The 70550-nt window shown below is 47.7% G+C and overlaps 2 protein-coding genes and 2 pseudogenes across 2 annotated transcripts; all 4 read left to right on the top strand.

Annotated features, from left to right (window-relative positions):
* The first annotated feature begins 11748 nt into the window (after nt 1-11748).
* On the top strand, nt 11749-47992 carry LOC139575431 (b(0,+)-type amino acid transporter 1-like). The gene is made up of 11 exons (XM_071400383.1): nt 11749-11929; nt 19882-20124; nt 32177-32302; nt 32883-32982; nt 35825-35869; nt 43728-43851; nt 44017-44120; nt 44283-44379; nt 46499-46648; nt 46960-47134; nt 47613-47992. The coding sequence occupies exons 1-11, from the start codon at nt 11821-11823 to the stop codon at nt 47672-47674; spliced, it is 1335 nt and encodes a 444-aa protein (XP_071256484.1). The 5' UTR covers nt 11749-11820; the 3' UTR covers nt 47675-47992.
* LOC139575432 (coagulation factor V-like) lies at nt 20715-21224 on the top strand (annotated as a pseudogene).
* On the top strand, nt 27762-28394 carry LOC139577371 (coagulation factor V-like; annotated as a pseudogene).
* A 4651-nt stretch (nt 47993-52643) lies between the features above and the next one.
* Nucleotides 52644-56821, top strand: LOC139575430 (acyl-coenzyme A diphosphatase NUDT19-like). Its single transcript, XM_071400382.1, has 3 exons — nt 52644-53562; nt 53951-54158; nt 55859-56821. Exons 1-3 carry the CDS (start codon nt 52771-52773, stop codon nt 56077-56079), a joined length of 1221 nt encoding a protein of 406 aa, XP_071256483.1. The 5' UTR covers nt 52644-52770; the 3' UTR covers nt 56080-56821.
* Nucleotides 56822-70550: the final 13729 nt, after the last annotated feature.

Genomic DNA, 70550 nt, shown 5'->3' with positions numbered 1-70550 from the left:
GAGATCCGTGCGTCATGAAATTAACAGGACAGGAAAATGGTCCAATTCACACACTTATCAAGAGAACATCCCTGGTCATCCCTACTGCCTCTGATCTGGAGGACTCACTAAACAGAGAACATCCCTGGTCATCCCTACTGCCTCTGATCTGGAGGACTCACTAAACAGAGAACATCCCTGGTCATCCCTACTGTCTCTGATCTGGAGGACTCACTAAACAGAGAACATCCCTGGTCATCTACTGCCTCTGATCTGGAGGACTCACTAAACAGAGAACATCCCTGGTCATCCCTACTGCCTCTGATCTGGAGGACTCACTAAACAGAGAACATCCCTGGTCATCCCTACTGCCTCTGATCTGGAGGACTCACTAAACATAGAACATCCCTGGTCATCCCTACTGCCTCTGATCTGGAGGACTCACTAAACAGAGAACATCCCTGGTCATCCCTACTGCCTCTGATCTGGAGGTCTCACTAAACAGAGAACATCCCTGGTCATCCCTACTGCCTCTGATCTGGAGGACTCACTAAACAGAGAACATCCCTGGTCATCCCTACTGCCTCTGATCTGGAGGACTCACTAAACAACGAACATCCCTGGTCATCCCTACTGCCTCTGATCTGGAGGACTCACTAAACAGAGAACATCCCTGGTCATCCCTACTGCCTCTGATTTGGAGGACTCACTAAACAGAGAACATCCCTGGTCATCCCTATACTCTCTGATCTGGAGGACTCACTAAACAGAGAACATCCCTGGTCATCCCTACTGCCTCTGATCTGGAGGACTCACTAAACAGAGAACATCCCTGGTCATCCCTACTGCCTCTGATCTGGAGGACTCACTAAACAGAGAACATCCCTGGTCATCCCTACTGCCTCTGATCTGGAGGACTCACTAAACAGAGAACATCCCTGGTCATCCCTACTGCCTCTGATCTGGAGGACTCACTAAACAGAGAACATCCCTGGTCATCCCTACTGCCTCTGATCTGGAGGACTCACTAAACAGAGAACATCCCTGGTCATCCCTACTGCCTCTGATCTGGAGGTCTCACTAAACAGAGAACATCCCTGGTCATCCCTACTGCCTCTGATCTGGAGGACTCACTAAACAGAGAACATCCCTGGTCATCCCTACTGCCTCTGATCTGGAGGACTCACTAAACAACGAACATCCCTGGTCATCCCTACTGCCTCTGATCTGGAGGACTCACTAAACAACGAACATCCCTGGTCATCCCTACTGCCTCTGATCTGGAGGACTCACTAAACAGAGAACATCCCTGGTCATCCCTACTGCCTCTGATCTGGAGGACTCACTAAACAGAGAACATCCCTGGTCATCCCTACTGCCTCTGATCTGGAGGACTCACTAAACAGAGAACATCCCTGGTCATCCCTACTGCCTCTGATCTGGAGGACTCACTAAACAGAGAACATCCCTGGTCATCCCTACTGCCTCTGATCTGGAGGTCTCACTAAACAGAGAACATCCCTGGTCATCCCTACTGCCTCTGATCTGGAGGACTCACTAAACAGAGAACATCCCTGGTCATCCCTACTGCCTCTGATCTGGAGGACTCACTAAACAACGAACATCCCTGGTCATCCCTACTGCCTCTGATCTGGAGGACTCACTAAACAACGAACATCCCTGGTCATCCCTACTGCCTCTGATCTGGAGGACTCACTAAACAGAGAACATCCCTGGTCATCCCTACTGCCTCTGATCAGGAGGACTCACTAAACAGAGAACATCCCTGGTCATCCCTACTGCCTCTGATCTGGAGGACTCACTAAACAGAGAACATCCCTGGTCATCCCTACTGCCTCTGATCTGGAGGACTCACTAAACAGAGAACATCCCTGGTCATCCCTACTGCCTCTGATCTGGAGGACTCACTAAACAGAGAACATCCCTGGTCATCCCTACTGCCTCTGATCTGGAGGTCTCACTAAACAGAGAACATCCCTGGTCATCCCTACTGCCTCTGATCTGGAGGACTCACTAAACAGAGAACATCCCTGGTCATCCCTACTGCCTCTGATCTGGAGGACTCACTAAACAACGAACATCCCTGGTCATCCCTACTGCCTCTGATCTGGAGGACTCACTAAACAGAGAACATCCCTGGTCATCCCTACTGCCTCTGATTTGGAGGACTCACTAAACAGAGAACATCCCTGGTCATCCCTATACTCTCTGATCTGGAGGACTCACTAAACAGAGAACATCCCTGGTCATCCCTACTGCCTCTGATCTGGAGGACTCACTAAACAGAGAACATCCCTGGTCATCCCTACTGCCTCTGATCTGGAGGACTCACTAAACAGAGAACATCCCTGGTCATCCCTACTGCCTCTGATCTGGAGGACTCACTAAACAGAGAACATCCCTGGTCATCCCTACTGCCTCTGATCTGGAGGACTCACTAAACAGAGAACATCCCTGGTCATCCCTACTGCCTCTGATCTGGAGGACTCACTAAACAGAGAACATCCCTGGTCATCCCTACTGCCTCTGATCTGGAGGTCTCACTAAACAGAGAACATCCCTGGTCATCCCTACTGCCTCTGATCTGGAGGACTCACTAAACAGAGAACATCCCTGGTCATCCCTACTGCCTCTGATCTGGAGGACTCACTAAACAACGAACATCCCTGGTCATCCCTACTGCCTCTGATCTGGAGGACTCACTAAACAACGAACATCCCTGGTCATCCCTACTGCCTCTGATCTGGAGGACTCACTAAACAGAGAACATCCCTGGTCATCCCTACTGCCTCTGATCTGGAGGACTCACTAAACAGAGAACATCCCTGGTCATCCCTACTGCCTCTGATCTGGAGGACTCACTAAACAGAGAACATCCCTGGTCATCCCTACTGCCTCTGATCTGGAGGACTCACTAAACAGAGAACATCCCTGGTCATCCCTACTGCCTCTGATCTGGAGGTCTCACTAAACAGAGAACATCCCTGGTCATCCCTACTGCCTCTGATCTGGAGGCCTCACTAAACAGAGAACATCCATGGTCATCCCTACTGCCTCTGATCTGGAGGACTCACTAAACAACGAACATCCCTGGTCATCCCTACTGCCTCTGATCTGGAGGACTCACTAAACAACGAACATCCCTGGTCATCCCTACTGCCTCTGATCTGGAGGACTCACTAAACAGAGAACATCCCTGGTCATCCCTACTGCCTCTGATCAGGAGGACTCACTAAACAGAGAACATCCCTGGTCATCCCTACTGCCTCTGATCTGGAGGACTCACTAAACAGAGAACATCCCTGGTCATCCCTACTGCCTCTGATCTGGAGGACTCACTAAACAGAGAACATCCCTGGTCATCCCTACTGCCTCTGATCTGGAGGACTCACTAAACAGAGAACATCCCTGGTCATCCCTACGGTCTCTGATCTGGGGGACTCACTAAACAGAGAACATCCCTGGTCATCCCTACTGCCTCTGATCTGGAGGACTCACTAAACAGAGAACATCCCTGGTCATCCCTACTGCCTCTGATCTGGAGGACTCACTAAACAGAGAACATCCCTGGTCATCCCTACTGCCTCTGATCTGGAGGACTCACTAAACAGAGAACATCCCTGGTCATCCCTACTGCCTCTGATCTGGAGGACTCACTAAACAGAGAACATCCCTGGTCATCCCTACTGCCTCTGATCTGGAGGACTCACTAAACAGAGAACATCCCTGGTCATCCCTACTGCCTCTGATCTGGAGGACTCACTAAACAGAGAACATCCCTGGTCATCCCTACTGCCTCCGATCTGGAGGACTCACTAAACACAAATGATTTGTTTTTAAATGATGTCTGAGTGTTGGAGTTTGGACTTCCTGTAAATAAATAAAACAAGTCAATGGTGGCGTCTGGATTAATAAATTACATTTTAAATTATTCATACTTTTACTTTTGATACTTCACCAAAACCAAAGACGTTTAGACCTTTACTCAAGTAGTATTTTACTGGGTATCTTTACTTTTACTCAAGTATGACAATTGAGTACTTTTTCCCCACCACTGTGTGTGTGTGTGTGTGTGTGTGTGTGTGTGTGTGTGTGTGTGTGTGTGTGTGTGTGTGTGTGTGTGTGTGTGTGTGTGTGTGTGTGTGTGTGTGTGTGTGTGTGTGTGTGTGTGTGTGTGTGTGTGTGTGTGTGTGTGTGTGTGTGTGTGTGTGTGTGTGTGTGTAACCATTTCCAATGTGTGCATCTTTGTTTCATCTTCCAGAGAGTTATCTGAAGACATTCCTGGGTTCCTGCATCAAACACAACTACAAACATTTCTACACAGGAGGCAGATATCATTACTACACAGGAGGTGGGTATCATTCCTACACAGGAGGTGGGTATCATTTCTACACAGGAGGTGGGTATCATTCCTACACAGGAGGTGGGTATCATTCCTACACAGGAGGTGGGTATCATTCCTACACAGGAGGTGGGTATCATTCCTACACAGGAGGTGGGAATCATTTCTACACAGGAGGTGGGTATCATTTCTACACAGGAGGTGGGAATCATTTCTACACAGGAGGTGGGTATCATTCCTACAAAGGAGGTGGGTATCATTCCTACACAGGAGGTGGGTATCATTCCTACACAGGAGGTGGGTATCATTCCTACACAGGAGGTGGGTATCATTTCTACACAGGAGGTGGGAATCATTTCTACACAGGAGGTGGGTATCATTCCTACAAAGGAGGTGGGTATCATTCCTACACAGGAGGTGGGTATCATTCCTACACAGGAGGTGGGTATCATTTCTACACAGGAGGTGGGAATCATTTCTACACAGGAGGTGGGTATCATTCATACACAGGAGGTGGGTATCATTTCTACACAGGAGGTGGGTATCATTCCTACACAGGAGGTGGGTATCATTCCTACACAGGAGGTGGGTATCATTTCTACACATGAGGTGGGTATCATTCCTACACAGGAGGTGGGTATCATTCCTACACAGGAGGTGGGTATCATTCCTACACAGGAGGTGGGTATCATTTCTACACAGGAGGTGGGTATCATTTCTACACAGGAGGTGGGTATCATTCCTACACAGGAGGTGGGTATCATTTCTACACAGGAGGTGGGTATCATTCCTACACAGGAGGTGGGTATCATTCCTACACAGGAGGTGGGTATCATTCCTACACAGGAGGTGGGAATCATTCCTACACAGGAGGTGGGTATCATTCCTACACAGGAGGTGGGAATCATTTCTACACAGGAGGTGGGTATCATTCCTACACAGGAGGTGGGTATCATTCCTACACAGGAGGTGGGTATCATTTCTACACAGGAGGTGGGTATCATTTCTACACAGGAGGTGGGTATCATTACTACACAGGAGGTGGAATCATTTCTACACAGGAGGTGGGTATCATTTCTACACAGGAGGTGGGTATCATTCCTACACAGGAAGTGGGTATCATTTCTACACAGGAGGTGGGTATCATTTCTACACAGGAGGTGGGTATCATTCCTACACAGGAGGTGGGTATCATTCCTACACAGGAGGTGGGAATCATTCCTACACAGGAGGTGGGTATCATTTCTACACAGGAGGTGGGTATCATTCCTACACAGGAGGTGGGAATCATTCCCACACAGGAGGTGGGTATCATTTCTACACAGGAGGTGGGAATCATTCCCACACAGGAGGTGGGTATCATTCCTTCACAGGAAGTGGGTATCATTTCTACACAGGAGGTGGGTATCATTTCTACACAGGAGGTGGGTATCATTTCTACACAGGAGGTGGGTATCATTTCTACACAGGAGGTGGGTATCATTTCTACACAGGAGGTGGGTATCATTTCTACACAGGGGGTGGGTATCATTTCTACACAGGAAGTGGGTATCATTTCTACACAGGAGGTGGGTATCATTCCTACACAGGAGGTGGGTATCATTCCTACACAGGAGGTGGGAATCATTTCTACACAGGAGGTGGGTATCATTTCTACACAGGAGGTGGGAATCATTTCTACACAGGAGGTGGGTATCATTCCTACAAAGGAGGTGGGTATCATTCCTACACAGGAGGTGGGTATCATTCCTACACAGGAGGTGGGTATCATTCCTACACAGGAGGTGGGTATCATTTCTACACAGGAAGTGGGTATCATTTCTACACAGGAGGTGGGTATCATTTCTACACAGGAGGTGGGTATCATTTCTACACAGGAGGTGGGTATCATTCCTACAAAGGAGGTGGGTATCATTCCTACACAGGAGGTGGGTATCATTCCTACACAGGAGGTGGGTATCATTCCTACACAGGAGGTGGGTATCATTTCTACACAGGAGGTGGGTATCATTTCTACACAGGAGGTGGGAATCATTTCTACACAGGAGGTGGGTATCATTTCTACACAGGAGGTGGGTATCATTTCTACACAGGAGGTGGGTATCATTCCTACACAGGAGGTGGGTATCATTCCTACACAGGAGGTGGGTATCATTTCTACACAGGAGGTGGGAATCATTTCTACACAGGAGGTGGGTATCATTCCTACAAAGGAGGTGGGTATCATTCCTACACAGGAGGTGGGTATCATTCCTACACAGGAGGTGGGTATCATTCCTACACAGGAGGTGGGTATCATTCCTACACAGGAGGTGGGTATCATTTCTACACAGGAGGTGGGTATCATTTCTACACAGGAGGTGGGTATATAAGATTTTAGAGAGCATCCAATATTATCCTGGTCCAATATTATCCTGGTCGCAGATCTGTTATTTAAAGAGATCACCCAATATTAGCCTGGTCACAGATCTGTTATATAAAGAGATCACCCAATATTAGCCTGGTCGCAGATCTGTTTGTGCTGTCAAGTCAACTGACTCTTTAGCGAACCCGAGGACAGGGTAAGACTGTTCCCGCATTGGGAAGAGAGCAGCGTGGGGCCGTGAGGAAATAATCAGACTGGGGGTGAGACACTCTGGAAGAAACCTGGGCCGAGGTTTGAGGCCCCCCCCCCGGAATTTATTTCCTTCTTAATGCGTTTGAGCCAATCAGTTGTGTTGTGACAAGGTAGGGGTGGTATACAGAAGATAGCCCTATTTGATTAAAGACCAAGTCCATATTATGGCAAGAACAGCTCAAATAAGCAGAGAAACAACAGTCCATGAAGGTCAATCATTTCAAGAACTGTTTATGTTTCTTCAAGTGCAGTTGCAAAAACCATCAAGCGCGAAAATGAAACTGTCTCTCATGAGGACCACCACAGGAAAGGAAGACCCAGAGTTACCTCTGCTGCAGAGGATAAGTTCATTAGAGTGAACGGCACCTCAGATTGCAGCACAAATAAATGCTTCACAGAGTTCAAGTAACAGACACATCTTAACATCAACCGTTCAGAGACTGGGTGAATCAGGCCTTCATGGTTGAATTGCTGCGAAGAAACCACTATTAAAGGATACCAGTAAAGAGAAGAGACTTGCTTGGACCAAGAAACATGAGCAATGAACATTAGACCGGTGGAAATCTGTACTTTGGTCTAATGAGTCAAAATTTGAAATTTTTGGTTCCAACTGCCGTGTCTTTGTGAGATGTAGAGTAAGTGAACGGATGATCTCCACATGTGTGGTTCCCACCGTGAAGCATGGAGGAGGAGGTGTGATGGTGTGGGGGTGCTTTGCTGGTGACACTGTCAGTGATTTACTTATAATTCAAGGCACACTTAACCAGCATGGCTACCACAGCATTCTGCAGCGATACGCCATCCCATCTGGTTTGCGCTTAGTGGTGTTTTTCAACAGGACAATGACCCAACACACCTCCAGGCTGTGTAAGGGCTATTTGACCAAGAAGAAGAGTGATGGAGTGCTGCATCAGATGACCTGGCCTCCACAATCACCCGACCTCAACCCTATTGAGATGGTTTGGGATGAGTTGGACCGCAGAGTGAAGGAAAAGCAGCCAACAAGTGCTCAGCATATGTGGGATCTCCTTCAAGACTGTTGGAAAAACATTCCAGGTGAAGCTGGTTGAGAGAATGCCAAGAGTGTGCAAAGCTGTCATCAAGTCAAAGGGTGGCTATTTGAAGTATCTCAAATATAAAATATACTTTGATTTGTTTATCACTTTCTTGGTTACTACATCATTCCATGTGTTATTTCATAGTTTTGATGTTATCACTATCATTCTACATCGTAGAAAATAGTAAAAAATAAAGAAAAACCCTTGAATGAGTTTGTGTGTCTAAACGTTTGACTGGTACTGTACATCACACCACATAAAGAGAGACCTAAGACAGCAACACAGTATGGTAGCAACACATGAAAACACAACATGGCAGCAGCACACCATGGTAACTGCACAACATGGTAACTGCACAAAACATGGTACAAACATTATTGGGCACAGACAACAGCACAAAGGGCAAGAAGGAAGAGACAACAATACATCACGCGAAGCAGCCACAACTGTCAGTAAGAGTGTCCATGATTGAGTCTTTGAATGAAGGTGAATTGATGAGACCAGGTAGAGAACTGACTCTTTACATCGTCCTCTTACGCGTTTGTGTGTGCGTGTTTGTGTGCATCTTTGTGTGTGTGTGAGCAGGGTGACATGGACGAGGACAGTATGAGGAAGAGAAAGGACATGTTTAATGGAGGCCCCGACCCAACCTCCAATGTGAAGGCTACCGTGCTACAGAAGGAGGTGAGTAATGTAGAGGACAGTATGTGTGTTAGTCTGTCTCTCTCTCTCTGTGTGTTCTGTGTGTGTGTGTGTGTGTGTGTGTGTGTGTGTGTGTGTGTGTGAGTGAGTGAGTGAGTGAGTGAGTGAGTGAGTGAGTGAGTGAGTGAGTGAGTGAGTGAGTGAGTGAGTGAGTGAGTGAGTGAGTGAGTGAGTGAGTGAGTGAGTGAGTGAGTGAGTGAGTGTGAGAGAGAGATGCCGGACAAAAGTCCATTTTAAAACCGTCCCACTGCTCCTGTCGTGTCTACAGACATCCCCAAACAAACACAAAGCGACTCTCGGAGGATGCTGCACAACTGGTAACTCCTTCAGATCAGTCAGTCAGTCAGTCAGGTGGCTGCCGACAGAGACTTCAGGTCTCCTTCAGATCAGTCAGTCAGTCAGTCAGTCAGGTGGCTGCCGACAGAGTCTTCAGGTCTCCTTCAGATCAGTCAGTCAGTCAGGTGGCTGCCGGCAGAGACTTCAGGTCTCCTTCAGATCAGTCAGTCAGTCAGTCAGTCAGGTGGCTGCCGACAGAGACTTCAGGTCTCCTTCAGATCAGTCAGTCAGTCAGTCAGTCAGGTGGCTGCCGACAGAGACTTCAGGTCTCCTTCAGATCAGTCAGTCAGTCAGGTGGCTGCCGGCAGAGACTTCAGGTCTCCTTCAGATCAGTCAGTCAGTCAGTCAGTCAGGTGGCTGCTGACAGAGACTTCAGGTCTCCTTCAGATCAGTCAGTCAGGTGGCTGCTGACAGAGACTTCAGGTCTCCTTCAGTCAGTCAGTCAGGTGGCTGCTGACAGAGTCTTCAGGTCTCCTTCAGATCAGTCAGTCAGGTGGCTGCTGACAGAGTCTTCAGGTCTCCTTCAGATCAGTCAGTCAGGTGGCTGCTGACAGAGTCTTCAGGTCTCCTTCAGATCAGTCAGTCAGGTGGCTGACGGGCAGAGTCTTCAGGTCTCCTTCAGATCAGTCAGTCAGTCAGTCAGTCAGTCAGGTGGCTGCTGACAGAGTCTTCAGGTCTCCTTCAGATCAGTCAGTCAGGTGGCTGCCGACAGAGTCTTCAGGTCTACTTCAGATCAGTCAGTCAGTCAGGTGGCTGCCGGCAGAGACTTCAGGTCTCCTTCAGATCAGTCAGTCAGTCAGGTGGCTGCTGACAGAGAATAATGAGGCTCTCAGGAACCCCGGGTCGGTACCTCTCAATAGAACTACTGTTTCATTCTGTAGTTTACACCGTGAGGCTCTCAGGAAACCCGGGTCGATACCTCTCAATAGAACTTCCTCTTCATTCTGTAGTTTACACCGTGAGGCTCTCAGGAAACCAGGGTCGGTACCTCTCATTAGAACTACTGCTTCATTCTGTAGTTTACACCGTGAGGCTCTCAGGAAACCCGGGTCGGTACCTCTCAATAGAACTACTGCTTCATTCTGTAGTTTACACCGTGAGGCTCTCAGACCGTGAGGCTCTCGGGAAACCCGGGTCGGTACCTCTCAATAGAACTACTGCTTCATTCTGTAGTTTACACCGTGAGGCTCTCAGGAACCCCGGGTTGGTACCTCTCATTAGAACTTCTGCTTCACTCTGTAGTTTACACCGTGAGGCTCTCAGGAACCCCGGGTTGGTACCTCTCATTAGAACTTCTGCTTCACTCTGTAGTTCATAGAGGAATGTTGCAGTGATATGTAGATTCATTGTCACATTTCCCCCTTTTTTCCCCCCCAGAAATTAGACCTTTAACCCTGAATTAACCCTGTCAGTCCTGAGACCCGCAAAAATCGGCTTTTCATTTCTCTGACTTTCTTTTATCTGCATGTTCAGCCGTATTATTTAACAATGAAGTGTTCTACCGTTTTCTGTGGGGACACAGGACGTTTTTTATTCCATAAAATTAATATATATTGTGAAAGGCCGTATACTATTCACTAACAAGATCCTAAGCGGGACTCAGAGATGTGACTTCATCAACAACAACAACAGGAAACTGTAATGGGTGTTTCAACTCTCCCCCGGGGCAGTACAAACAAAGGTCAGGGTAATGGCTATCCAAACCAACTAGCAGTTAGTACCAAACACAAAACACAACAACTTGAGACGAATCTTTAACAGGGAATCATGGTGCTGTGGAATTCTCCTCAGGCTTGTAATCACTCTGCCCCCTCAGTCGGGTCCTTAAGAGACGTGGTTGAGTGGTAAAACACTACACTGTGTTTATAAACACTGATCACTCTGCCCCCTCAGTCGGGTCCTTAAGAGACATGGTTGAGTGGTAAAACACTACACTGTGTTTATAAACACTGATCACTCTGCCCCCTCAGTCGGGTCCTTAAGAGACGTGGTTGAGTGGTAAAACACTACACTGTGTTTATAAACACTGATCACTCTGCCCCCTCAGTCGGGTCCTTAAGAGATGTGGTTGAGTGGTAAAACACTACACTGTGTTTATAAACACTGATCACTCTGCCCCCTCAGTCGGGTCCTTAAGAGACATGGTTGAGTGGTAAAACACTACACTGTGTTTATAAACACTGATCACTCTGCCCCCTCAGTCGGGTCCTTAAGAGACGTGGTTGAGTGGTAAAACACTACACTGTGTTTATAAACACTGATCACTCTGCCCCCTCAGTCGGGTCCTTAAGAGACATGGTTGAGTGGTAAAACACTACACTGTGTTTATAAACACTGATCACTCTGCCCCCTCAGTCGGGTCCTTAAGAGACATGGTTGAGTGGTAAAACACTACACTGTGTTTATAAACACTGTCATGGGCCAGTCAGCCATTGATTGAGTGGTGACCCAGGACATATTTTATTCCATAAAAATAATATATATATATCTATCAATCAATAACACAAAATGCAATAATGGAAATAAACAGACGACTACATAAACGTAATGTAGACAAGGGAATTACATGTCAAAACAAAGTGTACACATTAAGAGACGTGGTTGAGTGGTAAAACATTCACATATACAAAGCTCCCCAACAGGAGACGGGGGTTTATTCGCTGGTTCTACCGCCTGTATCACCCTCTCAGGAAGTTGTCATAACCACTTCCTGTCTCTCTCTGCAGGTGGGCCTTTTGAGTGGGATCTGTCTGATCGTAGGAACCATGATCGGCTCTGGCATCTTCATCTCCCCCAAGGCAGTGCTGCTGGAAACGGGAGCCGTAGGACCGTGTCTGTGTGTCTGGGCCGCCTGCGGGGTGCTGGCTACACTGGGTGAGGACACACACACACACACACACACACACACACACACACACACACACACACACACACACACACACACACACACACACACACACACACACACACACACACACACACACACACACACACACACACACACACACACACACACACACACACACACACACACACACACACACACACACACACACACACACACACACACACACACACACACACACACACACACACACACACACACACACACACACACACACACACACACACACACACACACACACACACACACACACACACACACACACACACACACACACACACACACACACACACACACACACACACACACACACACACACACACACACACACACACACACACACACACACACACACACACACACACACACACACACACACACACACACACACACACACACACACACACACACACACACACACACACACACACACACACACACACACACACACACACACACACACACACACACACACACACACACACACACACACACACACACACACACACACACACACACACACACACACACACACACACACACACACACACACACACACACACACACACACACACACACACACACACACACACACACACACACACACACACACACACACACACACACACACACACACACACACACACACACACACACACACACACACACACACACACACACACACACACACACACACACACACACACACACACACACACACACACACACACACACACACACACACACACACACACACACACACACACACACACACACACACACACACACACACACACACACACACACACACACACACACACACACACACACACACACACACACACACACACACACACACACACACACACACACACACACACACACACACACACACACACACACACACACACACACACACACACACACACACACACACACACACACACACACACACACACACACACACACACACACACACACACACACACACACACACACACACACACACACACACACACACACACACACACACACACACACACCTGTCCTGTCCTGTCCTGTCCTGTCCTGTCCTGTCCTGGGTAATCTCTAACCAGACACTAAATGACACCATAAACTGAGATAGATTACCTGACTAACCCTGTCCTGGGTAATCTCTAACCAGTCACTAGTGGTGGGAAAGAATGATAGGAATCTCTTAAATCAGGAATGATCAAAGTGAGAAGGGCTCCGTGTGAGAAGGGCTCGGTGTGAGAAGGGCTCGGTGTGAGAAGGGCTCCGTGTGAGAAGGGCCCCGTGTGAGAAGGGCTCGGTGTGAGAAGGACTCTGTGTGAGAAGGGCCCCGTGTGAGAAGGGCTCCGTGTGAGAAGGGCCCTGTGTGAGAAGGACTCTGTGTGAGAAGGGCTCTGTGTGAGAAGGGCTCCGTGTGAGAAGGGCTCTGTGTGAGAAGGGCCCCGTGTGAGAAGGGCTCCGTGTGAGAAGGGCTCCGTGTGAGAAGGGCTCGGTGTGAGAAGGACTCGGTGTGAGAAGGGCTCCGTGTGAGAAGGGCTCCGTGTGAGAAGGGCTCCGTGTGAGAAGGGCTCCGTGTGAGAAGGGCTCGGTGTGAGAAGGACTCGGTGTGAGAAGGGCTCCGTGTGAGAAGGGCTCTCCGTGTGAGAAGGACTCCGTGTGAGAAGGGCTCCGTGTGAGAAGGGCTCCGTGTGAGAAGGGCTCCGTGTGAGAAGGGCTCCGTGTGAGAAGGGCTCCGTGTGAGAAGGGCTCCGTGTGAGAAGGGCTCGGTGTGAGAAGGGCTCGGTGTGAGAAGGGCTCTGTGTGAGAAGGGCTCGGTGTGAGAAGGGCTCTGTGTGAGAAGGGCTCCGTGTGAGAAGGGCTCCGTGTGAGAAAGGCTCCGTGTGAGAAGGGCTCCGTGTGAGAAGGGCTCCGTGTGAGAAGGGCTCGGTGTGAGAAGGGCCCGGTGTGAGAAGGGCTCCGTGTGAGAAGGGCTCGGTGTGAGAAGGACTCGGTGTGAGAAGGGCTCCGTGTGAGAAGGGCTCTCCGTGTGAGAAGGACTCCGTGTGAGAAGGGCTCCGTGTGAGAAGGGCTCCGTGTGAGAAGGGCTCCGTGTGAGAAGGGCTCCGTGTGAGAAGGGCTCCGTGTGAGAAGGGCTCCGTGTGAGAAGGGCTCGGTGTGAGAAGGGCTCGGTGTGAGAAGGGCTCTGTGTGAGAAGGGCTCGGTGTGAGAAGGGCTCTGTGTGAGAAGGGCTCTGTGTGAGAAGGGCTCCGTGTGAGAAAGGCTCCGTGTGAGAAGGGCTCCGTGTGAGAAGGGCTCCGTGTGAGAAGGGCTCGGTGTGAGAAGGGCCCGGTGTGAGAAGGGCTCTGTGTGAGAAGGGCTCTGTGTGAGAAGGGCTCTGTGTGAGAAGGGCTCGGTGTGAGAAGGGCTCGGTGTGAGAAGGGCTCGGTGTGAGAAGGGCTCCGTGTGAGAAGGGCTCCGTGTGAGAAGGGCTCCGTGTGAGAAGGGCTCCGTGTGAGAAGGGCTCCGTGTGAGAAGGGCTCGGTGTGAGAAGGGCTCCGTGTGAGAAGGGCTCGGTGTGAGAAGGGCCCGGTGTGAGAAGGGCTCTGTGTGAGAAGGGCTCTGTGTGAGAAGGGCTCTGTGTGAGAAGGGCTCTGTGTGAGAAGGGCTCTGTGTGAGAAGGGCTCTGTGTGAGAAGGACTCTGTGTGAGAAGGGCTCTGTGTGAGAAGGGCTCTGTGTGAGAAGGGCTCTGTGTGAGAAGGACTCGGTGTGAGAAGGGCTCAGTGTGAGAAGGGCTCAGTGTGAGAAGGGCTCCGTGTGAGAAGGGCCCCGTGTGAGAAGGGCTCCGTGTGAGAAGGGCTCCGTGTGAGAAGGGCTCCGTGTGAGAAGGGCTCCGTGTGAGAAGGGCTCGGTGTGAGAAGGGCCCGGTGTGAGAAGGGCTCTGTGTGAGAAGGGCTCTGTGTGAGAAGGGCTCTGTGTGAGAAGGGCTCTGTGTGAGAAGGGCTCTGTGTGAGAAGGGCTCTGTGTGAGAAGGGCCCCGTGTGAGAAGGGCTCGGTGTGAGAAGGGCTCGGTGTGAGAAGGGCTCGGTGTGAGAAGGGCTCTGTGTGAGAAGGGCTCTATGTGAGAAGGGCTCTGTGTGAGATGGGCTCTGTGTGAGATGGGCTCTGTGTGAGAAGGGCTCGGTGTGAGAAGGGCCCCGTGTGAGAAGGGCTCGGTGTGAGAAGGGCTCTTTGTGAGAAGGGCTCTTTGTGAGAAGGACTCTGTGTGAGAAGGACTGGAGCTTCATCCCAGATGGCATCCTAATCCTATGGGCCTGGTCCTACTACCCCATAGGGCTCTGGTCTAAAGTAGTGCACTATATAGGGAATAGGGTTCCATAGGGCTCTGGTCTAAAGTAGTGCACTATAAAGGGAATAGGGTTCCATAGGGCTCTGGTCTAAAGTAGTGCACTATATAGGGAATAGGGTGTCATAGGGCTCTGGTCTAAAGTAGTGCACTATAAAGGGAATAGGGTGTCATAGGGCTCTGGTCTAAAGTAGTGCACTATATAGGGAATAGGGTGCCATAGGGCTCTGGTCTAAAGTAGTGCACTATATAGGGAATAGGGTGTCATAGGGCTCTGGTCTAAAGTAGTGCACTATATAGGGAATAGGGTGCCATAGGGCTCTGGTCTAAAGTAGTACACTATATAGGGAATAGGGTTCCATTTGGGAGGCATGCTGACTGTGAGAAGGATTGTGTCGGTGTGTTCAATCCCCCCACACCAGTAAACAGGGACATGGACATAGTGCACCTAACATGAACCCCGCTGATGTATTAAGAGTCTAGGAGGGAATTGCTCTCCCAACATGAACCCTGCTGAGTTATTAAGAGTCTAGGAGGGAATTGCTCTCCCAACATGAACCCTGCTGAGTTAAGAGTCTAGGAGGGAATTCCTCTCTCGACATGAACCCTGCTCATTTATTAAGAGTCTAGGAGGGAATTCCTCTCCTAACATGAACCCTCCTGATTTATTAAGAGTCTAGGAGGGAATTCCTCTCCCAACATGAATCCTGCTGATTTATTAAGAGTCTAGGAGGGAATTCCTCTCCCAACATGAACCCTGCTGATTTATTAAGAGTCTAGGAGGGAATTCCTCTCCCAACATGAACCCTGCTCATTTATTAAGAGTCTAGGAGGGAATTCCTCTCCTAACATGAACCCTGCTGATTTATTAAGTCTTGGAGGGAATTCCTCTCCCAACATGAACCCTGCTTATTTATTAAGAGTCTAGGAGGGAATTCCTCTCCTAACATGAACCCTCCTGATTTATTAAGAGTCTAGGAGGGAATTCCTCTCCCAACATGAATCCTGCTGATTTATTAAGAGTCTATGAGGGAATTCCTCTCCCAACATGAACCCTGCTGATTTATTAAGAGTCTAGGAGGGAATTCTTCTCCCAACATGAACCCTGCTCATTTATTAAGAGTCTAGGAGGGAATTCCTCTCCCAACATGAACCCTGCTCATTTATTAAGAGTCTAGGAGGGAATTCCTCTCCTAACATGAACCCTGCTGATTTATTAAGTCTTGGAGGGAATTCCTCTCCCAACATGAACCCTGCTTATTTATTAAGAGTCTAGGAGGGAATTCCTCTCCTAACATGAACCCTCCTGATTTATTAAGAGTCTAGGAGGGAATTCCTCTCCCAACATGAATCCTGCTGATTTATTAAGAGTCTAGGAGGGAATTCCTCTCCCAACATGAACCCTGCTGATTTATTAAGAGTCTAGGAGGGAATTCTTCTCCCAACATGAACCCTGCTCATTTATTAAGAGTCTAGGAGGGAATTCCTCTCCTAACATGAACCCTGCTGATTTATTAAGTCTTGGAGGGAATTCCTCTCCCAACATGAACCCTGCTTATTTATTAAGAGTCTAGGAGGGAATTCCTCTCCTAACATGAACCCTCCTGATTTATTACGAGTCTAGGAGGGAATGCCTCTCCCAACATGAACCCTGCTGAGTTATTAAGATACTAGGAGGGAATTCCTCTCCCAACATGAACCCTGCTGATTTATTACGTGTCTAGTAGGGAATCCCTCTCCCAACATGAATCCCTCTGATTTATTAAGAGTCTAGGAGGGAATTCCTCTCCTAACATGAACCCTGCTGATTTATTAAGAGTCTAGGAGGGAATTCCTCTCCCAACATGAACCCTGCTGATTTATTAAGAGTCTAGGAGGGAATTCCTCTCCCAGTCTGGGTCAGCTAATCTCAGCAGCCAGAAACAAATTTCTGACCAGCTACTGGTTAACGTCTGTCACTAGTGCAGGGCTGTTATACTCAAATCCCAGAGCACAGTGTCTACAGGTTTTCACTCTTTAGATGCACTTGATTGATCAATTAAGGTCATCAACTACTTAGGAACTTCCTCACCTGGTTGTCGAGGTCTTATTTGATTAGTTAGGAACTCCCCTCACCTGGTTGTCTAGGTCTTAATTGATTAGTTAGGAACTCACCTGGTTGTCTAGGTCTTATTTGATTAGTTAGGAACGCCCCTCACCTGGTTTTCGAGGTCTTAATTGATTAGTTAGGAACTCCCCTCACCTGATTGTCTAGGTCTTATTTGATTAGTTAGGAACTCACCTGGTTGTCTAGGTCTTAATTGATTAGTTAGGAACTCCCCTCACCTGGTTGTCGAGGTCTTAATTGATTAATTAGGAACTCCACTCACCTGGTTGACTCTTTCTTAATTGATTAGTTACGAACTCCCCTCACCTGGTTGTCGAGATCTTAATTGATTAGTTAGGAACTCCCCTCACCTGGTTGTCGAGGTCTTAATTGATTAGTTAGGAACTCCCCTCACCTTGTTGTCTAGGTCTTAATTGATTAGTTAGGAACTCCCTTAGTTGTCTAGGTCTTAATTGATTAGTTAGGAACTCCCCTCACCTGGTTATCTAGGTCTTAATTGATTAGTTAGGAACTCCCCTCACCTGGTTATCTAGGTCTTAATTGATTAGTTAGGAACTCACCTGGTTGTCTAGGTCTTAATTGATTAGTTAGGAACTCACCTGGTTGTCTAGGTCTTAATTGATTAGTTAGGAACTCACCTCACCTGGTTGTCGAGGTCTTAATTGATTAGTTAGGAACTACCCTCACCTTGTTGTCTAGGTCTTAATTGATTAGTTAGGAACTCCCTTAGTTGTCTAGGTCTTAATTGATTAGTTAGGAACTCCCCTCACCTGGTTGTCTAGGTCTTAATTGATTAGTTAGGAACTCACCTCACCTGGTTGTCGAGGTCTTAATTGATTAGTTAGGAACTACCCTCACCTGGTTATCTAGGTCTTAATTGATTAGTTAGGAACTCACCTGGTTGTCTAGGTCTTAATTGATTAGTTAGGAACTCACCTCACCTGGTTGTCGAGGTCTTAATTGATTAGTTAGGAACTACCCTCACCTGGTTATCTAGGTCTTAATTGATTAGTTAGGAACTCCCCTCGCCTGGTTATCTAGGTCTTAATTGATTAGTTAGGAACTCACCTGGTTGTCTAGGTCTTAATTGATTAGTTAGGAACTCACCTGGTTGTCTAGGTTTTAATTGATTAGTTAGGAACTCACCTGGTTGTCTAGGTTTTAATTGATTAGTTAGGAACTCACCTGGTTGTCTAGATCTTGATTGATTAGTTAGGAACTCACCTGGTTGTCTAGGTGTTCGTTGATTAGTTAGGAACTCCCCTGGTTGTCTAGGTCCTAATTGATTAGTTAGGAACTCTGGTTGTCTAGGTCTTAATTGATTAGTGAAGCACACATTATTGGAAATGTTCCTGTACATGTGTGACATCAGAGTAAAGTAAGTGGACTCTATATGTGTGTCTAGGTCATTACGCACCATTAGACATGCACCTGTCTGGGGAGTGGACATGTCTGTTTATTTTTGTACCATTGCTATGGTCTAATGTTTCTATGCCCTAATGTGAAACTAAACTAAAATTAGTGCAAGGCAAAAAGATAAGGGTGGCTAAATGCCAGAGGGGATGAATCATTAGCATAAAGAGGAGTTACTATGTGTGTGATGTAAGGATGAAACCTGTATAAAAAGTGTGTGCCAAGGCTGGAGAGGGAGTTGCTTCATTAACCAGCTCAGCTTATATTACTTTGTAATAAAGTCTAATTGAACTCACAGGCTCTGGTATTTGGGAAATATTATTGACAGAATATTTCCACGCCAAGATCTGGATGTCTAGGTCTTAATTGATTAGTTCGGAACTCACCTGGTTGTCTAGGTCTTAATTGATTAGTTCGGAACTCACCTGGTTGTCTAGGTCTTAATTGACTAGTTAGGAACTCACCTGGTTGTCTAGGTCTTAATTGATTAGTTCGGAACTCACCTGGTTTTCTAGGTCTTAATTGATTAGTTAGGAACTCACCTGGTTGTCTAGATCTTAATTGACTAGTTAGGAACTCATCTGGTTGTCTAGATCTTAATTGATTAGTTAGGAACTCACCTGGTTGTCTAGGTATTAATTGACTAGTTAGGAACTCACCTGGTTGTCTAGGTATTAATTGACTAGTTAGGAACTCACCTGGTTGTCTAGGTATTAATTGATTAGTTAGGAACTCACCTGGTTGTCTAGGTCTTAATTGATTAGTTAGGAACTCACTTGGTTGTCTAGGTCTTAATTGATTAGTTAGGAACTCACCTGGTTGTCTAGGTCTTAATTTACTAGTTAGGAACTCACCTGGTTGTCTAGGTCTTAATTTACTAGTTAGGAACTCACATGGTTGTCTAGGTCTTAATTGATTAGTTAGGAACTCACCTGGTTGTCTAGGTTTTAATTGATTCGTTAGAAACTCACTTGGTTGTCTATGTCTTAATTGATTAGTTAAGAACTCACCTGGTTGTCTAGTGTCAACTAACTGTCTGTCTCTGAGCCTGCCTGTCTGCTTGCAGGGGCGCTGTGCTACGCGGAGCTGGGCACCATGATCACTAAGTCTGGAGGGGAATACGTGTACCTGATGGAGGCCTATGGGTCAGTGATGGCCTACCTCTACTCATGGAGCACGATCATGGTCCTTCAGCCATCCGCCTTCGCCATCATCGCCCTAAGCTTCGCAGAGTACACCTCCACGCCGTTCTACCCAGGATGCACTCCTCCCATTGTGGTCACCAAGTGCCTGGCTGTAGTGTGCATATGTGAGTGTGAATTCTTCTTGAATTATGAAAAATCCTAATAGAAAACAATTGGCATGCACTTCCTGAATGGACTGAATTAAAACCATGGCTCTATCTAAATGTTCTTTCCTTGCATCCAATCATATTGGAGGAGAAGATCCAAGGTCCCTCCCCTCTAACCTTCTTCTCCAATTACTTTTCAGAAGAGAGGATGCCTGGGATCGAGAAAATATAAATTTTTAAAAAGTCATGACTTAATCCCCACCGTCCTCTTCCTGCCTTTTGTTCTTCTCCTCCTCCTCTTCCACTTTTCTCCTCCTCTTCCCCGTCTCCTCCTTCTCTTCCTCCCACCTCCTCCTCTTCCTGCCTTGTGTTCTCCTCCTCCTCCTCTTCCTCGTTTCTCCTCCTCTTCCCCTTTTCTCCTCCTTCTCTTCCTCCCGCCTCCTGCCACCGCCTCCTGCTCCTCTATTATCATAGATGCCATCAACTGTTGTTGTTCACTTGAGCTCTTAACCCCTAAACTGTTCACCAGACTCTTAACCCCTAAACTGTAGACTCTTAACCCCTAAACTGCTCACCAGACTCTTAACCCCTAAACTGTTCACCAGACTCTTAACCCCTAAACTGTTCACCAGACTCTTAACCCCTAAACTGTTCACCAGACTCTTAACCCCTAAACTGCTCACCAGACTCTTAACCCCTAAACTGTTCACCAGACTCTTAACCCCTAAACTGTTCACCAGACTCTTAACCCCTAAACTGCTCACCAGACTCTTAACCCCTAAACTGCTCACCAGACTCTTAACCCCTAAACTCCTCACCAGACTCTTAACCCCTAAACTGTTCACCAGACTCTTAACCCCTAAACTGTTCACCAGACTCTTAACCCCTAAACTGCTCACCAGGCTCTTAACCCCTAAACTGTTCACCAGACTCTTAACCCCTAAACTGTTCACCAGACTCTTAACCCCTAAACTGCTCACCAGACTCTTAACCCCTAAACTGCTCACCAGACTCTTAACCCCTAAACTGTTCACCAGACTCTTAACCCCTAAACTGCTCACCAGACTCTTAACCCCTAAACTGCTCACCAGACTCTTAACCCCTAAACTGTTCACCAGACTCTTAACCCCTAAACTGCTCACCAGACTCTTAACCCCTAAACTGCTCACCAGACTCTTAACCCCTAAACTGCTCACCAGGCTCTTAACCCCTAGACTGCTCACCAGGATCTTAACCCCTAGACTGCTCACCAGGCTCTTAACCCCTAAACTGCTCACCAGGCTCTTAACCCCTAAACTCCTCACCAGGCTCTTAACCCCTAGACTGCTCACCAGGCTCTTAACCCCTAGACTCCTCACCAGGCTCTTAACCCCTAAACTGCTCACCAGGCTCTTAACCCCTAAACTGCTCACCAGACTCTTAACCCCTAAACTGCTCACCAGACTCTTAACCCCTAAACTGTTCACCAGACTCTTAACCCCTAAACTGCTCACCAGCCTCTTAACCCCTAAACTGTTCACCAGCCTCTTAACCCCTAAACTGCTCACCAGACTCTTAACCCCTAAACTGTTCACCAGACTCTTAACCCCTAAACTGCTCACCAGACTCTTAACCCCTAAACTGCTCACCAGACTCTTAACCCCTAAACTGTTCACCAGACTCTTAACCCCTAAACTGCTCACCAGACTCTTAACCCCTAAACTGCTCACCAGACTCTTAACCCCTAAACTGTTCACCAGACTCTTAACCCCTAAACTGCTCACCAGACTCTTAACCCCTAAACTGTTCACCAGACTCTTAACCCCTAAACTGCTCACCAGACTCTTAACCCCTAAACTCCTCACCAGACTCTTAACCCCTAAACTGTTCACCAGACTATTAACCCCTAAACTGTTCACCAGACTCTTAACCCCTAAACTGCTCACCAGACTCTTAACCCCTAAACTGTTCACCAGACTCTTAACCCCTAAACTGCTCCCCAGACTCTTAACCCCTAAACTGCTCACCAGACTCTTAACCCCTAAACTGCTCCCCAGACTCTTAACCCCTAAACTGCTCACCAGACTCTTAACCCCTAAACTGCTCCCCAGACTCTTAACCCCTAAACTGCTCCCCAGACTCTTAACCCCTAAACTGCTCACCAGACTCTTAACCCCTAAACTGTTCACCAGACTCTTAACCCCTAAACTGCTCACCAGACTCTTAACCCCTAAACTGCTCACCAGACTCTTAACCCCTAAACTGCTCACCAGACTCTTAACCCCTAAACTGCTCACCAGACTCTTAACCCCTAAACTGCTCACCAGACTCTTAACCCCTAAACTGCTCCCCAGACTCTTAACCCCTAAACTGTTCACCAGACTATTAACCCCTAAACTGCTCACCAGACTCTTAACCCCTAAACTGCTCACCAGACTCTTAACCCCTAAACTGCTCCCCAGACTCTTAACCCCTAAACTGCTCCCCAGACTCTTAACCCCTAAACTGCTCACCAGACTCTTAACCCCTAAACTGTTCACCAGACTCTTAACCCCTAAACTGCTCACCAGACTCTTAACCCCTAAACTGCTCACCAGACTCTTAACCCCTAAACTGCTCACCAGACTCTTAACCCCTAAACTGCTCACCAGACTCTTAACCCCTAAACTGCTCACCAGACTCTTAACCCCTAAACTGCTCACCAGACTCTTAACCCCTAAACTGCTCACCAGACTCTTAACCCCTAAACTGTTCACCAGGCTCTTAACCCCTAAACTGTTCACCAGACTCTTAACCCCTAAACTGTTCACCAGACTCTTAACCCCTAAACTGCTCACCAGACTCTTAACCCCTAAACTGCTCACCAGACTCTTAACCCCTAAACTGCTCACCAGACTCTTAACCCCTAAACTGCTCACCAGACTCTTAACCCCTAAACTGCTCACCAGACTCTTAACCCCTAAACTGTTCACCAGACTCTTAACCCCTAAACTGCTCACCAGACTCTTAACCCTTAAACTGTTCACCAGACTCTTAACCCCTAAACTGCTCACCAGACTCTTAACCCTTAAACTGTTCACCAGACTCTTAACCCCTAAACTGCTCACCAGACTCTTAACCCCTAAACTGCTCACCAGACTCCTAACCCCTAAACTCCTCACCAGACTCTTAACCCCTAAACTACTCCCCAGACTCTTATCCCCTAAACTACTCCCCAGACTCTTATCCCCTAAACTGCTCACCAGACTCTTAACCCCTAAACTGTTCACCAGACTCTTAACCCCTAAACTGCTCACCAGACTCTTAACCCCTAAACTGCTCACCAGACTCTTAACCCCTAAACTGCTCACCAGACTCTTAACCCCTAAACTGCTCACCAGACTCTTAACCCCTAAACTGCTCACCAGACTCTAAACCCCTAAACTGCTCACCAGACTCTTAACCCCTAAACTGCTCACCAGACTCTTAACCCCTAAACTGCTCACCAGACTCTTAACCCCTAAACTGCTCACCAGACTCTTAACCCCTAAACTGCTCACTAGATTCTTAACCCCTAAACTGCTCACCAGGCTCTTAACCCCTAAACTGCTCACCAGACTCTTAACCCCTAAACTGCTCACCAGACTCTTAACCCCTAAACTGCTCACCAGACTCTTAACCCCTAAACTCCTCACTAGACTCTTAACCCCTAGACTGCTCACCAGACTCTTAACCCCTAAACTGTTCACCAGACTCTTAACCCCTAAACTGCTCACCAGACTCTTAACCCCTAAACTGCTCACCAGACTCTTAACCCCTAAACTGCTCACCAGACTCTTAACCCCTAAACTGCTCACCAGACTATTAACCCCTAAACTGTTCACCAGACTCTTAACCCCTATACTGCTCACCAGACTCTTAACCCCTAAACTGCTCACCAGGCTCTTAACCCCTAAACTGTTCACCAGACTCTTAACCCCTAAACTGCTCACCAGACTCTTAACCCCTAAACTGTTCACCAGACTCTTAACCCCTAAACTGCTCACCAGACTCTTAACCCCTAAACTGCTCACCAGACTCTTAACCCCTAAACTGTTCACCAGACTCTTAACCCCTAAACTGCTCACCAGACTCTTAACCCCTAAACTGCTCACCAGACTCTTAACCCCTAAACTGCTCACCAGACTCTTAACCCCTAAACTGCTCACCAGACTCTTAACCCCTAAACTGCTCACCAGACTCTTAACCCCTAAACTGTTCACCAGACTCTTAACCCCTAAACTGCTCACCAGACTCTTAACCCCTAAACTGCTCACCAGACTCTTAACCCCTAAACTCCTCACTAGACTCTTAACCCCTAAACTGCTCACCAGACTCTTAACCCCTAAACTGCTCACCAGACTCTTAACCCCTAAACTGCTCACTAGATTCTTAACCCCTAAACTGTTCACCAGACTCTTAACCCCTAAACTCCTCACTAGACTCTTAACCCCTAAACTGTTCACCAGACTCTTAACCCCTAAACTGCTCACCAGACTCTTAACCCCTAAACTGCTCACCAGACTCTTAACCCCTAAACTGTTCACCAGACTCTTAACCCCTAAACTCCTCACTAGACTCTTAACCCCTAAACTGTTCACCAGACTCTTAACCCCTAAACTGCTCACCAGACTCTTAACCCCTAAACTGCTCACTAGATTCTTAACCCCTAAACTGTTCACCAGACTCTTAACCCCTAAACTCCTCACTAGACTCTTAACCCCTAAACTGTTCACCAGACTCTTAACCCCTAAACTGCTCACCAGACTCTTAACCCCTAAACTGCTCACCAGACTCTTAACCCCTAAACTGTTCACCAGACTCTTAACCCCTAAACTGCTCACCAGACTCTTAACCCCTAAACTCCTCACTAGATTCTTAACCCCTAAACTGCTCACCAGACTCTTAACCCCTAAACTGCTCACCAGACTCTTAACCCCTAAACTGCTCACCAGACTCTTAACCCCTAAACTCCTCACTAGACTCTTAACCCCTAGACTGCTCACCAGACTCTTAACCCCTAAACTGCTCACCAGACTCTTAACCCCTAAACTGTTCACCAGACTCTTAACCCCTAAACTGCTCACCAGACTCTTAACCCCTAAACTGCTCACCAGACTCTTAACCCCTAAACTGTTCACCAGACTCTTAACCCCTAAACTGTTCACCAGACTCTTAACCCCTAAACTGCTCACCAGACTCTTAACCCCTAAAATGCTCACCAGACTCTTAACCCCTAAACTGCTCACCAGACTCTTAACCCCTAAACTGCTCACCAGACTCTTAACCCCTAAACTCCTCACTAGACTCTTAACCCCTAGACTGCTCACCAGACTCTTAACCCCTAAACTGCTCACCAGACTCTTAACCCCTAAACTGTTCACCAGACTCTTAACCCCTAAACTGCTCACCAGACTCTTAACCCCTAAACTGCTCACCAGACTCTTAACCCCTAAACTGTTCACCAGACTCTTAACCCCTAAACTGTTCACCAGACTCTTAACCCCTAAACTGCTCACCAGACTCTTAACCCCTAAAATGCTCACCAGACTCTTAACCCCTAAACTGCTCACCAGACTCTTAACCCCTAAACTGCTCACCAGACTCTTAACCCCTAAACTGCTCACCAGACTCTTAACCCCTAAACTCCTCACTAGACTCTTAACCCCTAGACTGTTCACCAGACTCTTAACCCCTAAACAGTTCACCAGACTCTTAACCCTTAAACTGCTCACCAGACTCTTAACCCCTAAACTGCTCACCAGACTCTTAACCCCTAAACTGCTCACCAGACTCTTAACCCCTAAACTCCTCACCAGACTCTTAACCCCTAAACTGTTCACCAGACTCTTAACCCCTAAACTGCTCACCAGACTCTTAACCCCTAAACTGCTCACCAGACTCTTAACCCCTAAACTCCTCACCAGACTCTTAACCCCTAAACTGTTCACCAGACTCTTAACCCCTAAACTGCTCACCAGACTCTTAACCCCTAAACTGTTCACCAGACTCTTAACCCTTAAACTGCTCACCAGACTCTTAACCCCTAAACTGCTCACCAGACTCTTAACCCCTAAACTGCTCACCAGACTCTTAACCCCTAAACTCCTCACCAGACTCTTAACCCCTAAACTGTTCACCAGACTCTTAACCCCTAAACTGCTCACCAGACTCTTAACCCCTAAACTGCTCACCAGACTCTTAACCCCTAAACTGCTCACCAGACTCTTAACCCCTAAACTGATCACCAGACTCTTAACCCCTAAACTGTTCACCAGACTCTTAACCCCTAAACTGCTCCCCAGACTCTTAACCCCTAAACTGCTCACCAGACTCTTAACCCCTAAACTGCTCACCAGACTCTTAACCCCTAGACTCCTCACCAGACTCTTAACCCCTAAACTGTTCACCAGGCTCTTAAACCCTAAACTGTTCACCAGGCTCTTAACCCCTAAACTGTTCACCAGACTCTTAACCCCTAAACTGTTCACCAGACTCTTTACCCCTAAACTGCTCACCAGACTCTTAACCCCTAAACTGCTCACCAGACTCTTAACCCCTAGACTCCTCACCAGACTCTTAACCCCTAAACTGTTCACCAGGCTCTTAAACCCTAAACTGTTCACCAGGCTCTTAACCCCTAAACTGCTCACCAGACTCTTAACCCCTAAACTGTTCACCAGGCTCTTAAACCCTAAACTGTTCACCAGGCTCTTAACCCCTAAACTGTTCACCAGACTCTTAACCCCTAAACTGTTCACCAGACTCTTTACCCCTAAACTGCTCACCAGACTCTTAACCCCTAAACTGCTCACCAGACTCTTAACCCCTAGACTCCTCACCAGACTCTTAACCCCTAAACTGTTCACCAGGCTCTTAAACCCTAAACTGTTCACCAGGCTCTTAACCCCTAAACTGCTCACCAGACTCTTAACCCCTAAACTGTTCACCAGACTCTTAACCCCTAAACTGTTCACCAGACTCTTAACCCCTAAACTGTTCACCAGACTCTTAACCCCTAAACTGTTCACCAGACTCTTAACCCCTAAACTGTTCACCAGACTCTTAACCCCTAAACTGCTCACCAGGCTCTTAACCCCTAAACTGCTCACCAGACTCTTAAACCCTAAACTGTTCACCAGACTCTTAAACCCTAAACTGTTCACCAGACTCTTAAACCCTAAACTGTTCACCAGACTCTTAACCCCTAAACTGTTCACCAGACTCTTAAGCCCTAAACTGCTCACCAGACTCTTAAACCCTAAACTGTTCACCAGGCTCTTAACCCCTAAACTGCTCACCAGACTCTTAAACCCTAAACTGTTCACCAGACTCTTAAACCCTAAACTGTTCACCAGACTCTTAACCCCTAAACTGTTCACCAGACTCTTAACCCCTAGACTGTTCACCAGACTCTTAACACCTAAACTGTTCACCAGACTCTTAACCCCTAAACTGTTCACCAGACTTTTAACACCTAAACTGCTCACCAGACTCTTAACCCCTAAACTGTTTACCAGACTCTTAACCCCTAAACTGCTCACCAGACTCTTAACCCCTAAACTACTCCCCAGACTCTTAACCCCTAAACTGCTCACCAGACTCTTAACCCCTAAACTGCTCACCAGACTCTTAACCCCTAAACTGCTCACCAGACTCTTAACCCCTAAACTGCTCACCAGACTCTTAACCCCTAAACTGTTCACCAGACTCTTAACCCCTAAACTGCTCACCAGACTCTTAACCCCTAGACTGTTCACCAGACTCTTAACCCCTAAACTGCTCACCAGACTCTTAACCCCTAAACTGCTCACCAGACTCTTAACCCCTAAACTGCTCACCAGACTCTTAACCCCTAAACTGCTCACCAGACTCTTAACCCCTAAACTGCTCACCAGACTCTTAACCCCTAGACTGTTCACCAGACTCTTAACCCCTAAACTGCTCACCAGACTCTTAACCCCTAAACTGTTCACCAGACTCTTAACCCCTAAACTGCTCACCAGACTCTTAACCCCTAAACTGCTCACCAGACTCTTAACCCCTAAACTGCTCACCAGACTCTTAACCCCTAAACTGCTCCCCAGACTCTTAATCCCTAAACTGTTCACCAGACTCTTAATCCCTAAACTGCTCACCAGACTCTTAACCCCTAAACTGTTCACCAGACTCTTAACCCCTAAACTACTCACCAGACTCTTAACCCCTAAACTGTTCACCAGACTCTTAACCCCTAAACTGCTCCCCAGACTCTTAACCCCTAAACTGCTCACCAGACTCTTAACCCCTAAACTGCTCACCAGACTCTTAATCCCTAAACTGTTCACCAGACTCTTAATCCCTAAACTGCTCCCCAGACTCTTAACCCCTAAACTGTTCACCAGACTCTTAACCCCTAAACTACTCCCCAGACTCTTAACCCCTAAACTGTTCACCAGACTCTTAACCCCTAAACTGCTCCCCAGACTCTTAACCCCTAAACTGTTCACCAGACTCTTAACCCCTAAACTGCTCCCCAGACTCTTAACCCCTAAACTGTTCACCAGACTCTTAACCCCTAAACTGCTCACCAGACTCTTAATCCCTAAACTGTTCACCAGACTCTTAATCCCTAAACTGCTCCCCAGACTCTTAACCCCTAAACTGTTCACCAGACTCTTAACCCCTAAACTGCTCACCAGACTCTTAACCCCTAAACTGTTCACCAGACTCTTAACCCCTAAACTGCTCCCCAGACTCTTAACCCCTAAACTGCTCACCAGACTCTTAACCCCTAAACTGCTCACCAGACTCTTAATCCCTAAACTGTTCACCAGACTCTTAATCCCTAAACTGCTCCCCAGACTCTTAACCCCTAAACTGTTCACCAGACTCTTAACCCCTAAACTGCTCCCCAGACTCTTAACCCCTAAACTGCTCACCAGACTCTTAACCCCTAAACTGCTCACCAGACTCTTAATCCCTAAACTGTTCACCAGACTCTTAATCCCTAAACTGCTCCCCAGACTCTTAACCCCTAAACTGTTCACCAGACTCTTAACCCCTAAACTACTCCCCAGACTCTTAACCCCTAAACTCCTCACCAGACTCTTAACCCCTAAACTGCTCACCAGACTCTTAACCCCTAAACTACTCCCCAGACTCTTAACCCCTAAACTGCTCACCAGACTCTTAACCCCTAAACTGCTCACCAGACTCTTAACCCCTAAACTGCTCACCAGACTCTTAACCCCTAAACTGTTCACCAGACTCTTAACCCCTAAACTGTTCACCAGACTCTTAACCCCTAAACTGCTCCCCAGACTCTTAACCCCTAAACTGCTCACCAGACTCTTAACCCCTAAACTGCTCACCAGACTCTTAATCCCTAAACTGTTCACCAGACTCTTAATCCCTAAACTGCTCCCCAGACTCTTAACCCCTAAACTGCTCACCAGACTCTTAACCCCTAAACTGCTCACCAGACTCTTAACCCCTAAACTGCTCACCAGACTCTTAACCCCTAAACTGCTCACCAGACTCTTAACCCCTAAACTGCTCACCAGACTCTTAACCCCTAAACTGCTCACCAGTCTCTTAACCCCTAAACTGCTCCCCAGACTCTTAACCCCTAAACTGTTCACCAGACTATTAACCCCTAAACTGTTCACCAGACTATTAACCCCTAAACTGTTCACCAGACTCTTAACCCCTAAACTGCTCACCAGACTCTTAACCCCTAAACTGCTCCCCAGACTCTTAACCCCTAAACTGCTCCCCAGACTCTTAACCCCTAAACTGCTCACCAGACTCTTAACCCCTAAACTGCTCACCAGACTCTTAACCCCTAAACTGTTCACCAGACTATTAACCCCTAAACTGTTCACCAGACTCTTAACCCCTAAACTGCTCACCAGACTCTTAACCCCTAAACTGCTCCCCAGACTCTTAACCCCTAAACTGCTCCCCAGACTCTTAACCCCTAAACTGCTCACCAGACTCTTAACCCCTAAACTGCTCACCAGACTCTTAACCCCTAAACTCCTCACTAGACTCTTAACCCCTAAACTACTCCCCAGACTCTTAACCCCTAAACTGTTCACCAGACTCTTAACCCCTAAACTGCTCCCCAGACTCTTAACCCCTAAACTGTTCACCAGACTCTTAACCCCTAAACTGCTCCCCAGACTCTTAACCCCTAAACTGCTCACCAGACTCTTAACCCCTAAACTGCTCACCAGACTCTTAATCCCTAAACTGTTCACCAGACTCTTAATCCCTAAACTGCTCCCCAGACTCTTAACCCCTAAACTGTTCACCAGACTCTTAACCCCTAAACTGCTCACCAGACTCTTAACCCCTAAACTGTTCACCAGACTCTTAACCCCTAAACTGCTCCCCAGACTCTTAACCCCTAAACTGCTCACCAGACTCTTAACCCCTAAACTGCTCACCAGACTCTTAATCCCTAAACTGTTCACCAGACTCTTAATCCCTAAACTGCTCCCCAGACTCTTAACCCCTAAACTGTTCACCAGACTCTTAACCCCTAAACTGCTCCCCAGACTCTTAACCCCTAAACTGCTCACCAGACTCTTAACCCCTAAACTGCTCACCAGACTCTTAATCCCTAAACTGTTCACCAGACTCTTAATCCCTAAACTGCTCCCCAGACTCTTAACCCCTAAACTGTTCACCAGACTCTTAACCCCTAAACTACTCCCCAGACTCTTAACCCCTAAACTCCTCACCAGACTCTTAACCCCTAAACTGCTCACCAGACTCTTAACCCCTAAACTACTCCCCAGACTCTTAACCCCTAAACTGCTCACCAGACTCTTAACCCCTAAACTGCTCACCAGACTCTTAACCCCTAAACTACTCCCCAGACTCTTAACCCCTAAACTGCTCACCAGACTCTTAACCCCTAAACTGCTCACCAGACTCTTAACCCCTAGACTCCTCACCAGGCTCTTAACCCCTAAACTGCTCACCAGGCTCTTAACCCCTAAACTGCTCACCAGACTCTTAACCCCTAAACTGCTCACCAGACTCTTAACCCCTAAACTGCTCCCCAGACTCTTAACCCCTAAACTGCTCCCCAGACTCTTAACCCCTAAACTGCTCACCAGACTCTTAACCCCTAAACTGCTCACCAGACTCTTAACCCCTAAACTGTTCACCAGACTATTAACCCCTAAACTGTTCACCAGACTCTTAACCCCTAAACTGCTCACCAGACTCTTAACCCCTAAACTGCTCCCCAGACTCTTAACCCCTAAACTGCTCCCCAGACTCTTAACCCCTAAACTGCTCACCAGACTCTTAACCCCTAAACTGCTCACCAGACTCTTAACCCCTAAACTCCTCACTAGACTCTTAACCCCTAAACTGCTCACCAGACTCTTAATCCCTAAACTGTTCACCAGACTCTTAACCCCTAAACTGCTCCCCAGACTCTTAACCCCTAAACTGCTCCCCAGACTCTTAACCCCTAAACTGCTCCCCAGACTCTTAACCCCTAAACTGCTCACCAGACTCTTAACCCCTAAACTGCTCACCAGACTCTTAACCCCTAAACTGCTCACCAGACTCTTAACCCCTAAACTCCTCACTAGACTCTTAACCCCTAAACTCCTCACTAGACTCTTAACCCCTAGACTGTTCACCAGACTCTTAACCCCTAAACTGCTCACCAGACTCTTAACCCCTAAACTGCTCACCAGACTCTTAACCCCTAAACTGTTCACCAGACTCTTAACCCCTAAACTGTTCACCAGACTCTTAACCCCTAAACTGCTCACCAGACTCTTAACCCTAAACTGCTCACCAGACTCTTAACCCCTAAACTGCTCACCAGACTCTTAACCCCTAAACTGCTCACCAGGCTCTTAACCCCTAAACTCCCCAGGCACTACACTAGTAGCTGCCCATTGTTCTAGCCTCATACACGTGTGTGTGTGTGTGTGTCTGTGTGTCTGTGTGTGTGTGTGTGTGTGTCGGAGGGATTGACTACAGCAGAGGACCAACTTCTGTCTCGTATGGATTAATAAAAATATTCCTCCTCTCCTTCCTTCCTCTTCCTCCCCTTCAGTTCTGATAGTGTCGGTGAACTGTCTCAGTGTGAAGCTTGCCAACTATGTCCAGAACTTCTTCACTGCAGCCAAGCTTCTCATCATCCTGGTCATCATAGTGGCGGGCATCGTCCTCTTGGCACAAGGTTGGTACTTTACACATTCTGTCTGTCTACCAAATGGCACCCTATTCCCTATATAGTTGTCTACCCTATTCCCTATATAGTGATCTACCCTATTCCCTTTATAGTAAGAGCCCCCAGAACCCAGACATCCCTCAGAGCCCTATATTTATATTTATTTTATTTTACCTTTATTTAACTAGGTAAGTCAGTCAAGAACAAATTCTTATTTTCAATGACGGCCTAAGAACAGTGGGTTAGCTGACTTGTTCAGGGGCCAGAACAACAGATTTTTACCTTGTCAACTCGGGGATTCGATCTTGCAACCTTTCGGTTACTAGTCCAACGCTCTAACCACTAGGCTACCCTGCCGCCCCGTATATATATCCCTCAGAGCCCTGTGGATCCTGGTCAAAAGTAGGGCACTTCTGTATAGAATAGGGTACCATTTGGGATGAAAACTTTTCCATCTATTCCAGTACCCTGTATTATCATGTGGAAGTTTCAAATATCACTCTATACTGTAGTACTTTTGGGTACACCCTATGGGCCCTGGTCAAAAGAATGAATATTCAAATGTATATACTGTCACATTTGTGTCCAGGAAACACTGAGAATCTGTCCAACCCATTTGAAGGAGCCTCAACCTCCTTTGGATCCATTGGACTGGCGTTTTACAACGGGCTCTGGGCCTACGATGGGTGGTAAGACTACACCTGCATCCCAGATGGCACCCTACTTCCTATATAGGTCACTACTTTGACCAGGGCCCGTAGTGCTCTAGTCAGGGGGGCCCGTATTGCTCTAGTCAGGGCCCGTAGTGCTCTAGTCAGGGGGGCCCGTAGTTCTCTAGTCAGGGCCCGTAGTGCTCTAGTCAGGGGGGCCCGTAGTGCTCTAGTCAGGGCCCGTAGTGCTCTAGTCAGGGGGGGCCCGTAGTGCTCTAGTCAGGGGGGCCCGTAGCGCTCTAGTCAGGGGGGCCCGTAGTGCTCTAGTCAGGGGGGTCCGTAGCGCTCTAGTCAGGGGGGCCCGTAGCGCTCTAGTCAGGGGGGCCCGTAGCGCTCTAGTCAGGGGGGCCCATAGCGCTCTAGTCAGGGGGGCCCGTAGCGCTCTAGTCAGGGGGGCCCGTAGTGCTCTAGTCAGGGGGGTCCATAGCGCTCTAGTCAGGGGGGCCCGTAGAGCTCTAGTCAGGGGGGCCCGTAGCGCTCTAGTCAGGGGGGCCCGTAGCGCTCTAGTCAGGAGGGCCCGTAGAGCTCTAGTCAGGGGGGCCCGTAGAGCTCTAGTCAGGGGGGCCCGTAGAGCTCTAGTCAGGGGGGCCCGTAGAGCTCTAGTCAGGGGGGCCCGTAGCGCTCTAGTCAGGGGGGCCCGTAGCGCTCTAGTCAGGGGGGCCCGTAGAGCTCTAGTCAGGGGGGCCCGTAGAGCTCTAGTCAGGGGGGCCCATAGCGCTCTAGTCAGGGGGGCCCGTAGCGCTCTAGTCAGGGGGGCCCGTAGCGCTATAGTCAGGGGGGCCCGTAGCGCTCTAGTCAGGGGGGCCCGTAGCGCTCTAGTCAGGGGGGCCCATAGCGCTCTAGTCAGGGGGGCCCGTAGAGCTCTAGTCAGGGGGGCCCGTAGCGCTCTAGTCAGGGGGGCCCGTAGCGCTCTAGTCAGGGGGGCCCGTAGCGCTATAGTCAGGGGGGACCGTAGCGCTCTAGTCAGGGGGGCCCGTAGCGCTCTAGTCAGGGGGGCCCGTAGCGCTCTAGTCAGGGGGGCCCGTAGTGCTCTAGTCAGGGGGGCCCGTAGTGCTCTAGTCAGGGGGGCCCGTAGCGCTCTAGTCAGGGGGGCCCGTAGCGCTCTAGTCAGGGGGGTCCGTAGCGCTCTAGTCAGGGGGGCCCGTAGTGCTCTAGTCAGGGGGGCCCGTAGCGCTCTAGTCAGGGGGGCCCGTAGCGCTCTAGTCAGGGGGGCCCATAGCGCTATAGTCAGGGGGGTCCGTAGCGCTCTAGTCAGGGGGGCCCGTAGCGCTCTAGTCAGGGGGGCCCGTAGCGCTCTAGTCAGGGGGGCCCGTAGCGCTCTAGTCAGGGGGGCCCGTAGCGCTCTAGTCAGGGGGGCCCATAGCGCTATAGTCAGGGGGGTCCGTAGCGCTCTAGTCAGGGGGGCCCGTAGCGCTCTAGTCAGGGGGGCCCGTAGCGCTCTAGTCAGGGGGGCCCGTAGCGCTCTAGTCAGGGGGGCCCGTTGCGCTCTAGTCAGGGGGGCCCGTTGCGCTCTAGTCAGGGGGCCCGTTGCGCTCTAGTCAGGGGGGACCATAGCGCTCTAGTCAGGGGGGCCCATAGCGCTCTATTCAGGGGGGCCCATAGCGCTCTCGCTCTAGTCAGAGGGGCCCGTGGCGGTCTAGGCAGGGCCCATAGTGCTCTAGTCAGGGGGGCCCGTGGCGCTCTAGTCAGGGCCCATAGTGCTCTAGTCAGGGGGGCCCGTTGCGCTCTAGTCAGGGGGGCCCGTGGCGCTCTAGTAAGGGCCCATTGTGCTCTAGTCAGGGGGGCCCATAGCGCTCTAGACAGGGGGGCCCATAGCGCTCTAGTCAGGGGGGCCCGTAGCGCTCTAGTCAGGGGGGCCCGTAGCGCTCTAGTCAGAGGGGCCCATAGTGCTCTAGTCAGGGGGGCCCGTAGTGCTCTAGTCAGGGGGGCCCGTTGCGCTCTAGTCAGGGGGGCCCGTAGCGCTCTAGTCAGGGGGGCCCGTAGCGCTCTAGTCAGGGGGGCCCGTAGCGCTCTAGTCAGGGGGGCCCGTAGCGCTCTAGTCAGGGGGGCCCGTAGCGCTCTAGTCAGGGGGGCCCGTAGCGCTCTAGTCAGGGGGGCCCGTAGCGCTCTAGTCAGGGGGGCCCGTAGCGCTCTAGTCAGGGGGGCCCATAGCGCTCTAGTCAGGGGGGCCCGTAGCGCTCTAGTCAAGGGGGCCCATAGCGCTCTAGTCAGGGGGGCCCGTAGCGCTCTAGTCAGGGGGGCCCGTAGCGCTCTAGTCAGGGGGGCCCATAGTGCTCTAGTCAGGGGGGCCCATAGCGCTCTAGTCAGGGGGGCCCGTAGCGCTCTAGTCAGGGGGGCCCATAGCGCTCTAGTCAGGGGGGCCCGTGGCGCTCTAGTCAAGGGGGCCCGTAGCGCTCTAGTCAGGGGGGCCCATAGCGCTCTAGTCAGGGGGGCCCGTAGCGCTCTAGTCAGGGGGGCCCATAGCGCTCTAGTCACCCGTAGTGCTCTAGTCAAGGGGGCCCATAGCGCTCTAGTCAGGGGGGCCCATAGCGCTCTAGTCAGGGGGGCCCGTAGCGCTCTAGTCAGGGGGGCCCATAGCGCTCTAGTCAGGGGGGCCCGTGGCGCTCTAGTCAAGGGGGCCCATAGCGCTCTAGTCAGGGCCCATAGTGCTCTAGTCGAAAGTAGTCCACTAAGTAGGGGATCGGGTACCATTGGAGATGTATCCTATCTCTCTGTTCTTATCACTTCCTCAATAAAACAGTTTTATGGTTTTGAGATTCCTGTTTTGAATGTCGACCCAACCTGTTAAAACGTGGTTCTATTAACATGTTTTGTCTCTCAGGAATCAGCTGAACTTTATAACAGAGGAGCTGAAAAACCCAAACAGGTGAGTGTCCATACAACTGACATTTAGGGTGCGTCCAAAATGGCTCCCTGTTCCACGATGGGCCCTGGTCAACAGTAGTGCACTACTACCCTATGGGCCCTGGTCAACAGTAGTGCACTACTACCCTATGGGCCCTGGTCAACAGTAGTGCACTACTACCCTACGGGCCCTGGTCAACAGTAGTGCACTACTACCCTATGGGCCCTGGTCAACAGTAGTGCACTACTACCCTATGGGCCCTGGTCAACAGTAGTGCACTACTACCCTATGGGCCCTGGTCAACAGTAGTGCACTACTACCCTATGGGCCCTGGTCTAAAGTAGTGCACTACTACCCGATGGGCCCTGGTCAACAGTAGTGCACTACTACCCTATGGGCCCTGGTCAACAGTAGTGCACTACTACCCTATGGGCCCTGGTCAACAGTAGTGCACTACTACCCTATGGGCCCTGGTCAACAGTAGTGCACTACTACCCTATGGGCCCTGGTCAACAGTAGTGCACTACTACCCTATGGGCCCTGGTCAACAGTAGTGCACTACTACCCTATGGGCCCTGGTCAACAGTAGTGCACTACTACCCTATGGGCCCTGGTCAACAGTAGTGCACTACTACCCTATGGGCCCTGGTCAACAGTAGTGCACTACTACCCTATGGGCCCTGGTCAACAGTAGTGCACTACTACCCTATGGGCCCTGGTCAACAGTAGTGCACTACTACCCTATGGGCCCTGGTCAACAGTAGTGCACTACTACCCTATGGGCCCTGGTCAACAGTAGTGCACTACTACCATATGGGCCCTGGTCAACAGTAGTGCACTACTACCCTATGGGCCCTGGTCAACAGTAGTGCACTATTACCCTATGGGCCCTGGTCAACAGTAGTGCACTACTACCCTATGGGCCCTGGTCAACAGTAGTGCACTACTACCCTATGGGCCCTGGTCAACAGTAGTGCACTACTACCCTATGGGCCCTGGTCAACAGTAGTGCACTACTACCCTATGGGCCCTGGTCAACAGTAGTGCACTACTACCCTATGGGCCCTGGTCAACAGTAGTGCACTACTACCCTATGGGCCCTGGTCTAAAGTAGTGCACTACTACCCTATGGGCCCTGGTCAACAGTAGTGCACTACTACCCTATGGGCCCTGGTCAACAGTAGTGCACTACTACCCTATGGGCCCTGGTCAACAGTAGTGCACTACTACCCTATGGGCCCTGGTCAACAGTAGTGCACTACTACCCTATGGGCCCTGGTCAACAGTAGTGCACTACTACCCTATGGGCCCTGGTCAACAGTAGTGCACTACTACCCGATGGGCCCTGGTCAACAGTAGTGCACTACTACCCTACGGGCCCTGGTCAACAGTAGTGCACTACTACCCTATGGGCCCTGGTCAACAGTAGTGCACTACTACCCTATGGGCCCTGGTCAACAGTAGTGCACTACTACCCTATGGGCCCTGGTCAACAGTAGTGCACTACTACCCTATGGGCCCTGGTCTAAAGTAGTGCACTACTACCCTATGGGCCCTGGTCAACAGTAGTGCACTACTACCCTATGGGCCCTGGTCAACAGTAGTGCACTACTACCCTATGGGCCCTGGTCAACACTAGTGCACTACTACCCTATGGGCCCTGGTCAACAGTAGTGCACTACTACCCTATGGGCCCTGGTCAACACTAGTGCACTACTACCCTATGGGCCCTGGTCAACAGTAGTGCACTACTACCCTATGGGCCCTGGTCAACAGTAGTGCACTACTACCCTATGGGCCCTGGTCAACAGTAGTGCACTACTACCCTATGGGCCCTGGTCAACAGTAGTGCACTACCACCCTATGGGCCCTGGTCAACAGTAGTGCACTACTACCCTATGGGCCCTGGTCAACAGTAGTGCACTACTACCCTATGGGCCCTGGTCAACAGTAGTGCACTACTACCCTATGGGCCCTGGTCAACAGTAGTGCACTACTACCCTATGGGCCCTGGTCAACAGTAGTGCACTACTACCATATGGGCCCTGGTCAACAGTAGTGCACTACTACCCTATGGGCCCTGGTCAACAGTAGTGCACTATTACCCTATGGGCCCTGGTCAACAGTAGTGCACTACTACCCTATGGGCCCTGGTCAACAGTAGTGCACTACTACCCTATGGGCCCTGGTCAACAGTAGTGCACTACTACCCTATGGGCCCTGGTCAACAGTAGTGCACTACTACCCTATGGGCCCTGGTCAACAGTAGTGCACTACTACCCTATGGGCCCTGGTCAACAGTAGTGCACTACTACCCTATGGGCCCTGGTCTAAAGTAGTGCACTACTACCCTATGGGCCCTGGTCAACAGTAGTGCACTACTACCCTATGGGCCCTGGTCAACAGTAGTGCACTACTACCCTATGGGCCCTGGTCAACAGTAGTGCACTACTACCCTATGGGCCCTGGTCAACAGTAGTGCACTACTACCCTATGGGCCCTGGTCAACAGTAGTGCACTACTACCCTATGGGCCCTGGTCTAAAGTAGTGCACTACTACCCTATGGGCCCTGGTCAACAGTAGTGCACTACTACCCTATGGGCCCTGGTCAACAGTAGTGCACTACTACCCTATGGGCCCTGGTCAACAGTAGTGCACTACTACCCTATGGGCCCTGGTCAACAGTAGTGCACTACTACCCTATGGGCCCTGGTCAACAGTAGTGCACTACTACCCTATGGGCCCTGGTCAACAGTAGTGCACTACTACCCTATGGGCCCTGGTCAACAGTAGTGCACTACTACCCTATGGGCCCTGGTCAACAGTAGTGCACTACTACCCTATGGGCCCTGGTCAACAGTAGTGCACTACTACCCTATGGGCCCTGGTCAACAGTAGTGCACTACTACCCTATGGGCCCTGGTCAACAGTAGTGCACTACTACCCTATGGGCCCTGGTCAACAGTAGTGCACTACTACCCTATGGGCCCTGGTCAACAGTAGTGCACTACTACCCTATGGGCCCTGGTCAACAGTAGTGCACTACTACCCTATGGGCCCTGGTCAACAGTAGTGCACTACTACCCTATGGGCCCTGGTCAACAGTAGTGCACTACTACCCTATGGGCCCTGGTCAACAGTAGTGCACTACTACCCTATGGGCCCTGGTCAACAGTAGTGCACTACTACCCTATGGGCCCTGGTCAACAGTAGTGCACTACTACCCTATGGGCCCTGGTCAACAGTAGTGCACTACTACCCTATGGGCCCTGGTCAACAGTAGTGCACTACTACCCTATGGGCCCTGGTCAACAGTAGTGCACTACTACCCTATGGGCCCTGGTCAACAGTAGTGCACTACTACCCTATGGGCCCTGGTCAACAGTAGTGCACTACTACCCTATGGGCCCTGGTCAACAGTAGTGCACTACTACCCTATGGGCCCTGGTCAACAGTAGTGCACTACTACCCTATGGGCCCTGGTCAACAGTAGTGCACTACTACCCTATGGGCCCTGGTCAACAGTAGTGCACTACTACCCTATGGGCCCTGGTCAACAGTAGTGCACTACTACCCTATGGGCCCTGGTCAACAGTAGTGCACTACTACCCTATGGGCCCTGGTCAACAGTAGTGCACTACTACCCTATGGGCCCTGGTCAACAGTAGTGCACTACTACCCTATGGGCCCTGGTCAACAGTAGTGCACTATTACCCTATGGGCCCTGGTCAACAGTAGTGCACTACTACCCTATGGGCCCTGGTCAACAGTAGTGCACTACTACCCTATGGGCCCTGGTCAACAGTAGTGCACTACTACCCTATGGGCCCTGGTCAACAGTAGTGCACTACTACCCTATGGGCCCTGGTCAACAGTAGTGCACTACTACCCTATGGGCCCTGGTCAACAGTAGTGCACTACTACCCTATGGGCCCTGGTCTAAAGTAGTGCACTACTACCCTATGGGCCCTGGTCAACAGTAGTGCACTACTACCCTATGGGCCCTGGTCAACAGTAGTGCACTACTACCCTATGGGCCCTGGTCAACAGTAGTGCACTACTACCCTATGGGCCCTGGTCAACAGTAGTGCACTACTACCCTATGGGGCCTGGTCAACAGTAGTGCACTACTACCCTATGGGCCCTGGTCAACAGTAGTGCACTACTACCCTATGGGCCCTGGTCAACAGTAGTGCACTACTACCCTATGGGCCCTGGTCAACAGTAGTGCACTACTACCCTATGGGCCCTGGTCAACAGTAGTGCACTACTACCCTATGGGCCCTGGTCAACAGTAGTGCACTACTACCCTATGGGCCCTGGTCAACAGTAGTGCACTACTACCCTATGGGCCCTGGTCAACAGTAGTGCACTACTACCCTATGGGCCCTGGTCAACAGTAGTGCACTACTACCCTATGGGCCCTGGTCAACAGTAGTGCACTACTACCCTATGGGCCCTGGTCAACAGTAGTGCACTACTACCCTATGGGCCCTGGTCAACAGTAGTGCACTATTACCCTATGGGCCCTGGTCAACAGTAGTGCACTACTACCCTATGGGCCCTGGTCAACAGTAGTGCACTACTACCCTATGGGCCCTGGTCAACAGTAGTGCACTACTACCCTATGGGCCCTGGTCAACAGTAGTGCACTACTACCCTATGGGCCCTGGTCAACAGTAGTGCACTACTACCCTATGGGCCCTGGTCAACAGTAGTGCACTACTACCCTATGGGCCCTGGTCTAAAGTAGTGCACTACTACCCTATGGGCCCTGGTCAACAGTAGTGCACTACTACCCTATGGGCCCTGGTCAACAGTAGTGCACTACTACCCTATGGGCCCTGGTCAACAGTAGTGCACTACTACCCTATGGGCCCTGGTCAACAGTAGTGCACTACTACCCTATGGGCCCTGGTCAACAGTAGTGCACTACTACCCTATGGGCCCTGGTCAACAGTAGTGCACTACTACCCTATGGGCCCTGGTCAACAGTAGTGCACTACTACCCTATGGGCCCTGGTCTAAAGTAGTGCACTACTACCCTATGGGCCCTGGTCAACAGTAGTGCACTACTACCCTATGGGCCCTGGTCAACAGTAGTGCACTACTACCCTATGGGCCCTGGTCAACAGTAGTGCACTACTACCCTATGGGCCCTGGTCAACAGTAGTGCACTACTACCCTATGGGCCCTGGTCAACAGTAGTGCACTACTACCCTATGGGCCCTGGTCAACAGTAGTGCACTACTACCCTATGGGCCCTGGTCAACAGTAGTGCACTACTACCCTATGGGCCCTGGTCAACAGTAGTGCACTACTACCCTATGGGCCCTGGTCAACAGTAGTGCACTACTACCCTATGGGCCCTGGTCAACAGTAGTGCACTACTACCCTATGGGCCCTGGTCAACAGTAGTGCACTACTACCCTATGGGCCCTGGTCAACAGTAGTGCACTACTACCCTATGGGCCCTGGTCAACAGTAGTGCACTACTACCCTATGGGCCCTGGTCAACAGTAGTGCACTACTACCCTATGGGCCCTGGTCAACAGTAGTGCACTACTACCCTATGGGCCCTGGTCAACAGTAGTGCACTACTACCCTATGGGCCCTGGTCAACAGTAGTGCACTACTACCCTATGGGCCCTGGTCAACAGTAGTGCACTACTACCCTATGGGCCCTGGTCAACAGTAGTGCACTACTACCCTATGGGCCCTGGTCAACAGTAGTGCACTACTACCCTATGGGCCCTGGTCAACAGTAGTGCACTACTACCCTATGGGCCCTGGTCAACAGTAGTGCACTATTACCCTATGGGCCCTGGTCAACAGTAGTGCACTACTACCCTATGGGCCCTGGTAAACAGTAGTGCACTACTACCCTATGGGCCCTGGTCAACAGTAGTGCACTACTACCCTATGGGCCCTGGTCAACAGTAGTGCACTTCTACCCTATGGGCCCTGGTCAACAGTAGTGCACTACTACCCTATGGGCCCTGGTCAACAGTAGTGCACTACTACCCTATGGGCCCTGGTCTAAAGTAGTGCACTACTACCCTATGGGCCCTGGTCAACAGTAGTGCACTACTACCCTATGGGCCCTGGTCAACAGTAGTGCACTACTACCCTATGGGCCCTGGTCAACAGTAGTGCACTACTACCCTATGGGCCCTGGTCAACAGTAGTGCACTACTACCCTATGGGCCCTGGTCAACAGTAGTGCACTACTACCCTATGGGCCCTGGTCAACAGTAGTGCACTACTACCCTATGGGCCCTGGTCAACAGTAGTGCACTACTACCCTATGGGCCCTGGTCAACAGTAGTGCACTACTACCCTATGGGCCCTGGTCAACAGTAGTGCACTACTACCCTCCCCCAGTTACCACAAGTCAGAACAAAGACAACAGGACCACTGCTTCTGCTATTCCTGCACCATTTAAACATCATCAAATCACCTGGGCCATAATAAGCTTAGTCTTAACAAACCTAACCATACCATAAACAATTTAGTCCAATCAACATAGCTAAATATCATGTGGCTGTCCGTGGTACTTGTGTGTGCAAGTATGAAAAAACTTGTTGACTCACCCTATTTGTAGACTAGTTTAACAGACCAGTGCCGTCCTCCTCTCTTTCATGTTCGCAACACGGTCTATGACTCTGTCAGAGAGAAGTACACGCTTTTAGTTTGTAGACTAGGTTACCTGGCTAAAATACATACTAGACTAGCTTCCTCGCGGGGCAACAATGAACCAGCTAAGTTATTTAGCTAGTTAACGTGAGCCTACTATACCTAGGCTACATATTGAACATCAATTGTCTCAGGCCAGTGGTGGACATTTATGGCTCGATCAAAATCGCTGTTATAAACAATGGCCTGTACAGACAATTAAGTTAAAACCACAAGTCCAATTCTCCGTGTCCATCCATCCTGGATTTCCACTGTCATTCATCAGAGACTCCAAAGTGACTAACACTAGTAGCAGTGCGTGGGTAATATCACTGGGGAAGCCAAGCGTGGGTAATATCACTGGGGAATATCCGTGTCCATCCATCCATGGTTTAGGAAAGGGTTGATTTAGCTAGCTAGCTACTGCATCAACACAAGCAGACCAGAAACAGACACGTTTTTCTGACAATGATGACGTTTTGCCTAGGATGTGATTTGATTGGTGTGAAGCCAAATCCAGTGGCCTCCCTTGTGGGGTGGTTTTGGTGCACCAGAACTACCCACAGTTGAGCTCATCTCAACGCTGATTGGCTAATTATTATTATTTTTTAAATATCAAGGGAGGTCAAATGCTCGCTGGCATCTGTCAATCAAATGCTACGGCAGCAACATGTCATACTCATTTTGGCCAGACAGCATCAGATATATCTGCTACACATACTGAGACAGAGGGGCGCTGTTTCCCTCGCTCTTATGATTTCTCTGATGAGATTGATTCAGCCACTTCAGAATTGAAGGAAAATTATGAAAACACAGAGACAAAAGATAAATTGTTTAATAGTTGTATTTGTTTTATTGGTCTGATTTTCGTGGAAGCTTGGCTTCTCTTGGCATTCACTCACCACTGCCTTTACTGGTTGGACGATAACAAGAGATTTCTCAACTCTCTGTCTCTCTCTCCATCTGTGTGCTACATGATCCTCTAACACTGGTGTCTGTGTACCATGTGTTGGTTGTAGTCTCTCTATCTCACACTAACTCTCTCTATCTCTCTCTCTCTCTCTATATATATATATATATATATCTCTCTCTCTCTCTCTCTGTGTCTCTCTCTGTCTCACTGTGTCTCTCTCTCTCTCTCTCTCTCTCTCTCTCTCTCTCTCTCTCTCTCTCTCTCTCTCTCTCTCTCTCTCTCTCTAACAGAAACCTTCCCCTGGCCATTATCATTGGTATTCCCTTGGTGACTGTGTGCTATGTGCTGGTCAACATTGCCTACTTCAGTGCCATGACCCCTACAGAACTACTGCAGTCTCCCGCTGTCGCTGTGGTAAGAGGGTCGTCATGGAGATAGGGGCGGAGACAGAGGAAGCCATTGGTTTGACTCATCATATCTCCCTTAACAAGAACAAGATGCCTTTTCAACAACAAACAATTACATTTTATTTATTGTATCCCCCCCGTCTCCTCGGAGGGACTTGTTTGTGCCCCTTAGACTTTTGGTGACAGAGTGCTGTACCCCCTGTCGTGGGTAGTCCCTCTGTTTGTCATCTTCTCCACCTTCGGGGCGGCCAATGGGAGCTGCTTCACTGCCGGCAGGTAAAGGGACAACTTCAGGAAGACGGTTTTTTTGCTAATCAAATTTAATCAAACAAAATGTATTTTATAAAGCCTGTTTTATATCAGCAGTTGTCACAAAGTGTTAAAACATATTGCCAATATTACGTTGAACTAACGTGTTTGTGCTCTGTCCCACCTCAGGCTGACCTATGTGGCAGGAAGAGAGGGTCACATGGTAAAGATCTTGTCCTATATCAGTCTGAAGCGTCTCACTCCTTCCCCCGCCCTCATCTTCAATGTAAGTCTGAGATATTACAACTCTACCCAGCTCATTACAACTCTACCCAGCTCATTACAACTCTACCCAGCTCATTACAACTCTACCCAGCTCATTACAACTCTACCCAGCTCATTACAACTCTACCCAGCTCATTACAACTCTACCCAGCTCATTACAACTCTAACCAGCTCATTACAACTCTACCCAGCTCATTACAACTCTACCCAGCTCATTACAACTCTACCCAGCTCATTACAACTCTAACCAGCTCATTACAACTCTACCCAGCTCATTGTACTGTAACTTTGTCTACTCTAATAGCCAAGATGACCATGACATGACTGAATGTTAAGTCCTGTGTGTGTTAATAAGGAGACGGAACACCAAGGATATTATAGTTTTATGTTTTTAAATTAGTTTTTATTTCTATTAGTTTAAAGGTTTTTATGTGAAATTCAGTTTGTTTTCAGATCCACCCCAGCTAGCACATTTTATTCCTTGGACGTTGTCAGAGCATACGTTTTTGGTTTCCCCATTTGTGCTGGGAACGAAGCTATACGTTTCTTGACCGGTAAAACTGAATGTTTTTCAAGGTTCGGGGAACGGAAGTGAAAATTATAACAGTTCTGGGAACGTACATTTTTAGTTTGAAGGGAGGTTCTGAGAATGTTTTACTCTGGTTCCAGGGAGGTTCTGAGCATGTTTTACTCTGGTTCCAGGGAGGTTCTGAGAATGTTTTACTCTGGTTCCAGGGAGGTTCTGAGCATGTTTTACTCTGGTTCCAGGGAGGTTCTGAGAATGTTTTACTCTGGTTCCAGGGAGGTTCTGAGAATGTTTTATTATGTTACGTTCCTAGAACATTACCATTGTCAAACCAGTTGGAGAACATTCCTAAAACATTCCCAATGTCAACCCAGTTGGAGAACGTTCCTAGAACATTCCCAATGTCAACCCAGTTGGAGAATGTTCCTAGAACATTCCCAATGTCAACCCAGTTGGAGAATGTTCCTAGAACATTCCCAATGTCAAACCAGTTGGAGAACGTTCCTCGAACATTCCCAATGTCAAACCAGTTGGAGAACGTTCCTAGAACATTACCAAAATGTAAATGAAATGTAACCATATTTGAACTTTTAGGAAACGTTCTGTTGAAGTAATACCACTTTGTCAAGTTCCTTAAATGTGACCGACCACCTCGATTCGGTCTCAAGTAGCAACATTTGAAATGGTGTTTTTTACTTCGAATAGAAGTAGAGACTCCGAGCTACAACATGGTATATCATACACTGCAGTTGAGGAATAATGGGAAAGTAATTCTGCTTTGAAATGTGATTAACTTGTAACCACACTTTTGAGAAAATGACCCTTGAATGTTTTGGCACCTACTGGAGAGTTCCTCTTTGTCTCCACCCATTCAGCATCGTTCCCACCCTCTCAAGTCACAGCCCCACCTATCTCTTTAACGATTCACATGATTCGCTAAACAGAGTGAGTCAGGTAGTAAACAAGGAAACAGATCATACACGTAATGTTAGGTAGCGAGCCAGCAAGCTAACGTTCGCTAGCTAACGGTACGCTTTAAAACTTACAATGAAAAAACGACTTTCTGACAAGATGTGAAACTTAATGATATCTGAAAATGTAGCTTCTCTTATCCGTGGCTGAAGGATTCACGGCAGACTGGAACCCCTTTAACTCTGTTGTGTTCGTACAGCTTGTTTGGCCGGCGCGTCGTCAAGTCACTCCGGTTCATACTGACCGTGTGCAGAAAGTAGTCCATCACAACTTATTCCCACTGATCTCCCTGCTAAATTCAGGCCAGCAATGTTTTGGAGAGCAGTATAAAACACTTTGGCAAGTTGATCAACTTAAAAAGCAGAATTACTTTCCCATTGTGCCTCAAATGCAGTGTATGATATACCATTTTGTAGCTCTGAGTCTCTACTTTTATCCAATGTAAAAAAAAAAAAAAAAAACACCATTTTACATTTTGTTAGATAAGACCAAATCCAGGTGGTGAGTCACCTCTGTCGTTGTTGTTGTGATTGTAGGGTATTCTGGCAGTACTCTACATTATCCCAGCAGACATCAACACCCTGATCAACTACTTCAGTTTACCCTGTTGTTGTGATTGTAGGGTATTCTGGCCGTATTCTACATTATCCCAGCAGACATCAACACCCTGATCAACTTCTTCAGTTTCGCCCTGTGGGGTTTCTACGGCCTCACAGCTCTCGCTCTCATCGTCATGCGCTTCACCAGGAAGGATCTCGAGAGACCCGTCAAGGTAAGACTAGATTCACATTGCCATACATCCAAGTCCTGTTCATCTCTTGGCTATTGGAAGAACATAGTTACAACCATCATGTTGAGCTCATGGATGGTCAGTCCTTGTATCCATTAGCTCTGTCTATAAATTAGAGTGGTTACATTTCTCCAGCCACATCCCTCAGCTGGTTACCACAGCAAGTGGGGTGGTAACCGCTTTGATGTTTGTCTGAATCCCAGAGTCCCTTAAACCTGTTTTTAGAGCAATACTGTCCCAGAATCCCTCCTGTGAGACTGACAAGTGGTTATGTCCTGGTTGTCCCCCAACAGTGTCCCATGCCCATAGCAGTGCTGGTGGTGATAGTGTCCTGCTACCTGGTCCTAGCACCTATCATAGACAAGCCAGAGCTGGAGTATCTCTACTGTACCATCTTCATCCTCAGCGGTCTGCTGCTCTACTTCCCCTTCGTACACCGCAAGTTCAGCTGGACACGCAGGGTCATGAGTGAGTCACTACCCACCGCTCAGAGTTGTTGACACTGGAGTGTTTGAGAGAGCCTTTATCCCAAAATGGACCCTTATTCCCTTTGTAGTGCACTTGAAGACAACACTCCCTGTGTCCCAAATAGCATCCTATTACCTGTGTAGTGCACTACCCTATGGGCCCTGGTGAAAGGTAGTGCACTATAATATAGGGTATAGGGTGCCATTTGGGAAGCAGACACTATTATCTTCTGCAACTTGGGTCTTTTTTATGTATCAAAAGGTTTTATTCCTCAGTGAGGGTAGTGGAGCTCTTCCCCTTTAGATAATTCCAGTCATTGTGGAGTTCAACTCAGAAGGTCACAGAGCCTATAGATCATGCTGTGATTGGGCTGATGTCACCTTTATTAACCTTTTTATTAAGGTTATTTATTTATCATGAACCTTTTAATTAGCATGATTGGTCCAATCTGACCTTTAACCTCTCCCCTCCCCTGCAGGGCCAATCACCATGTACCTCCAGCTGCTGATGGAGGTCGTTCCTCCTGAGAACAACGAATAGAGGAAGATAATAAACAGCCTGAACTGACTAATGTGGACAAATGTCTTTTCTACGTCCCAAATGGTACCCTATTCCCTATGTGGTGCACTACCCTATAGGCCCTAGTCAAAAGTAGTGCACTACATAGGGAATAGGGTGCCGTTTGAGACGCAGCCTTAGAAAACACTGAATGTCTCATAATGAAGGTACTGTCTCATAATGAAGGTACTGTCTCATAATGAAGGTACTGTCTCATAATGAAGGTACTGTACTGTCTCATAATGAAGGTACTGTCTCATAATGAAGGTACTGTACTGTCTCATAATGAAGGTACTGTCTCATAATGAAGGTACTGTACTGTCTCATAATGAAGGTACTGTCTCATAATGAAGATACTGTCTCATAATGAAGGTACTGTCTCATAATGAAGGTACTGTACTGTCTCATAATGAAGGTACTGTCTCATAATGAAGGTACTGTACTGTCTCATAATGAAGGTACTGTTTCATAATGAAGGTACTGTCTCATAATGAAGGTACTGTCTCATAATGAAGGTACTGTCTCATAATGAAGGTACTGTCTCATAATGAAGGTACTGTCTCATAATGAATGTACTGTCTCATAATGAAGGTAATGTAATGTCTCATAATGAAGGTACTGTCTCATAATGAAGGTACTGTCTCATAATGAAGGTACTGTACTGTCTCATAATGAAGGTACTGTCTCATAATGAAGGTACTGTCTCATAATGAAGGTACTGTACTGTCTCATAATGAAGGTACTGTCTCATAATGAAGGTACTGTCTCATAATGAAGGTACTGTCTCATAATGAAGGTACTGTCTCATAATGAAGGTACTGTCTCATAATGAAGGTACTGTCTCATAATGAAGGTAATGTAATGTCTCATAATGAAGGTACTGTCTCATAATGAAGGTAATGTACTGTCTCATAATGAAGGTACTGTACTGTCTCATAATGAAGGTACTGTTTCATAATGAAGGTACTGTCTCATAATGAAGGTACTGTCTCATAATGAAGGTACTGTCTCATAATGAAGGTACTGTCTCATAATGAAGGTACTGTCTCATAATGAAGGTACTGTCTCATAATGAAGGTACTGTCTCATAATGAAGGTAATGTACTGTCTCATAATGAAAGTACTGTCTCATAATGAAGGTACTGTACTGTGTCATAATGAAGGTACTGTCTCATAATGAAGGTACTGTCTCATAACGAAGGTAATGTCTCATAATGAAGGTAATGTCTCATAATGAAGGTAATGTCTCATAATGAAGGTACTGTCTCATAATGAAGGTACTGTACTGTCTCATAATGAAGGTACTGTACTGTCTCATAATGAAGGTACTGTGCTGTCTCATAATGAAGGTACTGTACTGTCTCATAATGAAGGTACTGTCTCATAATGAAGGTACTGTACTGTCTCATAATTAAGGTACTGTACTGTCCCATAATGAAGGTACTGTCACATAATGAAGGTAATGTCTCATAATGAAGGTACTGTCTCATAATGAAGGAACTGTACTGTATCATAATGAAGGTACTGTCCTGTCTCATAATGAAGGTACTGTCACATAATGAAGGTACTGTACTGTCTCATAATGAAAGTACTGTACTGTCTCATAATGAAGGTACTGTCTCATAATGAAGGTACTGTACTGTCTCATAATGAAGGTACTGTCTCATAATGAAGGTACTGTACTGTCTCATAATGAAGGTACTGTACTGTCTCATAATGAAGGTACTGTCTCATAATGAAGGTACTGTCTCATAATGAAGGTACTGTACTGTCTCATAATGAAGGTACTGTACTGTCTCATAATGAAAGGTACTGTCTCATAATGAAGGTAATGTCTCATAATGAAGGTACTGTACTGTCTCATAATGAAGGTAATGTCTCATAATGAAGGTACTGTACTGTCTCATAATGAAGGTACTGTCTCATAATGAAGGTACTGTCTCATAATGAAGGTACTGTACTGTCTCATAATGAAGGTACTGTCTCATAATGAAGGTACTGTCTCATAATGAAGGTACTGTACTGTCTCATAATGAAGGTACTGTCTCATAATGAAGGTACTGTCACATAATGAAGGTACTGTACTGTCTCATAATGAAAGTACTGTACTGTCTCATAATGAAGGTACTGTCTCATAATGAAGGTACTGTACTGTCTCATAATGAAGGTACTGTCTCATAATGAAGGTACTGTACTGTCTCATAATGAAGGTACTGTCTCATAATGAAGGTACTGTAATGTCTCATAATGAAGGTACTGTACTGTATCATAATGAAGGTACTGTACTGTCTCATAATGAAGGTACTGTCTCATAATGAAGGTACTGTCTCATAATGAAGGTACTGTACTATCTCATAATGAAGGTACTGTACTGTCTCATAATGAAGGTACTGTCTCATAATGAAGGTACTGTCTCCTAATGAAGGTTAGGTAATGTCTCATAATGAAGGTACTGTACTGTCTCATAATGAAGGTACTGTACTGTCTCATAATGAAGGTACTGTACTGTCTCATAATGAAGGTACTGTCTCATAATGAAGGTACTGTCTCATAATGAAGGTACTGTCTCATAATGAAGGTACTGTCTCATAATGAAGGTACTGTCTCATAATGAAGGTACTGTCTCATAATGAAGGTACTGTCTCATAATGAAGGTACTGTCTCATAATGAAGGTACTGTACTGTCTCATAATGAAGGTACTGTACTGTCTCATAATGAAGGTAATGTCTCATAATGAAGGTACTGTCTCATAATGAAGGTGCTGTCTCATAATGAAGGTACTGTACTGTCTCATAATGAAGGTACTGTACTGTCTCATAATGAAGGTAATGTACTGTCTCATAATGAAGGTACTGTCTCATAATGAAGGTACGGTACTGTCTCATAATGAAGGTACTGTCTCATAATGAAGACACTGTACTGTCTCATAATGAAGGTACTGTCTCATAATGAAGGTACTGTCTCATAATGAAGGTTATGTACTGTCTCATAATGAAGGTACTGTCTCATAATGAAGGTTAGGTAATGTCTCATAATGAAGGTACTGTACTGTCTCATAATGAAGGTTATGTACTGTCTCATAATGAAGGTAATGTCTCATAATGAAGGTAATGTCTCATAATGAAGGTACTGTACTGTCTCATAATGAAGGTACTGTCTCATAATGAAGGTAATGTACTGTCTCATAATGAAGGTACTGTCTCATAATGAAGGTAATGTCTCATAATGAAGGCAATGTACTGTCTCATAATGAAGGTACTGTCTCATAATGAAGGTAATGTCTCATAATGAAGGTACTGTACTGTCTCATAATGAAGGTACTGTCTCATAATGAAGGTACTGTACTGTCTCATAATGAAGGTACTGTCTCATAATGAAGGTACGGTACTGTCTCATAATGAAGGTACTGTCTCATAATGAAGACACTGTACTGTCTCATAATGAAGGTACTGTCTCATAATGAAGGTACTGTCTCATAATGAAGGTTATGTACTGTCTCATAATGAAGGTACTGTCTCATAATGAAGGTTAGGTAATGTCTCATAATGAAGATACTGTACTGTCTCATAATGAAGGTTATGTACTGTCTCATAATGAAGGTAATGTCTCATAATGAAGGTAATGTCTCATAATGAAGGTACGGTACTGTCTCATAATGAAGGTACTGTCTCATAATGAAGGTAATGTACTGTCTCATAATGAAGGTACTGTCTCATAATGAAGGTAATGTCTCATAATGAAGGCAATGTACTGTCTCATAATGAAGGTACTGTCTCATAATGAAGGTAATGTCTCATAATGAAGGTACTGTACTGTCTCATAATGAATGTACTGTCTCATAATGAAGGTACTGTACTGTCTCATAATGAAGGTACTGTCTCATAATGAAGGTAATGTACTGTCTCATAATGAAGGTAATGTCTCATAATGAAGGTACTGTCTCATAATGAAGGTACTGTCTCATAATGAAGATAATGTCTCATAATGAAGGTAATGTACTGTCTCATAATGAAGGTACTGTCTCATAATGAAGGTACTGTCTCATAATGAAGGTACTGTCTCATAATGAAGGTACTGTCTCATAATGAAGGTACTGTCTCATAATGAAGATAATGTACTGTCTCATAATGAAGGTACTGTACTGTCTCATAATGAGACAGAGGCTCTGGTTGGCAGCAGCCGTCTACATGATTTGGTTCCCAAACTAATTGACTGGATACAGGAGGTCAATGCCTGCGTCTAAAATCACACCCTGTGGCCCTAGGGAACGGGACGCCATTTGAAACGCTGACAATATGCTGTTCTTGTACATGACTAGAGAGAACATAATGATGTCATAATTTTTTAAACTTTTTATTTGTCCTCGACATTGTTTAAAATCCCTCATGTTTGCGCTGTTCAAGCATTTCTATATTATCTATATCTATGGTTTCTATATTATCTATATCTATGGTTTCTATATTATCTATATCTATGGTTTTAATAGTTATTTGACAAGTTAAAAGACATATTTGTCCCTTGCTGTCTTCTATCTCGTCCACCAGCGGCCAGTTGAACCTGGGGACACAGTTCATCTTATACGGCCTACTGGGTGATGTCATCGTGTCACTCTAAACTGAATGTAGAATTTATACTACTGAATTCAACGTTTCAAAACCTCTTCTCTTCTTGGACTTGAAAAGGAGATAGTGAGTTGTTGTGTTTGTGAATAAAACAGTTTACCCTTCAATTGTAATTCAATCCCACAAATCAATTAATTTGTCATCTTATAAAAAGTTTACAGTATCTGTTTGCCAAAAAATACTAACCACAAACATCAATCACTTTCCTGAACTCGAACCTTCACCCCACTTTAATCACCATCATGGACTGCGTTGATAGAGGCTTTGGTAAGATCAGTCATCCACAACAGTAGGTGGCGCAGTAACAGAACACACCGGAAACACGGTTCTTCTTCTACGCCCTTGACCTTCCTGCTCGTATGACGACATATCAAAACAATAACGTTTGACATTGTTGATGTGGACTTTGCTTCAGTATAACATTATTGTAAATGAGAGAATAAAACGGCCAAAGGATGAATACGGCTCTGAGACACTGGAAGGAGGCTGCGACGGTCATACTAGCTGCTGGTACGAGACATAAACTCCCTGTAGATAGTTTGACGAGGTGTGTCGATAAAGGCACCTCTGCACCTGCGATCAGTGGGCACTCCAACCTACCTGACAGGTTAGCCTTCGACTATGAAGTGTTGTTGTTGAAACGAAGCGGTACGAGTGGTTTCATGCCGAATGCTTATGTCTTTCCCGGAGGTCTGGTGGATCCGGCAGATTTCTCAAGTGAATGGCTTGATCTTTTTAAATCTTTTCGGCGCTCACCGAATTTTGGACTCGGATTTGTGAAACAGCCGCCGGAGACGAGACCTCCTATCTTCGCCACTGACAGGAAGAAACTGGGTTCTCCCGTTCCAGGGGACGTCGCATTTAGAATCTGTGCCGCGAGGGAAACGTTTGAGGAGTCAGGTGTACTTCTAGTCGTGCCTAAAGAGGAAGAGAGTACTTTACTTAACAGCATCGAGAACAACAGATACAGTCAGCCCGAATTAACCAGAATAACCGATCTCTGTGACAAGAGTGAATTGGCTAAATGGAGAGTGCTGGTAAACGAGAACCCCTCTAACTTCATCAGAATGTGCAGGGAGCTGGAGTGTCTACCTAACATCTGGGCTCTGCATGAATGGGGTAACTGGCTGACCCCTACTGGTGTGTACGGGAAACAGCGGAGGTACGACACGGCCTTCTACATTTGCTGCTTGCAAGAAACACCACCTCACACCCTACAAGACGAGAAGGAAATTGTGCACTTTAAGGTGATACCACAGCTTAGTAGGGTGAAAGTGTGTTTTATTGTGGTGTTTAAAGTGTTAAGCGACTCATGTATTCATTCATGATGTATTCATCAGTTTATAAAATTGTTTTAAACTGTTCATTTAATCTTAGTCCAACCTAAACCCCTCTCTCTCCTCCCCTCTCCCTCTCCCTCTCTCTTCCCCTCTCCCTCCTCCCCTCTCTCTCCTCCCCTCTCCCTCTCTCTCCTCCCCTCTCCCTCTCCCTCCTCCCCTCTCCCTCTCCCTCCTCCCCTCTCACTCTCCTCCCCTCTCCCTCTCTCTCCTCTCCCCTCCCTCTCTCTCTCTCTCCTCCCCTCTCCCTCCTCCCTCTCTCTCCTCCCTCCTCCCTCTCTCTCCTCCCCTCTCTCAGTGGTCCACCCCCTCAGAGATCCTCCACAGCTACCAGGCCAGAGAGATGTGGATAGCCCCTCCACAGTTCTATGATCTCAGCCGTATGTGCCGGTTCCCCTCCCTGCTGGACCTCCACAGCTTCTCCAGACAGAGAGCTTCAGAGGGCTGTGAACAGTGGCTCCCTGTCCGCATGGTGTCAGACAGCTACTACATATCCCTCCTCCCAGGTTAGTGTTTACATTTATATGAAGGGTCTGATTACTACATATCACTCCTCCCAGGTTAGAGTTTACATGAAGGATCTGATTACTACATATCCCTCCTCCCAGGTTAGAGTTTACATGAAGGGTCTGATTACTACATATCACTCCTCCCAGGTTAGAGTTTACATTTATATGAAGGGTCTGATTACTACATATCACTCCTCCCAGGTTAGAGTTTACATGAAGGATCTGATTACTACATATCCCTCCTCCCAGGTTAGTGTTTACATGAAGGGTCTGATTACTACATATCACTCCTCCCAGGTTAGAGTTTACATGAAGGATCTGATTACTACATATCACTCCTCCCAGGTTAGAGTTTACATGAAGGATCTGATTACTACATATCCCTCCTCCCAGGTTAGAGTTTACATGAAGGGTCTGATTACTACATATCCCTCCTCCCAGGTTAGTGTTTACATGAAGGGTCTGATTACTACATATCCCTCCTCCCAGGTTAGAGTTTACATGAAGGGTCTGATTACTACATATCCCTCCTCCCAGGTTAGAGTTTACATGAAGGGTCTGATTAGTACATATCCCTCCTCCCAGGTTAGAGTTTACACGAAGGGTCTGATTACTACATATCACTCCTCCCAGGTTAGTGTTTACATGAAGGGTCTGATTACTACATATCCCTCCTCCCAGGTTAGAGTTTACATGAAGGGTCTGATTACTACATATCCCTCCTCCCAGGTTAGAGTTTACATGAAGGGTCTGATTACTACATATCCCTCCTCCCAGGTTAGAGTTTACATGAAGGGTCTGATTACTACATATCACTCCTCCCAGGTTAGTGTTTACATGAAGGGTCTGATTACTACATATCCCTCCTCCCAGGTTAGAGTTTACATGAAGGGTCTGATTACTACATATCCCTCCTCCCAGGTTAGAGTTTACATGAAGGGTCTGATTACTACATATCACTCCTCCCAGGTTAGTGTTTACATGAAGGGTCTGATTACTACATATCCCTCCTCCCAGGTTAGAGTTTACATGAAGGGTCTGATTACTACATATCACTCCTCCCAGGTTAGTGTTTACATTTATATGAAGTGTCTGATTACTACATATCCCTCCTCCCAGGTTAGAGTTTACATTTATATGAAGTGTCTGATTACTACATATCCCTCCTCCCAGGTTAGAGTTTACATTTATATGAAGTGTCTGATTACTACATATCCCTCCTCCCAGGTTAGAGTTTACATTTATATGAAGTGTCTGATTACTACATATCCCTCCTCCCAGGTTAGAGTTTACATTTATATGAAGGGTCTGATTACTACATATCCCTCCTCCCAGGTTAGAGTTTACATTTATATGAAGTGTCTGATTACTACATATCCCTCCTCCCAGGTTAGAGTTTACATTTATATGAAGGGTCTGATTACTACATATCCCTCCTCCCAGGTTAGTGTTTACATGAAGGGTCTGATTACTACATATCCCTCCTCCCAGGTTAGAGTTTACATTTATATGAAGGGTAGTTAGTTAGTCACGTCATCTAGTGCCCTTTACATGAAGGGTGTGTCTCCTCCACTTACCAGTTATATTATATTACTGCCGGATGATCGTTTCACTGTTTAACGTGTGTGTGTGTGTGTGTGTGTGTGTGTGTGTGTGTGTGTGTGTGTGTGTGTGTGTGTCCGTCCTCCACTCACCAGGTGACGAGCTGTACCCAGAGGAGGGGTCATGTCAGATGGATGTGACCCTGAACACAGACCGGAGCCTTGATGAGCTACATCAGGGCTGCTCAGCACTGCACCGTATCGTAGCCTTGGACCCCTACACTGCTGCTGCCGTCATCACCATCACACCCAAATACAACCACCTGCTGCCCTTCCCCCGGTCCAACCTGAGAACCAGCGCCAGCAGTCAGCTCTGAGAGACGGGCTGATCACCATCACACCCAAATACAACCACCTGCTGCCCTTCCCCCGGTCCAACCTGAGAACCAGCACCAGCAGTCAGCTCTGAGAGACGGGTTGATCACCATCACACCCAAATACAACCACCTGCTGCCCTTCCCCCGGTCCAGCCTGAGAACCAGCGCCAGCAGTCAGCTCTGAGAGACGGGTTGACACTCAAATGGCACCCTATTTACAATTACTTTTCAGCAGAGATACACAAACATCTGGTCAACAGTAGTGCACTATATAGGGAATAGGGCTCTGGTCTATAGTAGTGCACTATATAGGGAATAGGGCTCTGGTCTAAAGTAGTGCACTATATAGGGAATAGGGTGCCATAGGGCTCTGGTCTAAAGTAGTGCACTATATAGGGAATAGGGTGCCATTTGTGAGTTGACCCATGTATTGTACTGTACAGGCTTGCTGCTAAGGTCTTGCTGCTGGTTTTCCTACTACTGTGTTCTGCTACCTGACAAAGGGCTCCCGAGTGGCGCAGTGGTCTAAGGCACTGCATTTCAGTGCTAGAGGCGTCACTACAGACCCTGGTTCGATTCCAGGCTGTATCACAACCGGCCGTGACTGGGAGTCCAATAAGCCGGAGCACAATTCATTGCCACAATTCAGGCCATCATTGTAAATAAGAATTTGTTCATAACTGACTTGCCTAGTTAAACAAAGGTTAAATAAAACATTTATTAAATTCTGTGACACTGGAAATTGATCTTGGTTTCAAATACCTCTCAATGTATTATTTTTGTCCATAATTGTACGGCATTATTTAAATCGGGGTGTTTTGTATGAAATATTCTTTAGAGCTATCACACCATTATACACTGAGTCTACAAAACATTAAGAACACCTGCTCTTTCCATGATACAGACTGACCAGGTGAATCCAGGTGAAAGCTATGATGAGGCTGTTCTGACCCATTGAGGCTGTTCTGACCCGTTGAGGCTGTTCCGACCCGTTGAGGCTGTTCCGACCCGTTGAGGCTGTTCCGACCCGTTGAGGCTGTTCCGACCCGTTGAGGCTGTTCCGACCCGTTGAGGCTGTTCCGACCCGTTGAGGCTGTCCTGAGGGCAAAGGGGGGCGGTGTAACTCTATATTAGGAAGGTGTTCTTAATGTTTTGTCACTCAGTATGTCTAGCTAAAAAATGCAGTATTTGAGTTGTACAACTGAAATATATCAGCCAGTTGATTCATAAATACTGTGGATCATAAACCCAGGGAAACAGGAAACAGAAGCTGCACGTCCACCAACAACACAAACCCAGAGAAACAGGAAACAGAAGCTGCACGTCCACCAACAACACAAACCAGGGAAACAGGAAACAGAAGCTGCACGTCCACCAACAACACAAACCAGGGAAACGTCCACCTTTTCTGTTGTGAGATTTGATTGGACGGTGAGTGTTTGGAGAACTAATCTGAGATTCACCTGGCACATTCGCACCGAGAAGCAATCTCAGAACAACAGAAACTAGAGAAAAAAACTTTTTTGAAGCAAATTTTATTTGAAAAAGTATGGATTTCTACACCCAAAGAAAACAGACAGATGCAGACAAAACCAGTCCTTTTCATTGGAAACAGTGTTCAAGTCCCAAATGGTACCCTATTTCAAACAGGCTCTGGTCAGAAGTAGTGCACTATAAAGGGAATAGGGTTCCATAGGGCTCTGGTCTAAAGTAGTGCACTATATAGGGAATAGGGTCCCATTTGGGACGCAGGAGACCGTATTCCTCTTCGACCTTTTCCTTCTGTCTGATTGCAATCCTGTGTGAAGCTTCCACTCTCACTACATCCTGAGAGCACTCGTCTGTGTGACTGAAGAACCAACCGGACAGTCTGCATACCAATGGGGGACTAGAGTAACGGCCGTTCAGCGAGAGACAGGAAACTGTCCTAACGTTATGCTCATCAGTTGATCCATACAGAGAGACGTTGTTTTTACATGAGGATGTTGCATAGCCTATGTCATGTAGGACACCGATCGTATGGTGTGATTGCATAGCCTACGTCATGTACGACACCGATCGTATGGTGTGATTGCATAGCCTATGTCATGTAGGACACCGATCGTATGGTGTGATTGCATAGCCTATGTCATGTACGACACCGATCGTATGGTGTGATTGCATAGCCTACGTCATGTAGGACACCGATCGTATGGTGTGATTGCATAGCCTATGTCATGTACGACACCGATCATATGGTGTGATTGCATAGCCTATGTCATGTACGACACCGATCGTATGGTGTGATTGCATAGCCTATGTCATGTAGGACACCGATCGTATGGTGTGATTGCATAGCCTACATCATGTACGACACCGATCGTATGGTGTGATTGCATAGCCTATGTCATTTAGGACACCGATCGTATGGTGTGATTGCATAGCCTATGTCATGTATGACACCGATCGTATGGTGTGATTGCATAGCCTATGTCATTTACGACACCGATCGTATGGTGTGATTGCATAGCCTAAGTCATGTAGGACACCGATCGTATGGTGTGATTGCATAGCCTATGTCATGTACGACACCGATCGTATGGTGTGATTGCATAGCCTACGTCATGTACGACACCGATCGTATGGTGTGATTGCATAGCCTACGTCATGTACGACACCGATCGTATGGTGTGATTGCATAGCCTACGTCATGTACGACACCGATCGTATGGTGTGATTGCATAGCCTATGTCATTTAGGACACCGATCGTATGGTGTGATTGCATAGCCTATGTCATGTAGGACACCGATCGTATGGTGTGATTGCATAGCCTATGTCATGTACGACACCGATCGTATGGTGTGATTGCATAGCCTATGTCATGTACGACACCGATCGTATGGTGTGATTGCATAGCCTATGTCATGTAGGACACCGATCGTATGGTGTGATTGCATAGCCTACGTCATGTACGACACCGATCGTATGGTGTGATTGCATAGCCTATGTCATTTAGGACACCGATCGTATGGTGTGATTGCATAGCCTATGTCATGTATGACACCGATCGTATGGTGTGATTGCATAGCCTATGTCATTTACGACACCGATCGTATGGTGTGATTGCATAGCCTAAGTCATGTAGGACACCGATCGTATGGTGTGATTGCATAGCCTATGTCATGTACGACACCGATCGTATGGTGTGATTGCATAGCCTACGTCATGTACGACACCGATCGTATGGTGTGATTGCATAGCCTATGTCATGTACGACACCGATCGTATGGTGTGATTGCATAGCCTACGTCATGTACGACACCGATCGTATGGTGTGATTGCATAGCCTATGTCATTTAGGACACCGATCGTATGGTGTGATTGCATAGCCTATGTCATGTAGGACACCGATCGTATGGTGTGATTGCATAGCCTATGTCATGTACGACACCGATCGTATGGTGTGATTGCATAGCCTATGTCATGTAGGACACCGATCGTATGTTGTGATTGTTGAATGACACACGTTCCGTCGTACACAAGGCTGTAGTGGAGGTCTATATGTTGGACAAATTATTATTTAAACGTGTTCTTGTGTCCCAGTGCCATTTCTTATGATCATTATTCATCACACGGTAATCATCATTTATCATCATTATTCAGGATTATTCATCAACTATCTAGTGATGGCAGAACAGCAGGTAACCTGTCACGATGATACAACAGGACTATCTATCTAGTGATACTTTACTTACGTACTATTGTTTGTACAGATGAACGTGGTACCTTCAGGCGTTTGGAAATTGCTCCCAAGGATGAACCAGACTTGTGGAGGTCTACAATCATTTTTCTGAGGTCTTGGCTGATTTCTTTTGATTTTCCCATGATGTCAAGCAAAGAGGCACTGAGTTTGAAGGTAGACCTTGAAATACATCTACAGGTACACCTCCAATTGACTCAAATTATGTCAATTAGCCTATCAGAAGCTTCTAAAGCCATGACATAATTTTCTGGAATTGTCCAAGCTATTTAAAGGCACAGTCAACTTAGTGTATGTAAACTTCTGATCCACTGGAATTGTGATACAGTGAATTATAAGTGAAATAATCTGTCTGTAAACAATTGTTGGAAAAATGACTTGTGTCATGCACAAAGTAGATGTCCTAACCGACTTGACAAAACTATAGTTTGTTAACAATAAATGTGTGGAGTAGTTGAAAAACGAGTTTTAATGACTCCAACCTAAGTGTACGTAAACTTCCGACTTCAACTGTGAATGTTTCTAGGATCTGGTTAAACAGATACGAAGAAAGCTTTTAAGAAAATGCCTCTCTGTGATTAAAAGTAAGAAAAGCTGTGATTTTCAAATCTAGTTTCTAGCCAGAGGTATTTAGGGAGGGTATTTTCCCCACGTTATTGTGGGGAAAATCACACTTTTTTAAATTTAACTTAGTCACACTTTTTTTTATGTTTCAACTTTCAACTTTTGATGATGTCATCAGGCAGAATTTTTGTACTTTATATATTTTCGTTCAAAACGTAGAAATCTGCAGTTTTCACGATGTAGACACCGATATTGTGCTGGAGATAATGAACAGGAGAGTGAGAGTGATGGAGTTACCCTTTAAACATGAGGCTTCCAGATGAATCCGGGTTCCAAGTTATGAATAGATCTTCAGATACACAGAGATCAACCCGCATAATGGCCTGTCATTGATTTAGCCTACCCCACCTGTGAGCTTGCAAGTGTTTTTGATTGAGAGAGGGAGACAGAGAGACAGACAGACAGACAGACAGACAGACAGACAGACAGAGAGACAGAGACAGAGAGAGAGACAGAGAGAGAGAGACAGAGACAGAGAGAGAGAGAGTGAAAGCGTGCGTGTGTGAGCCTAGTAACCCGTGGTGCTGTGCTGTGGACGGTAACCGTGGAAACAGAACTCGGTAGCGTTATCCTACCTGTTGCCCAGCCTCTCCTTCTGAGGCTGCGTCCCAAATGGATCCCTAGACAGACCGATGCCTAGTCTCCGTGGGAACCCCGTTGTTGTTACGGTGACATCAGCGGGAGATGAAAGTAACCTTGAAGTGCATCACAAATGGATCCTATTTCAGATATTATGAGTCACATGCGGCGAATACAACAGGTGTAGACCTTACAGGTGTAGACATTACAGTGAAATGCTTACTTACGAGCCCCTTAACCAACAATGCAGTTTAATTATTTTTTTTAATTAAAAAGAATAAGAAATAAAAGTAACAAGTAATTAAAGAACAGCAGTAAAATAGAGAGACTATATACAGGGGGGTACCTGTACAGAGTCAATGTGCAGGGGCACCGGTTAGTTGAGGTAATATGTACATGTAGGTAGAGTTATTAAAGTGACTATGCAACGATGATAACAACAGAGAGTAGCAGCGGTGTAAAAGAGGTGTGGGGGCAATGCAAATAGTCTGGGTAGGCATTTGATTAGATATTCAGGAGTCTTATGGCTTGGGGGTAGAAGCTGTTTAGAAGCCTCTTGAACCCAGACTTGGCGCACCGGTACCGCTTGCCGTGCGGTAGCAGAGAGGACAGGCTATGTCTAGGGTGGCTGGGGTCTTTGACAATATTTAGGGCCTTCCTCTGACACCGCCTGGTATAGAGGTCCTGGATGGCAGGAAGCTTGGCCCCAGTGACGTACTGGGCCGTACACACCACCCTCTGTAGTGCCTTGCGGTCGGAGGCCGTGCAGTTGCCATACCAGGCAGTGATGCAACCAGTCAGGATGCTCTCGATGGTGCAGCTGTAGAACCTTTTGAGGATCTGAGGACCCATGCCAAATCGTTTTAGTTTCCTGAAGGGGGAATAGGTTTTGTTGTGCCCTCTTCACGATTGTCATGGTGTGCTTGGACCAAGTTAGTTTGTTGGTGATGTGGACACCAAGGAACTTGAAGCTCTGAAATATAGTGCAGTACTTTGGCCCTATGGGCCCTGGTTAGAAGTAGTGCAGTACTTTGGCCCTATGGGCCCTGGTTAGAAGTAGTGCAGTACTTTGGCCCTATGGGCCCTGGTTAGAAGTAGTGCAGTACTCTGGCCCTATGGGCCCTGGTTAGAAGTAGTGCAGTACTTTGGCCCTATGAGCCCTGGTTAGAAGTAGTGCAGTACTTTGGCACTATGAGCCCTGGTTAGTAGTAGTGCAGTACTTTGGCCCTATGGGCCCTGGTTAGTAGTGCAGTACTTTGGCCCTATGGGCCCTGGTTAGTAGTGCAGTACTTTGGCCCTATGGGCCCTGGTTAGAAGTAGTGCAGTACTTTGGCCCTATGGGCCCTGGTTAGAAGTAGTGCAGTACTTTGGCCCTATAGGCCCTGGTTAGAAGTAGTGCAGTACTTTGGCCCTATGTGCCCTGGTTAGAAGTAGTGCAGTACTTTGGCACTATGAGCCCTGGTTAGAAGTAGTGCAGTACTTTGGCCCTATGAGCCCTGGTTAGTAGTAGTGCAGTACTTTGGCCCTATGTGCCCTGGTTAGAAGTAGTGCAGTACTTTGGCCCTATGGGCCCTGGTTAGTAGTAGTGCAGTACTTTGGCCCTATGAGCCCTGGTTAGAAGTAGTGCAGTACTTTGGCCCTATGGGCCCTGGTTAGAAGTAGTGCAGTACTTTGGCCCTATGGGCCCTGGTTAGAAGTAGTGCAGTACTTTGGCCCTATGGGCCCTGGTTAGAAGTAGTGCAGTACTTTGGCCCTATGGGCCCTGGTTAGAAGTAGTGCAGTACTTTGGCCCTATGGGCCCTGGTTAGAAGTAGTGGAGTACTTTGGCCCTATGAGCCCTGGTTAGAAGTAGTGCAGTACTTTGGCCCTATGTGCCCTGGTTAGAAGTAGTGCAGTACTTTGGCCCTATGGGCCCTGGTTAGAAGTAGTGCAGTACTTTGGCCCTATGGGCCCTGGTTAGAAGTAGTGCAGTACTTTGGCCCTATGTGCCCTGGTTAGAAGTAGTGCAGTACTTTGGCCCTATGGGCCCTGGTTAGAAGTAGTGCAGTACTTTGGCCCTATGTGCCCTGGTTAGAAGTAGTGCAGTACTTTGGCCCTATGTGCCCTGGTTAGAAGTAGTGCAGTACTTTGGCCCTATGGGCCCTGGTTAGAAGTAGTGCAGTACTTTGGCCCTATGGGCCCTGGTTAGAAGTAGTGCAGTACTTTGGCCCTATGGGCCCTGGTTAGAAGTAGTGCAGTACTTTGGCCCTATGTGCACTGGTTATAAGTAGTGCAGTACTTTGGCCCTATGGGCCCTGGTTAGAAGTAGTGCAGTACTTTGGCCCTATGGGCCCTGGTTAGAAGTAGTGCAGTACTTTGGCCCTATGGGCCCTGGTTAGAAGTAGTGCAGTACTTTGGCCCTATGAGCCCTGGTTAGAAGTAGTGCAGTACTTTGGCCCTATGGGCCCTGGTTAGTAGTAGTGCAGTACTCTGGCCCTATGGGCCCTGGTTAGAAGTAGTGCAGTACTTTGGCCCTATGGGCCCTGGTTAGAAGTAGTGCAGTACTTTGGCCCTATGGGCCCTGGTTAGAAGTAGAGCAGTATAAAGAGAACAGTGTAGAACATGGGGATGTGTGAAACCTCGGTGTGGAGCCGTATCAGGAGGAAGAGCTACTCACCAAGCAGTGTGATGTCCTTTACACTGGTGCCTAGTTGTTCTGCCTGATGTGAGGCAGGATGTGACATCTGATACCACTTGAAGCTGGGATGTCCCTCCTAACATTTCATTCGTTTGTCCGACTGTCCGTCAAATCCTGGCTATACCCTACATCACCACTAACAACACATATGCCTGGAATCCTTACATCGTAGGGCAGCAGGAGAGAGCAGGGCAGCAGGAGAGAGCAGGGCAGCAAGAGGGCAGCAGGAGAGAGCAGGGCAGCAGGAGAGAGCAGGGCAGCAGGAGAGAGCAGGGCAGCAGCAGGGCAGCAGGAGAGAGCAGGGCAGCAGGAGAGAGCAGGGCAGCAGGAGGGCAGCAGGAGAGAGCAGGGCAGCAGGAGGGCAGCAGGAGAGAGCAGGGCAGCAGGAGGGCAGCAGGAGAGAGCAGGAGAGAGCAGGGCAGCAGGAGAGAGCAGGGCAGCAGGAGGGCAGCAGGAGAGAGCAGGAGAGAGCAGGGCAGCAAGAGAGAGCAGGGCAGGAGGGCAGCAGGAGAGAGCAGGGCAGCAGCAGGGCAGCAGGAGAGAGCAGGGCAGCAGGAGAGAGCAGGGCAGCAGGAGGGCAGCAGGAGAGAGCAGGGCAGCAGGAGAGAGCAGGGCAGCAGGAGAGAGCAGGGCAGGAGGGCAGCAGGAGAGAGCAGGAGAGAGCAGGGCAGCAAGAGAGAGCAGGAGAGAGCAGGGCAGGAGGGCAGCAGAAGAGAGCAGGGCAGCAGCAGGGCAGCAGGAGAGAGCAGGTTAGCAGGAGAGAGCAGGGCAGCAGGAGGGCAGCAGGAGAGAGCAGGGCAGCAGGAGAGAGCAGGGCAGCAGGAGAGAGCAGGGCAGCAGCAGGGCAGCAGGATGGAGCAGGGCAGCAGGAGAGAGCAGGGCAGCAGGAGAGAGCAGGGCAGCAGGAGAGAGCAGGGCAGGGCAGCAGGAGAGAGCAGGGCAGCAGCAGGGCAGCAGGAGAGAGCAGGTTAGCAGGAGAGAGCAGGGCAGCAGGAGGGCAGCAGGAGAGAGCAGGGCAGCAGGAGAGAGCAGGGCAGCAGGAGAGAGCAGGGCAGCAGCAGGGCAGCAGGATGGAGCAGGGCAGCAGGAGAGAGCAGGGCAGCAGGAGAGAGCAGGGCAGCAGGAGAGAGCAGGGCAGCAGGAGAGAGCAGGGCAGGGCAGCAGGAGGGCAGCAGGAGAGAGCAGGGCAGCAGGAGAGAGCAGGGCAGCAGCAGGGCAGCAGGAGAGAGCAGGGCAGCAGGAGAGAGCAGGGCAGCAGGAGAGAGCAGGGCAGCAGCAGGGCAGCAGGAGAGAGCAGGGCAGCAGGAGAGAGCAGGGCAGCAGGAGAGAGCGGTTTCGTCGCTTGTAGCACAGAGATCAATTTATTGCAAGTAATCAAAAAATAATGAATAGATTTTAAACAAAAAAAAATAGATTTTTATTTGTCATAGACGGACAAGAGAAAACCCAATAGAAAATCTTTGGAGGGAGCTGAAAGTCCGTATTGCCCAGCGACAGCCCCGAAACCTGAAGGATCTGGAGAAGGTCTGTATGGAGGAGTGGGCCAAAATCCCTGCTGCTCTGTGTGCAAACCTGGTCAAGAACTACAGGAAACGTATGATCTCTGTAATTGCAAACAAAGGTTTCTGTGCCAAATATTAAGTTCTGCTTTTCTGATGTATCAAATACTTATGTCATGCAATAAAATGCAAATGAATAACTTAAAAATCATACAATGTGATTTTTTGGATTTTTGTTTTAGATTCCGTCTCTCACAGTTGAAGTGTACCTATGATAAAAATTACAGACCTCTACATGCTTTGTAAGTAGGAACACCTGCAAAATCGGCAGTGTATCAAATACTTGTTCTCCCCACTGTACGTTTTCATACCTTTATGGACAGATGTGGAAGTGTTATACCTTTAGGGACAGATGTGGAAGTGTTATACCTTTAGGGACAGATGTAGAAGTGTTATACCTTTAGGGACAGATGTGGAAGTGTTTTACCTTTAGGGACAGATATGGAAGTGTTAAACCTTTAGGGACAGATGTAGAAGTGTTATACCTTTAGGGACAGATGTGGAAGTGTTTTACCTTTAGGGACAGATGTAGAAGTGTTATACCTTTAGGGACAGATGTGGAAGTGTTATACCTTTAGGGACAGATGTGGAAGTGTTATACCTTTAGGGACAGATATGGAAGTGTTATACCTTTAGGGACAGATGTGGAAGTGTTATACCTTTAGGGACAGATGTGGAAGTGTTAAACCTTAAGGGACAGATGTGGAAGTGTTATACCTTTAGGGACAGATGTGGAAGTGTTATACCTTTAGGGACAGATGTGGAAGTGGTATACCTTTAGGGACAGATGTGGAAGTGTTATACCTTTAGGGACAGATGTGGAAGTGTTATACCTTTAGGGACAGATGTGGAAGTGTTATACCTTTAGGGACAGATGTGGAAGTGTTAAACCTTTAGGGACAGATGTGGAAGTGTTATACCTTTAGGGACAGATGTAGAAGTGTTATACCTTTAGGGACAGATGTGGAAGTGTTATACCTTTAGGGACAGATGTAGAAGTGTTATACCTTTAGGGACAGATGTAGAAGTGTTATACCTTTAGGGACAGATGTGGAAGTGTTATACCTTTAGGGACAGATGTGGAAGTGTTATACCTTTAGGGACAGATGTAGAAGTGTTATACCTTTAGGGACAGACGTGGAAGTGTTATACCTTTAGGGACAGATGTGGAAGTGTTATACCTTTAGGGACAGATGTGGAAGTGTTATACCTTTAGGGACAGATGTGGAAGTGGTATACCTTTAGGGACAGATGTGGAAGTGTTATACCTTTAGGGACAGATGTGGAAGTGTTATACCTTTAGGGACAGATGTGGAAGTGTTATACCTTTAGGGACAGATGTGGAAGTGTTATACCTTTAGGGACAGATGTGGAAGTGTTATACCTTTAGGGACAGATGTGGAAGTGTTATACCTTTAGGGACAGATGTAGAAGTGTTATACCTTTAGGGACAGATGTGGAAGTGTTATACCTTTAGGGACAGATGTGGAAGTGTTATACCTTTAGGGACAGATGTAGAAGTGTTATACCTTTAGGGACAGATGTGGAAGTGTTATACCTTTAGGGACAGATGTGGAAGTGTTAAACCTTAAGGGACAGATGTGGAAGTGTTATACCTTTAGGGACAGATGTGGAAGTGTTATACCTTTAGGGACAGATGTGGAAGTGGTATACCTTTAGGGACAGATGTGGAAGTGTTATACCTTTAGGGACAGATGTGGAAGTGTTATACCTTTAGGGACAGATGTGGAAGTGTTATACCTTTAGGGACAGATGTGGAAGTGTTAAACCTTTAGGGACAGATGTGGAAGTGTTATACCTTTAGGGACAGATGTAGAAGTGTTATACCTTTAGGGACAGATGTGGAAGTGTTATACCTTTAGGGACAGATGTAGAAGTGTTATACCTTTAGGGACAGATGTAGAAGTGTTATACCTTTAGGGACAGATGTGGAAGTGTTATACCTTTAGGGACAGATGTGGAAGTGTTATACCTTTAGGGACAGATGTAGAAGTGTTATACCTTTAGGGACAGACGTGGAAGTGTTATACCTTTAGGGACAGATGTGGAAGTGTTATACCTTTAGGGACAGATGTGGAAGTGTTATACCTTTAGGGACAGATGTGGAAGTGGTATACCTTTAGGGACAGATGTGGAAGTGTTATACCTTTAGGGACAGATGTGGAAGTGTTATACCTTTAGGGACAGATGTGGAAGTGTTATACCTTTAGGGACAGATGTGGAAGTGTTATACCTTTAGGGACAGATGTGGAAGTGTTATACCTTTAGGGACAGATGTGGAAGTGTTATACCTTTAGGGACAGATGTAGAAGTGTTATACCTTTAGGGACAGATGTGGAAGTGTTATACCTTTAGGGACAGATGTGGAAGTGTTATACCTTTAGGGACAGATGTAGAAGTGTTATACCTTTAGGGACAGATGTGGAAGTGTTATACCTTTAGGGACAGATGTGGAAGTGTTATACCTTTAGGGACAGATGTGGAAGTGTTATACCTTTAGGGACAGATGTAGAAGTGTTATACCTTTAGGGACAGATGTGGAAGTGTTATACCTTTAGGGACAGATGTAGAAGTGTTATACCTTTAGGGACAGATGTGGAAGTGTTATACCTTTAGGGACAGATGTAGAAGTGGCTCTATCTCAACCATTATTTAAATGGTTCCTCTTTCTCCCCTAGTCATGCATTTTTTATCACATGTATATTTTTGGATGAGCAGGATGAGAGAATGATGAGAAGAGTGAGGTATGGGGAGAGGATAGAGGGGGAAGAGAATAAGTGGAAATAGGAGGGGAGACAACAGGAGAGAAGAGAAGAGAATAGAAGAGGAGAGGAGAGGAGAGGAGAGGAGAGGAGAGGGGAGGAGAGGAGAGGAGAGGAGAGGAGAGCTGAGGATGAGGGGAGGGGAGGAGAAGATGAGGAGAGGGGAGGAGAAGATGAGGAGAGGGGAGCTGAGGAGAAGATGAGGAGAGGATGAGGAGAGGCGAGCTGAGGATGAGGGGAGGGGAGGAGAAGATGAGGAGAGGATGAGGAGAGGGGAGCTGAGGATGAGGGGAGGGGAGGAGAAGATGAGGAGAGGATGAGGAGAGGCGAGCTGAGGATGAGGGGAGGGGAGGAGAAGATGAGGAGAGGATGAGGAGAGGGGAGCTGAGGATGAGGGGAGGGAAGGAGAAGATGAGGAGAGGATGAGGAGAGGGGAGCTGAGGATGAGGGGAGGGGAGGAGAAGATGAGGAGAGGATGAGGAGAGGGGAGCTGAGGATGAGGGGAGGGGAGGAGAAGATGAGGAGAGGATGAGGAGAGGGGAGCTGAGGATGAGGGGAGGGGAGGAGAAGATGAGGAGAGGATGAGGAGAGGGGATGGTTTGTACCATTGTATCTACCATTACAGTTCCATATGGTTGTCACGTCGGGGATAACAGTCATTGACAACTGTAACATTTTAGCTAAACCTAACCCTTTTACAAACCTTAACCTCAGTCTCCTAACCTGCCACGTTAGTTACTCCTCATACAGAGACCTCCTCATACTGAGACCTCCTCGTACTGAGACCTCCTCATACTGAGACCTCCTCATACAGAGACCTCCTCGTACTGAGACCTCCTCATACTGAGACCTCCTCGTACTGAGACCTCCTCGTACTGAGACCTCATACTGAGACCTCCTCATACTGAGACCTCCTCATACTGAGACCTCCTCATACTGAGACCTCCTCGTACTGAGACCTCCTCGTACTGAGATCTCCTCGTACTGAGACCTCCTCGTACTGAGACCTCCTCGTACTGAGACCTCCTCGTACTGAGACCTCATACTGAGACCTCCTCATACTGAGACCTCCTCATACTGAGACCTCCTCGTACTGAGACCTCCTCATACTGAGACCTCCTCATACTGAGACCTCCTCGTACTGAGACCTCCTCGTACTGAGACCTCATACTGAGACCTCCTCATACTGAGACCTCCTCATACTGAGACCTCCTCGTACTGAGACCTCCTCATACTGAGACCTCCTCGTACTGAGACCTCCTCGTACTGAGACCTCATACTGAGACCTCCTCATACTGAGACCTCCTCATACTGAGACCTCCTCATACTGAGACCTCCTCGCACTGAGTCCTCCTCGTACTGAGACCTCATACTGAGACCTCCTCGTACTGAGACCTCCTCATACTGAGACCTCCTCGTACTGAGTCCTCCTCGTACTGAGTCCTCCTCATACTGAGACCTCCTCGTACTGAGAACTCATACTGAGACCTCCTCGTACTGAGATCTCCTCGTAATGAGACCTCCTCGTACTGAGACCTCATACTGAGACCTCCTCATACTGAGACCTCCTCATACTGAGACCTCCTCATACTGAGACCTCATACTGAGACCTCCTCATACTGAGACCTCCTCACACTGAGAACTCCTCGTAATGAGACCTCCTCGTACTGAGACCTCATACTGAGATCTCCTCACACTGAGACCTCCTCATAATGAGACCTCCTCATACTGAGACCTCCTCATACTGAGACCTCCTCATACTGAGATCTCCTCGTAATGAGACCTCCTCATACTGAGACCTCCTCATACTGAGACCTCCTCATACTGAGACCTCCTCATACTGAGACCTCCTCATACTGAGACCTCTTCATACTGAGACCTCCTCATACTGAGACCTCCTCGTACTGAGACCTCCTCATACTGAGACCTAATCGTACTGAGATCTCCTCATACAGAGACCTCTTCATACTGAGACCTCTTCATACTGAGACCTCCTCATACTGAGACCTCCTCATACTGAGACCTCCTCATACTGAGACCTCCTCGTACTGAGACCTCCTCACACTGAGACCTCCTCATACTGAGACCTCCTCATACTGAGACCTCCTCGTACTGAGACCTCCTCACACTGAGACCTCCTCATACTGAGACCTCCTCATACTGAGATCTCCTCATACTGAGACCTCCTCATACTGAGACCTCCTCGTACTGAGACCTCCTCGTACTGAGACCTCCTCGTACTGAGACCTCCTCATACTGAGACCTCCTCATACTGAGACCTCCTCGTACTGAGACCTCCTCATACTGAGATCTCCTCATTCTGAGATCTCCTCATTCTGAGATCTCCTCGTTCTGAGACCTCCTCGTACTGAGACCTCCTCATACTGAGACCTCCTCATACTGAGATCTCCTCGTACTGAGACCTCCTCGTACTGAGACCTCCTCATACTGAGACCTCCTCATACTGAGACCTCCTCATACTGAGACCTGATACTGGCTAAAGACCTCA

Source organism: Salvelinus alpinus, chromosome 5, assembly GCF_045679555.1.
Source record: "Salvelinus alpinus chromosome 5, SLU_Salpinus.1, whole genome shotgun sequence".
NCBI lineage: Eukaryota > Metazoa > Chordata > Actinopteri > Salmoniformes > Salmonidae > Salvelinus > Salvelinus alpinus.
The sequence above is the reverse complement of the archived record's forward strand: the minus strand, read 5'-3'. Positions and strand labels throughout refer to the sequence as shown.

Coding starts and splice junctions, on each gene's coding strand:
- LOC139575431 (XM_071400383.1), top strand. CDS start 11,821: ATGATCGGCTCTGGCATCTTCATCTCCCCCAAGGCAGTGCTGCTGGAA. Junction 32,983..35,824: donor CTCTGGGCCTACGATGGGTG/GTAAGACTACAC, acceptor TTTGTCTCTCAG/GAATCAGCTGAACTTTATAA. Junction 47,135..47,612: donor CTGGACACGCAGGGTCATGA/GTGAGTCACTAC, acceptor CCTCCCCTGCAG/GGCCAATCACCATGTACCTC.
- LOC139575430 (XM_071400382.1), top strand. CDS start 52,771: ATGAATACGGCTCTGAGACACTGGAAGGAGGCTGCGACGGTCATACTA. Junction 53,563..53,950: donor AGGAAATTGTGCACTTTAAG/GTGATACCACAG, acceptor CCCCTCTCTCAG/TGGTCCACCCCCTCAGAGAT. Junction 54,159..55,858: donor CTACATATCCCTCCTCCCAG/GTTAGTGTTTAC, acceptor TCCACTCACCAG/GTGACGAGCTGTACCCAGAG.